The 72,089-nt window shown below is 36.0% G+C and overlaps 1 pseudogene; it reads right to left on the reverse strand.

The window, feature by feature from the left end:
- Positions 1-30,762: 30,762 nt before the first annotated feature.
- LOC123930629 lies at positions 30,763-32,773 on the reverse strand (annotated as a pseudogene).
- Between the last annotated feature and the right edge of the window lie 39,316 nt (positions 32,774-72,089).

A 72,089-nucleotide genomic window follows, 5' to 3' on the forward strand; every position in this document is an offset into this window, starting at 1 on the left:
ATATGGATTGTACTGAGTCTATAGATTGCTTTGGGTAGTTATGGACATTTTAACAATATTAATTCTTCCAGTCCATGAACACAGTATATCTTTCCATTGTGTCATATTCAATTTCTTTCATCAATGTCTTATAGTTTTCAGAGTACATGTCTTTCATTTCCTCAGTTAAATTTATTCCTAGACATTTTATTATTCCTGTTACAATTATAAATGGGATCATTTTCTTAATTTTTCTTTCTGGTAGTTTGCTGTTAGTATATCAAAACACAAGATATTTCTGTATATTAATTTTGTATCCTGTTCTTTTACTGAATTCATGTATTAGAGCTAATAGATTTTTGGTGAGAGCTTTAGGGTTTTATATAAATAGTATCATGTCTTTTTTTCAGATTATCATAGAATCACTTTTATCTTTACTAAGTCACTTGAGTGACCCATACATGACTGATTTGGGAGAAAAGATCGGTTTTATGACTCCTCACCTTCTCTAAAGGTGAGTATACTCTTAACAAAGAACAGAGAAGGAAGCTGAATCATAAAATCATATGGTGAACATTGTTACAGGAAGAATATTCCTGAAGCTTAAAGGAAATAATTTACAGAACATAAACATACATACTTCTTTATGGAAAGAAAGAATAAACACTGGAACTCTACCCTAAGAACCTACATAGATTAAAAAAAAAAAAGTATGTCAATAGTGAATTCATAAATGATTACTCTATAATGGAATATGAAAAGAAATTCAGGTATGTTTAGAACCTTTCATTTACAAGATCAATTTGATGGAAGAACTCTAACTTCCACCTAGGGAGAACACTGGGCTAGGTAAGCTGCTTGTCTGACCCAGTGTGGAGTTTCTTATGATTTTCATACTCCTCCAAGGCACATAATTGATGGTTATTGAGTTGAAACCTCACCAGTCACTCACCCTTAATGGCATCAAGCTTGGCTCTAGGAACTGGCATTTCAGAATCCCAATTTAGGGAAGCAGAGGAATATGCAGAGAAGAATAGCATTCTGGTTCTTACCTCTTTCTTTGCTACTCACTCCCTTCAAAGTCTTGCTTCAGGACTAAGAAATTGGTTCCCACTTAATCATTGAAACCCTGAGAAATTAGTTGCATTTCTGAGATATTTCTGTCTTCAGTCTGATGTTTAGGAGTAAAGGGCAGTGGGAATGGGGATGATGAGGCAGGATCTTTCTTTTCAAATTTAAGAGTAGACTGAGTAAGTACCCAACAAAGAATAAGAGGCCTTCTTCTCACTAGTGGAGCACTGAGACTGAAATTCCTAGTGACTGAAATTCCTTCTCACTAGTGGAGCACTGAGACTGAAATTCCTCAACTCAGGGGAGTTGAGCTTGTGGATGGATTGGATACAATGGACATGGGTGCCTGAAACACTTGTTTTATGGGACTGTAGAACACAAAGCGTAATGTCTCTTTCTTCCTCTCTTACTAACTCTTTCCTCCCTTAGGAAACCCAGTAGTAGAAGTCACCTTCCCTTTTTTTCTTTTTTTTAAAATTTTATTTATTTATTTATTTGAGAGAGTGATAAGGGAGAGGCTATGGGAGAGAAACAAGCAGAATCCCTGCTAAATGAGGAGACTGACCCAGGGCTCAATCCCAGGACCCTGAGATAATGACCTGAATTGAAATCAAGAGTCAGATGCAAATAGCTCTTTCTATTTACCAATTATATGTGTTGCACTTATCTCCTTGTTGAACAGCAAGTTGGCTTTCTTCCTCTTTGTTTTTCTCTTTCTGCCTATAGGACAATTTCCATCTCTCTGTTTTACAGGGTCAAGAGTTCAAAAACAGTACTATAGTGATTACACCCACTTCAGGGGGCAACCGTAATAATGAGAAATGTGGTAGATGTAAGGGCCTACTTAGCCAGAGGGAGCCATTTTGTGTTTATGCAGTGAACTTAGATTGACCCTGCCCCTCCCAGAGGAACTTACTTGCAATGCCCAGATACAAGGGCGAGTCAGGCCAGGTGGAGACATCCAATCAATGGGGCTTGCATATATCTACTAAATTGAAATTCAATTGGCCACCCGTGTGTGACCTAGCATGACTGTGCAGTTTTCTCTGTGTGTTGCAATCTCATTGGCCACCTGTGTATAGCCAGGCTCAACCACCTCTATAAAAGTTAGTCTGTGAGGCTGGGAGGGGTCGCTTCTTTGTAAGAGATGGCCCTCATTTGCGACGACATGGATGGAACTAGAGGGTATCATGCTTAGTGAAATAAGTCAATCGGAGAAAGACAACTATCATATGATCTCCCTGATATGAGGAAGTGGAGATGCAACGTGGGGGGCTATCAGAGTAGGAGAAGAATAAATGAAACAAGATGGGATTGGGAGGGAGACAAACCATAAGTGACTCTTTATCTCACAAAACAAACTGAGGGTTGCTGGGGGGAGGGGGCTTGGGAGAGGGGGGTGGGGTTATGGACATTGGAGAGGGTATGTGCTATGGTGAGTGCTGTGAAGTGTGTAAACCTGGCGATTCACAGACCTGTACCCCTGGGGATAAAAATACATTATATGTTTATAAAAAAATTAAAAATTAAAAAAAAAAAAAGAGAGAGATGACCCTGACCAGTCAGTTTGATTCTCAGGGCTTGGTGCAAAATAAAGCTTTGTTTGACCTTCACTTTGTATCAGTCTCGTTCTTTTGATTATGGACCCTAACAGTAGAGTTGATTCTTTCATCTAGTCCTTCAATAATGACAGCAATGTCCGCTGACAAGAGTCAAGTTGGTTAGCGGCCATGCAGCTCTATGCTCCAGTGTGGTTCTGAATTGCCTTCTGTGGTACTTTAAGGTCAAAGATCATGCCATTCCATGTACACCGAGGTTGGAGTCAGGTTTACTTTTGCAGGCAAGCATCTCCTCCATCCCCTTCACTCATGTCTGCTTGCCAAGGCAACCAGATTAATTTTGGTTTATATAAGATATGGAGTCAGATCACTGTGAGTGTTTTCTCCTTCCATGACGAATAAAGTTAGTTTCATAACTAAAAGCCAGTACTGAAATACCTGAATTTCAATTTTCAAAATAGTTTTTTATATTCATTAAGCAACTGGTTTACTGGGCACCTACTTTGTTCAAAATCTGATCCAGGTCCTGGTAAAATAAGAAAATGAATAAGATAAAATGTATGCTTTCATTAGGATCTTACAATCTTCTGGCTCATTTAGGAGCCTCAATATATAGTTTTGCTATAAAATTCATTATTTCCACCTTAGTGACAATGTCCTCCTGCCTATTCCATCTCAAAATTATTCCACAGCTCTTCTTTTAAACTGGTTACTGGAGGAAATGGAACCAACCTTTATAGAGTGCTAAATGTTTCTATGTTTTATCACTGTTAATCTTTATTAGTATTAAGATTTTTATCCCTATTATATAAACAAGTCTATTGATATTAAAAAAAACAGATGTCAAAGGTCACACAAAATATTTAAGTGGAAGAAATATTATTTACACCTAGGTCCTGCTGACTCCAATGCTGACATTTTCCTGCTACTAAGCATTTTATTTATATGACATCTGTCTTGGCTAAATGTAACTACATTCTCTTAAAAAGCACATGGCCCACTAGAAATTATGTAAACCAGAAAAGATACTATATTATTTAATTGATGTTCACTTTGTATCTAGTATTTATTAGATTTGATGCCTGCTTCCCATTTGGCCCTCTACTATTTCATACAGTCTCTAGTCAAATTAGTCTCTATTTCTTCTCCAGGATTTTAAAATGTTGCAGTACTAATGGATAACTATAAAATATTTCCTTATTTCACAATACCCGTGAACCATAATCACCTTCAGAGTATAAAATAAACTCACATTAAATGTAGAGCCTGGGGTAATTGAGCCCTCAAAAAACAATCAGTGATAGAGACTAATCATATAACGTTTATCTTCTTCCAGGTGAAAAATTATTTCTATGGTATTCTTTTGTCATGTAAGCAGGACCATTGCGATTGGTATGAATGTACAGAGACTTTAGGTAAGCAGTTCCTGTGATGATTTCTTTCTGGTATCTCAGATACACTTTGTGGACTTTTCGAGAAGCAAACAGGTAGATAAAATTATTTTTCCAGACTTTTTTCGAACTTCCTGAGAAATCTATGTCTAATGTCTCTCACATTAGCACCTATAACAGACTTCCTGGTTAACATACCTCCCTCACACCTGGTTTCTGTCTGGGCTGTGACAGTAATTACAGGTCTCTAGCCAAAGATAATCTAAAGTTGGACAGATGTTTAGTTCCTCCAATGCTGAAAAGAAATACTACTTTTCAACCATGATAGTTGATGATACCATCCCAAACCTCTTTTCTCTGAAATGTCAAAGCCAGGAGCAGAGTATTAGGAAATAAAATGGATGAACTGTCTGACTCTATAGTGTGTCTACAACATGACATTTTCAATAGTCTCAGAGATAGTTACACTCTTAGGAAAATAGTAATGTGTGGCCTGTTTACAACGGACTCAAAGTGACTCAAAGTGTCTCTTGTATCTTTATAAACTAGGAGGATGAATCCCCTTATGTGTTACATAGATCTAAGAAAGAGATAGTGCAAGTTCTATTTCCTATAGACAAAGAAATGCTGTTCTTAAGGAGTTACTATAGATTTTGTCAGGTGTGCTATTGGTATTATAATATTTTGGAAAAATTCATAATCTATGAGATACACAAAATGAAGCATTTCTATTTGAATAAGATGAATCTAGGATTTGCTGTAAAATAGTTGAAAACAAGAACAGCACATAATGAGGGTGATAGGCAGAGCAAAAAACGGGAGGAAACGCGTGATTGTGGAAGGATAAATGGTTGTCCATCATGTCCCTTTTTCTACTTTTGTACAGATTTTAAATATTCCAAAAGAAAAAATTAAAAAATGTTCTCTTCTCCCATAATGAGAAAAAGTTAGTTTCATAGCTAAAAGTCAGTGTGAGATATATAAACCTCAAAAGCAACTAAAGCGTTTGTTTCATAATTTTTTCCTATTTGCTTGCCTTTTTTTTTTTTTATTAACTTGGCTAATTCTTAGATCAAAGCCTAAAAACAGTCTTTACGAATTCTTTAAAGCCTAACAGCTACATGAAAAGAATGGAAGGAATGTAAAATAGTTTCTTCTGCAACATTATATTGGGGGAAAGGAACCCCTCCCACCCCCATGTTGTTTCTTTCCACAGACTTTTGTCATTGAAAGACTTCTCAAAACACTGCAAGTTCCCATTTGTCTCTCAGCCTGTCTTTAATCTTTGTTTCTTGTCATGTCAGGATCCATCTTAGCAACCAATCCCTCTTCTACAAATTTAACCTCTCAGGATCATTTACTGGAACCAGTTCCTCAAGGACAAACGCAAAAGTGGCTTGTTTCTCCTAAATAGACATTTCCTGCTGCACGAGTTCTGTCCGCTACTTTGTACTGACCTTTAATTTCCTGTATTGCTCTCCTCTCTGCCAGCAATAATCTACTGATTCCTCTCAGCTAGGTTCTGGTTTCAGCCTTCTGCTCATGCTTCAACTCCAGATAAACTATCTGGCTCAAGCCCCCTTTCCAGCTCAGATGTCCAGTTTCCTGGCATTTAGCTCTAGCAGGACGTTCTGACCTTTGTTCTTACCTAAATGTTGCCAGTTCGCTCCTGGTCCCAGCTCACATCTTCCAGGCTCACATCTGTGACTGCACGTCTCTCCTGAGATAATATATTCAGATAGAGGTGTTGGTATTTTGGGGAAATGCAATCCACCAATTTCTATGGCGAACACTGCTTCATGTGGGTTTTGTATGAAACAATCACATACACCACATTCATGCAAACACACACATAATTTCCTATTTGATGCCATTCAATAACAGTAAAATTGTAGTATACATTAATATTACAGAAACCTTCACAGTATGTGAAATGTATATCAATCTCAAATTTATATCACCACCCTGTCAGTTGAGACAAATTCTTAACATTTTCAGTTTTTCCTGAAATGAGTCAAAGGAACAACTCATTTTATATCATTTCATATCTAAAATTATAGTCAATGTGGGGAAAAAAGATAAGAAATGCAGTATTTCTTGTAAAAAATTATTCAGCAGCTGATTTCTAAGAGAAATGTTTGCAGGTCTTAATAAATTATTTAAAATACAGTATATAGTACATATGATGTTTGTTAAAAATAAAGAATATTTATATACTGTGAATAGATCCCTTTCTTGAGTTTATGTTACACATATACTTTTACTTATCTATTTATTTTACTTTTTTTAAGAGAGGGAGAGGGATGCGGCAGATGGAGAAGAAGACAGAGAATCTCAGGCAGGCTCCATACCTTGATGTGGGGCTCCATCTCACAACCCTGACTGAGATCATGACCTGAGCAGAAACCAAGAGTCGGACACTTAACTGACTGAGCCACCCAGACGTTCCTAAACTTTTAAAATTATAGACTTATAAAATTAAAAACTTTTCAGTGAAGGAAGTACAAGGAAAAAAACAGCAGAGAGCATAAAATAATGCAACAAAAGTAAAACAGATCTATTAAATTATGACCATCTTAAATTGGCTAAAGCTCATGTATTAAAATATTTCAAAATAGCTCAAAACACAAAAACAAAATATTACATCTATTTTCAAAAGTGATGTCGGCTCATAATTCATCCACATGTAGGACATGTTTTCCAGTTTGGGTCATCCAGCGTCCATTTCTCCTTTCAAATAGAGCCACAATTTCCTTCCTTACTCTTCAGTAAATCACTTACACTTGTACGGCTGGATACTATCTTCTGATTTAAATACCGAAATCATTTAAGTCTAGAAGACAAATCTACAGTTCATACAATTCAGTGGCAGCATCCAGTCTATGTTGCTACAAAGATCTTCCTGGACTTTGTGCTTCTTCCATCTCCAGAATTCCATGGTTTCAATCCATTTTCCCACTTTGTTCTCCCATCTTTCCTACAACTCTATAAACTCTCAGCGTTTCATTCTATAAACTCCCTTATGGTTTCAACAAATCTGCTTCTTGCTTAAGTTTGTCAAAATCAGTTTTGTGTGTTTGCAAAAAAAGACTCCAATTAGTATAAATAATGATATAAGAAAAAGAACTGATAATAGACACTTGGAGAATTATACGGTATGTGGGACTGTGCTGTTGTGATGGGGTAGAAGAGAAATAATGTTACACAAATGTGCACACGTATACGTATACAAATAGAGAGATAGGTATACCTTTGGCTATAGATACAGGCACACACATATATATTGTGTCCTAGGATGGAAACTTTGGAGGCCTTTCAGAAAATAGCCAATTAAAGTATTAACTTAATATCACCTAGAACAAAGTCTCACTGAGAGCAAGTCACTGGTGCCAAAAAACATTTTGGGGGGCATGGGGAATCCAAACACCTATGGTAGGGTGGCTGATCTCCATGACAATGCAAAAGAATGCCAAGCTTAAAACCCCAAATTACTACCTTAAAGAGTAAACTGATGCTCATAAAAGACTAAGAATTCAACTGATTCTGTAGTTTAGTAACATACAACTTAATTCTTTGTTTGCTTTTCATTTATGGCCCTAAGACAATGATCACAAAGATGAAAAGGAAGGAATGACTCACCCATTCTTCTCCTATGAAGCACTCTCCACTGACTGCCATTGCCTAAGGGGGTTCTTTCCATTCTTTGGAAGTTGCCCTTCCTCACTGGCTTAAAAAAAAAAAAAAAAGCTGTTATTTCCTTGCCTGGGGAAGCTCTTTTAGAAGAGGTAGTTAATAATTCCTCACATGCCTTAGCCCATCATTATTACACCAGTAACTAGAACCAGACTCCAGAATACCCCAGGGTATCATATGTAGGATTAAATTTGTGTAGAGAAGACTAACAAACCAGAAGAATGGCAAGAATTTGCTGACTATACATCAAAATCTGTTATTTTGAACTTTGAGGGTACATGACCAAGTAAGGCCAAGTTAAATTAAGATTAGTCTAAACTTGTTAAATTCGCAGTACTTACCAGAAAATATATTTATAACTTGTCATCTGAAACACCTAATATGTTCCTCAACTTTATAGTATGTTGAATAAACCTGGACTTAATGTTGACACTGTAAAAGAATTTGACATGCCAGAAATCCTTGGGCAAAATACATACAGAATTCAATCTTTAAGAAATAAGAAAAATTGGAGTTTTGCTGCTACCATTCACAAATATCTCATTTTTTCCCTAACATTGTCCTTAAAGAGGGTTAAAAACAACAACAACAACAAAAACAAAAACAAAAAACACTTCTTTGTTCAAATGTTGTGACATACATTTGTACAGGTAGTATCAGTATCTGTAAAAGTCAAGTTTGTTGACGTCTCCCCAAGGTTAGAGTCATCATGAAAGACACTATGTTAAAACAAGCTCCATAATCTCAGTAGAAGTGAAAAAAACCTACAGAGGAAGAGCCCAGGGCATGACACCAGAAGGAAAGGGTTGGAGATGACTACAACACCTAACAGTAATCAGAATAGTCTGATTTGCATAAATCTCTTCATAAATCATGAAGTCCTTGAAAATGAATTATAGATGCAAAATATTAAGGTTGTATTTAGTTTATATGACAAAAATACAATTTTAAAATTTTAATTTAAAAAATAAAAAGGAAAAATTAAATCTGGGAACAGAGGACTATTTTAAGACACAATTCAGAAAAAAAGAACTCTGAATGCCCAATAAATATATACCTAGATAACCAATCCCACTTGTAATTAGGAAAATGTAAGGTCAAACAGAACTGAGATAGTTTGGTACATATCAGAAAAGTCTGACAGTACTAAGGCTTGTATACTGTTTTTGTGTTGTACATGTATGCAACCATATTAAAGAACTACTAATACTACTAAAAAAAAAAAAAAAAGCTAAAGCTAAACTTCCCCTAAAACCTAGAAATTCTACTTCAAGGTATGCAGAGAACTATGTATACAAAGACATATACAAGAATGTTCATGATAATATTGACTGTATAGACACAAAATTGGAAATGATTAAATGTCCATCAAAAGTAGAAAGCTAAATTATGGTATATTCATACAATGGAATATTATACAACCATTAAAATGAATTTATTAAAGCTACCTCTATCCATAGAGATAAATACCAAAAGTTATGATGTTGAGCTGAAGAAACATGTTACCTAAGAATACAGAAGGTATGATACCTTTTAGATGAGGTTTAAAAACATGAAAACTAGTGTTTATTGATGATATACTGATAGAAAAGTTGTGGACTCAATCTCTTAGATACCTAAAGTTCTAAACTATCAGATCAAGAGTATCAGAAATGGTTACAGAGTTATTTATAAATCTATCAAAAGGCTTAACAGTGATAAGAACCATTCCCACTTCTACTCCAACTTTTTCCTTCCAAGTCAAAAATTGAAAATAATTAACTTGAAACAGGTAACTGACAACTTCGCTCTCAAGATATATCATCAAATATCACCACCAAAATAAATGCTTCCACAAACCCTTCCTTATCTCCTATGTTAGGTTAGTACTCCAAAATATGTTCCTATAGCAACTGGTAGCTTCCATATTGCACCATTTGTCATGCCTTATTATAACTATGGTTAATATCTATTTTTACCATGAGACTAAACTCCATTGAGTATAAGAATTTTACTTAACTCTTAATTCCTTGGACAATGTCTGGCATGTAGTAGCTGCTCAGAAATACTCTTGAAGGAATGAATAGTTATTCAAGAATTGATGTATACTAATGAAATATTCATGTAAAAATATAATGCGTATAAAGGTTATATTTCCAATGAGCAAAGGAAGGATTCTTACATAATAATAATTAACATAATAGAGTGTTACTCTTTGCCAGGCACTGTTTTAAGTCTCATTTAAGATTCACTCAAAGATCTCATATTATTTTTGTCTTCAGAAAGGTTAAGTACCTCTTCTTTTGAAGCACATTTGTTCCACAAAAATATTTTGGGGTTCCATTCAATACATTTAAAAACGTTTTAAATGCAATTAGAAAAGATGTAAGGAGTTCAGGAAACATCCTACCACAACCACCTATTGAATTTCACTTGCCAGCTTCAGTGTGCATATGTGATTTTCTTTTTTGTCATCTGCATGGTCCCTGAAATCATTTAAATTAGTCACCCATGCCATAACAAGTAAATGTAATTATTACTTCTTTCTATTCACATGGTAATAATTTTCCAGCTTTCTGCAGTTAGGTGAGTGACTACATGTAGTGTTCCCCAGTGGATTAGAAGGAGAGGAACTATCTGATTTTCTAGGTCCCTGAGGGAGTCAATTAAGTAGGGTTTTTTTGAGTATAGTTTAAATCACTAAATATGGGGGTGGGAGGGGCTCCAGAGGTCAGCCTGTATTGAATGTGATAAAATTTCAGACATTCAGAAGCATGTCAAATAGATTAGTAGGGTAAGACAGCTGAAGGCTTTGCCTGGAAACTGGCAAATCTTACAGAAATTAGATATTCCTAAAGGAAGATAGAATAAACACTCACCAAATTGGTCTAAGAAAAATAGTTTGTTATAAACTCAGTGGAATGATTTTGAATTTAGTAATTTTTCTCCAGCAAGCTCCTGGTGGCTCAGTGCAGAAAAGGAAATTATGGCAAATATTATATCACAGTCAAAGGCAAAACCTTAGGAGATTTTATTAATACTTGATAAAACTCATACCATGGGAAGTCAAACAATGATTCACTCAAATCCTTATTTGAAAGAGAAAGCTTAACAGCACCAATAATTATATAATTTCCTAAGTTCCTTCCAAATTCTTACACTTTTCCCCAAAACTAATAAATTTACCTACTCACATCATACCCAACCTCAGATGAGAGTTGTGGAAAGGCAGAGGGAAATACAACCAGGAAAATAATTTTGGTTTTCTCCTGTAAACTCATGTCACCTTTGTTTTGCACACACCGGAGTCTAAGTGTTACCAGACCTCTTGTACTTAGATTTCTGAGTATGTGTAGCATTATCAGGTAAGTCAGCCAAAACCTAGGATCATCTAGACCACAGATCAGGGGTGACTCCATTAACTAGATAAAATGTAGACTTAGGAACCACACATCACCCAACTCTGAAGCAACCAAGACTCTGAACACTAGAATATTCTCCCAATACTTTTGAAAACATTCTACCATCCATATCTGCCTGAAAAGTCTGAGGCACATTTCGGGTCATAATTCAGACCCTTTTCTCAATAAGACCTTCACAACACAGTTCATCATAATTTGACTTTCAAGACTTCAATTTTACCCCTAGTATAGATTCCTTGCCAACTTTTCTGTATACGTTGTTTGTATCTGTGTCCTCAACCACGCTGTATCTTCTGGAAGAAAAAGATTAGTTTGAATACAGTTTCTTATGAATAAAATTGAGTTCTTAGAGTCATGAGGTTCTTCAGCTTGGACAACTATAGCATCTCATACTCTTTCACTCGTTCTGGTTAAGTTCCTCATTACATTCTGGGCCTAAACCAACCTCAGTGCTAGGATCTGATAGCTGACAATGAAGAAGAAGGATAAAGATCTAAGTGCTCAATTTTCCCTTTGCCTATTTCTTGAAATGGGTTCCACTATTATCATCCCTTCCATTTAATAATAGATGTGGTTAATAAAGTACACTAAGATAAACTATTCATATGGGAGAGGGCTTCAAATCGGGGAGCACAATCTCCAAATTAGGATACAAGGGAAATTGCATCATACAAAATATCATCACACTCAAGAAGTAGATATCAGGAAGAAAGTTATTAAAGGGCATAGGTGAGTTCAGCTAACACCTACATTTATTTTTGTACCTGCTCAAGAAAAGTAAATAAACAGAAATAAGTTTCTCCTAAATTGGAAGGCTCCAATATTCTAATGACTTAGAAAAAAATGCTAACTAAAAATTCTGGAATCTTTTTCATTTCTAATTAGATACTCAGATTTCTCCTTGTTTAGAAATCTTCAAAGATGGAGTAGATTTACATAATGAATGTGTTTTCCAAAAGAACATTTTATGAGATGAATCCATCTCTTGTTTCTAAATTTAAAACTGTCTAGGGGGGAAAAGCATGAATTCTAATACTACAAAATTATAAAGTGTTATATAAAAATGTTAAAGATACATAATTAACAAAAAAGAGGTAATTCTAAAATAACAAGCTTTCTATTCTAACAAGGAACTCAAATACCTAAAGCTCTAAACTCAACTATCCTGCCAAAATTCAATTCATGATTGTATTGGAAAGAAGGGAACCTGGATAATGAACATGATAATAAGCTTATTTTTGGTGTTGAAATGTTATAATTTTAATTATGAGATTTAATTAAGAGATCTCCTTATTAATTCAAGGTAAATTTTTCCACCATACATTTATGGATAGTAATCAAGAAACTATATGGATTTAAGATATTTAAAATCCTGAAACATAAGGCAGCATATTTCACTAGAGGAAAGCCTCTTCCACTCCCCTCCACCCACCTCCCACACAAAAAGACACCTTACTTCCAGAAATGCACCTACTAACACTTGCTAGTTTAATTTCGGTTTATCATCACAACTAGAATGTTACTGAAAGTTAAACCTAAGTACCCGTCCCTTCCAAAATCATTACAGTGTCAACTCTCCTCTAAATAAATAATGTAACTATTTTATGGGTTTTAATGACCAGATGTACTTTGCTTCTTCAATCATCTGATAGCATAAGAAACATCTGTTACTTTTCCAGAGAAAAATTAATTGTTTTTCTCCTTTTCATTCTTTCTGAAGCTCATGGGAGCCAGTTTAAACTAAGCAGCCAGAACAGAATAGAACTTTTCTATGTTTATTTGAACTAATCAACTTGAGGTCAGTTATACAGCAGTAAAATTTACCAAGACCAGGAACATAGGTTGAAATTCAGCTAGTTCAAGCTATATCATCACTGCTATTGTCTTATGATCATCTTGGTGCTAAATTGTAGATTCAAATACATGTTGCTATGCAAAGCTATCTCTTCTCAAAATTCAAAGACTCCCATTAGAGTTTTATCCTGTATGCTACTTCTCATCTTCTCCAAATTTTTTTTCAATATTATTGTGGTAAGAACACTTGACATGAGATCTACTCTGAAGATATTTTTAAGTGTATAACATATTATTGATACCTCTACACACAGCAGGTACTGTACAGCAGGTCTCTGGAATTTGCTCACCTTTAACTAAAACTTTATACTTATTGTTAGCAACTCTCCCTTGCCCCCTCCCTCCATCCCCTGACATTCACAATTCAATTCTTTGCTTCCTTCAATTTGACTCCTTCAGATACTATATACGCATAGAATCATGCAGTATTTGTCCTTCTGTGACTGCCATATTTTTCTTAGTATAATGTCTTCAAGTTTCATCCATGTTGCCACAAACTGCAGGATTCCCTTCTTTTTTAAGGATAAGATCCCTTTGTATATATACCACATTTTTTTCATTCATCTGTTGATGGACATTTAGGTTGTTTCCACGTTTTGACTATAGGGAATAGTGTTGCAATGAACATGGGAGTGCTAATATCTCTTTGAGATCCTGATTTCAGTTCTTTTCAATGAACACCCAGAAGTGGGATTACTGGGTCATGGTAGTTCTATTTTTAAATTTTTAAGGAAACTCCATATTGTTTCCTGCAGCAGTTGCACCATTTTGCATTTCCAATAGTGTACAGGGTTTCAGTGTCTCCACAACCTTGCCAATAGTTGTTCTTTTTTTTTTTTTTTTTTTTTTTTTTTTAATAATGGTCATCCTATCTGGTGTGAGGTGATATCTCATTGTGGTTTTGAATTCATTTCCCCAAGGATAAGTGACATTGAGCATTTCTTGAGAGACCTGTTGGCCATTGGTATGTCTTCTTTGGTGAAATGTCTATTCAAGTCTTTAGCCCATTTTTAAATTTGATTATTAGTGTTTTTGGTATTGAGTTGTAGCAGTTCCTTGCATATTTTAGAAATTAACCTCTTTACAGATATATGAATTGCAAATATTTTTTCCCATTCTATATGTTGCCTTTTCATTCGTTTCCTTTGCTGTGTAGATGCTTTATAGTTTGGTATAGTCCCATTTGTCTATTTTTGTCATCTCTTCCATTCTGAAAACAAAATAAAGATGCACTATAGCTTCTGACTTACTAGTCAGGTAAAGAATATGGGCTAACCAGGTCATCACCTCTTTATTTCTTTCATTGTTTATTTATTGAGTACCCATAAGGTGCCAGGCACTGTTCTAGGATCCAGGGCTAATGGTATAAAGGACAGATTCTGTCCACATAGAGCTTACCTTCATGTGTAAGGTAAGCTCTTTTACCTTCTCTCTTCTCTATATCTTCACATATAGAGACAGTAAAGAAGTAAAAAAGCATATATACATATATAATATATATAAATATATACTATATATATGAATGTGAAATGATAATTATTGAAAAAATAAAACAGGATGAAGAAATAGAGACTGAATCTTATATTTTATTTTTTTGTATTCTAATCCATTTGATTAAACTTTATAGTTTTTCAAGATTAAAGAAAAAGCAAATTAATTGAAAGTGTGAGAATCCAAAGAGCTTAATCAACAGTAATCAAACACTTTAATATGATGTGTTTTTAATTAATCTACCTCCTATGTGAAATTGGGTGTTACTGAACAAGAAAATTGAAAGGTATTTATAAACAGTTCTGTTTGCAAGGCAACTTTAATAATATTAGATTCTAAAAATAGGATATAACTGACCATACACTTACTTTCATAAATATGTAAATATCTAGACTTTTCAAAAATGTTAAAAACTACTTTCAATAGTCACTGTGATATTTAATAACACCTTTTATTTTATTTTTACCTAATAATTTTCTAACAGTTAAATATGAACTCAAAAACTACAAGAATATTGCCTGTAGAATTGAGATTCAACTGAGCTAACAATAAATAACATGAGTAAATGGATCAAGAACTGTTACTATTTTTAATACTTTGCTGCATGTATTAGATGACTGCTGGTAACCAGAAAGACAATTATTCAGAATTGGTAACTCAATTTTGAGAAATGACCATGCATTCTGACCACCTGGGTCCTTGGTTCCTCTTTCAGTATTAAGCATTTTGGATTATTCACCATCACAAACTGAAAACATCGTACAAATATGACTCATTGAGAAGATGATTTTTGATCTCTTTTGGAAAATCACTGAGTCTGTATTAAAAAACTTTTAAATAGAAATAAGTTTCATTTAGTTAACTTTGGTGAATGCTAAAGTATTTTACTGTTCTTAGTGCATAAGCCCATTCCAAGAGTCATTATTCAGGGGGTAGTCTTTACCATGGCTAAAGGGAATCTTTAACAGCCATCCTTGTAAAGGGTCCTTTTGGCAGATGCCAGACAAAGGAACCACAAGGCCCACTCTTTATTTTCCTTCTTTCTCTACTAATTCCAATGTTCTACTTATTATTATTTTTTTTAAGATGAAAAGACAGAGATGGCAAGAGAGAGTAAGACCCAGGAGGAGAGGGAGAAGAAAACTCCCCACTGAGCAGAGAGAGTCCGATGTGGGATGTGGGGCTTCCAGGATGTGGAGATCATGACATGAGCCAAAGGCAGATGCTTTACTGACTTAGCCATCCAGGAGTCCCTCCAAAATTCTATTTAAAGAGATATTCTTAATGTGAGAAGAAAATCATGAATGAACTGAAAGGGATCTTCAGAATAATTTAATCTGCACATTTTGCAAAGGAAGGCACCAATGATCATTTGGAAATCTGTTGTAGAAGTAATTATTCACAGAACCTTAATCTGAAGTAAATCTCCAAATCATCTCCAAAATATGCTAACAGTTTATAGGTGCAGAAGATCTTTCAATATCATACATAAATGCTAGAAGAGAAGAACACTGCTGTGGCAGAATATTGTTTAGTTTTATTTTTTTCTTTGCTAAACACTACTCATAGATTTATTCAGGGGAAACTAAACTGTTGCAACTTATGTCTTTGTAATATTTTTATCAAGGTTAATGTTAAGTCACTCTTCAAGATCTGGACAAATATTCCACAGTTACTGTACTTATTTGGTTCTATGTACTTTTTCCTCGGCGTGGCTTGATTAAATTAAATTTCTGATAATGTAGCAATCCTGTACTAACAAAAGATAACTCATACACATTATCTCATTTAATCTATACATAAACAAAGTTACTAAGAGATATTATAAACCCAAGTTATAGACGAGGAAGTTGAGGCTTAAAGAAGTTAAATGTTGGGGTGCCTGGGTGGCTCAGTTGGTTAAAGCCTCTGCCTTCGGCTCAGGTCATGATCCCAGGGTCCTGGGATCTAGCCCTGCCTCGGGCTCTCTGCTCCGCAGACAGCCTGTTTCCTCCTCTCTCTCTCTGCCTGGCTCTCTGCCTACTTGTGATCTCTGTCTGTCAGATAAAGAAATAAAATCTTAAAAAAAAATTAAATGTTTTGTTCAAAATCACATAACCAGTAAGAGTTGGGAGGGAGTTTTAAACTCTTTGATCCCCATGTCTTGCCATAATATTGCTGTTTTATAACAGTATTATGTATATATTATTATAATATATTAAGTGACATATTATATATTAGGTATTATAATATTATGTTACATTCCCTCAAAGAAGAGCTGGTCTTTAAAAGTAAAAGATATATGTGCTTGCTTTCGCAGCACATATACCAAAAAAAGTGAAAGATATGGAATTCATTTCTTTGATCATTCAGTAGATCTGGTATTCAAAAAATATATCTAAATAAAAACTTAAAAAAAAAAGAAGCATATGGGAAGAGTCATATGCTGAATTCATTGGGAAAAAAAAACCCAAGTTAAATTTTTATAAACAGTATCTAGAAACACATAAAAAAGTAAAAATATATCCCATTAAGTATATCTTGGGTGTGGTCTACTAATAAAATATATTTCAGTATTTAAAAGAATAATGACAATAATAATAATAATTTTTAGATTGGAGAATGGTACAGCTAAGAATAATCAGTGAGGTGAGGGGAGTTTGTGAACTACTGAAAACAATAATTTATCGTAAGACAGAAGTCCAATACTTGGTTGCAACCATTTCCTCCCATTGTTCTAATTACATCACTCTTTGTATTGAACGTTATATAAGTGCTGCTGCTGTTCTTCTTCTGAAAAAAATGAAACAAGATGGGACCAGGAGGGAGACAAACCATAAGAGACTCTTAATCTCACAAAACAAACTGTGAGGGTTGCCAGGGGAGGGGCGTAGGGAGAGGGTAGTTGGATTATGGACATTGGAGAAGGTATGTGCTATGGTGAGTGCTGTGAAGTGTAAACCTGGCAATTCAGAGACCTGGGAACCAAAAGGACAGTAAGTCTCTAACACATAAGCCTGGGGAAGTTATTTTTTGGCCACCCCTTCTTACCTATTGACTTCCTTATCATTGCACTCCACTGTCAAAAACAAAACAAAACACCACAGTAATAAAATCCAAACCTATGATACAGATGCCTATTTAGAGGGTGATAATATGTATTGCATAAGTGTTTACCACCTCAAGGTGGTTACCCTAATATAGGGAAATGTATTCTTAAGGCATGGATCAACTGAGAAATGAAAATTTGAAAAGGAAACCCTAGAGTTCCATTGTAAAGTGAAGCTAGATAATTAGAGGGTGAGGGTATTCAGAATTATGTGAATTAGTAGGTAAATGTGATTCAGTTTGGTAAAATTCCTGGGGAAAGGAGGTGGATGGATATCAGCCATGGACAATTTCATTTACTTTTACAGCATGAGAAGCGGATGTACGAAGAGCAAGCCCGTGAAACTTGTTAAAAGGTAAAACAGATTTCTACCCAGGATTTGCATCAAGACATGACTAAGACATGAGGAAACCCATCTGGAAACCTGGCAATAGAAAAACTCTGCTTTACACAGGGTTCCCCAGAACAAGCATGGCTGACTAGACTTGCTCCTAGTCATGGGTTAACCTCATAGCATCCTATCTTATTCAGCTCATTTTCTGGGTTGAGCTTTGAAGCTTTCACAGTCAGTGAACATTTTATCACTTTATAGTAGATAACTTCTCATGGTCCAAGATGTATTTTCTCTATTCAGTGGTTTTATAGTTATTTCAACTGCCTCCTATTAATTCTTTTAGAATTATACTGTTGTATTCAATCTCAATTTTAAACCCTTGACCAGCATTCAGGGAATTATTGAATTATAGTATAACTTTATGTTTTTAAAATAAATTTTTCTTTTCAACAGTATTTAGAGTTAAGATATTTTACCATTAAATGTATGTTATTGGTCTCTAAGTATTACTTTATACAACTTTGTTCCAGTGCTAAGAGCATTTTAAACTGCTTTCAGTGTAGACTCCAAGCCTCTGACCTATCTTCCCCACTGAGCTACAGAACCACATATTAACTGTCTTCTGGAGACATCTAGTTAGACATCCCACAGACACTTGAAACTCAAGATATCAAAACAGAATTCCTTGATTCGGTATCAACTCTGATACTTCTATCTTCTCTCTTGCTGGAAACCCAGTATCCCAAAATAAGAAATGTGTTGATCATCTGACTTCTAATTTTCCTGCAATTTCTATAGCCAATTAGTCATCAAGTTTTGCCAAGTCTACTTCATGAATACCTCTCAAATCTATTCTTTTATCTTATTGATACATTATTATCCTATTATCTTATTGATAATCCTGTAGTTTTGTTTCTCATTCTTTGTCTTCTGGACATGAATTCAAAACATATCTTCACCATATTAGCTGGGACCTTGACTAATCTTATCTACCTGAAGCTCAATTTCCTTATCTATTAAAGATATTGGATCTTGCTTACTGCTTTGTTTTGACTATGAAATGTAATATGTAATAGAGATTAAGCACATAATGCCTAGTTTAAAATAAAGTACTCATCAAAGCTGTATTTGCAATAGATTTTATTGATTTACCAAAAAAAAATCCCAGAACCCCAATACTTCGGAGTCTATGTTTCAAGAATCTGGCAAAGCACTGGATAAAACAGTCCCTGTAGTTTACAGTGTAGAAGGGACAAGCAAGTAAATAGACAATTTCAGTAGTGTTGCAAGTACGTCAGCCGGCATGGGCACATAGGAATATATAGGCAGACACCTGACCATGTCTTCAAAAACCTTGAAGTTTGATGGCTAATGTATTAACTAAGGAATTAGTAGAAGTTAAAAGAGAGGAAGAAAGGTGCCTTGGGGGCTCAGTTAGTTAAATGTCTGCCTTCTGCTCAGGTCATGATCCCACCGTCCTGGGATCCAACCCCCCTAGGGCTTCCTATTCAGTGGGGAGTCTGCTTTACCTTCTCCCTCTGTCCCTTGCCTGTCTCCACATTCTTTCTCTCTCTCAAATAAATAAATAAAATCTTAAAAAAATAAAAGAGAAGAAAGAACTTTGAGGAAATAGAAATGGCATGTGGCAACCACTGAAGGTGAAAGAAACTTACTAGTGGATCTTCAAATTTAGAATGATCGAAGCCCAGGAGTTATAAAAAGGAGCAAAACTGTTATTGCTGATATGACCATATACTCGAAAAACCAAGAAGAATGCATAAAGAACCTTAGAGTATATGAGTATAAAATAAGATATATTCTTTAAAAATACATGAATGTATATGTGTATGCTCACACCTACACAGGGTTTTGCTGTGTTCTCCTAATAACTAGCTAACATAGTTAGTAAAAATCCCATGCATAAAAACAAAAAGTTAACATAAAATATGTAGCATTATAAAAAGAATGTAAATGACTATATAAAAAAGAATTAATAGTTCTAAATTGGGATATTTAAGAACTCTTGGAAGAGCAAATGAGATTTTACGATAATGAAAGAGAAAACTCAGCATTGTGAACACACCAACTCTGTCTAAATTCAACTTTAAATTTAATGTATAATAATCAAAACCCAATGAGAATTCTGTACATTTATTTTAATACTAAAAATATTTTTAGAATTCTTTTGAAAAAATACCTTTGATCATGGCCAGGGAATTTCTGAAAAAGAAAGTTAAAAAAGAATGGTTGAAGTTTAAAAAGTTAAAAAGTTAATAAGTTAAAAAGTTGCCCAGCTATATATGAAAACTACTTCAAAGACAGAGCAATAAATAGAGAAGAAATATTCAAAACCCAAATATATAGCATTTCTATATTATATTACATATACATAGTTTGTGTGTAAATTTAGACTATAAAATCAGTAAGAAATAGATTAATCAGTAAATAATGTGGATACTTCTATTTATTTTGCAAAAATTAAAATGAAAGAAAAATAAATCTATATTTTACTTCACATCTTAAACAACAGTAAATCCAGGAGGAAGAAAGCATAGACATTTTTAAAAATACTATTTGTGTGGGATAGGTACTTCTACACATAGCACCAAAGACACAAAGCATAAAAAATGATTGATAAGTTTGATTACATAAAACCTCTTTTAAAAAATGAAAGGCAAACAACAAACTGAGGCTGTTCTATGTGCTACCAGTTCTGAACTGCATGATGATGCTATTTTTTTTGCACTGTACAGAGTGCTTGGTAAAGATATCTAGCACACATTAACATTAAAGAAAATCATGTCTTTCAGGTCTAGAAAATTTTATTGAATTATGCCTTTGATTATATTCCCCTCTTCCATCTTATTCTATCCTACCTTTTCAAATTCCTATGATTTTAATGTTGGATTTTTTGTACTAGTCACCTAATATACTTTTCTTTCCTATTTTCTATCTAGCTACCATTTTTCTCTGCTTTCTTGGGAGGTGCCTGAATTTTATCTTCCATTTCTTCTAACAAATTTTTAAATTCTGCTGTCATATTTATAATTTCCATGAAACTTTCTTTGTTTTATATTTTTGTTGGTTTTCTTTTTTTTAAACATCTTTACATTATTTAGCAGATAGAGTATATATACTTTTTACCTTCATTATGTGTTTCCTCCAAGTGCTGTTTGCTTTGGCCTCTGCTTCTTTAAATATCTAATGTTCTTTTGTTATTTATTCCTATTTATGTATGAAACCTGGAAAAGCTGTATGCATGACAGTGAGTCATCAACTATTGACTGTAAGGCAACTTACTGTGTAATTTTAATTAAAAAAAAAAAAACTCCAAAAAACCCAAAAACCTTAACATCCTTATCCTTAGACATTTTCTAATGTGCTATTCAGAATTCCAGAAGCTGCACCATACATCTGCCTCCCAGAAAGAACACCCCTGCTGCTTAGCATTCTGTGAAAGGAATAATGAAGAAGCCTGAGGAATCTCTATATTTATAACATAAACTTTCACTTAAACCACGTTTTCACTACAGTTCCCCCTCCCAGCTGGAATTAGTTCTCCTCATAAAAAGAATAAAGCTTCAGTTGTCTCTGGGGAGACAGTAGAATTGTACAGATTAGAAGATGAAATCAGAGGGTCCATTCATTCTTTTTTTTAATTTACTTTTTATTTTTTATAAACATATAATGTATTATTAGCCCCAGGGGTAGGTCTGTGAATCGCCAGGTTTACACACTTCACAGCACTCACCATAGCACATACGCTCCCCAATGTCCATAACCCAACCACCCTCTCCCTACCCAACCCCCACCCCTCCCCGAAACCTTCAGTTTGTTTTGTAAGATTAAGAGTCTCTTATGGTTTGTCTCCCTCCAGATCCCATCTTGTTTTATTTATTCTTTTCCTACACCCCAAACCCCCATGTTGCTTCTCGACTTCCTCCTATCAGGGAGATCATATGAGAGTTGTCTTTCTCTGATTGACTTATTTTGCTAAGGATAATAAGAGGGTCCATTCATTCTTAATCTGATTTTCAAAAAACTCATCATATTTACCTCTATACTTAAAAGGTAATTGGTATTGCCAGTTTCTGAGACTTTGGGGTTCTCTAGAATGAGTTGGCATGCTTTGGACTTTCTCTATAGTAGTCTCAAGTTCTAACTTTCTCAAGCCTAAGTTGGTTACCACCGATCAGTCTGCTTTCAAACTTCCAAATATGTTTTCCTGATCGTCCTAATTTTTGCCATTTTTTATCATTTAATATCATTTTAGGCTTCAGAAAGAAACAGAACCAGATGAAAATCCAACGATCAGTTCAACATACCACATTCAACAAAGCAGACCTAATGCTGAACACTTGAAAGTCTGAATTCCATATGTGATCAGTGATCTGGTTCAGGCAAAAATGAACCAACCAATAGAGATAAATTTCTCAACTGCCAAGGGCAAAAAAATCTTAGGGTCAAGAATACAGATAGATATTCCTTCATTATGTAACAATGAAAGGATTATATTATTGTTAAACAGATGCCTAACAACGTAGAGAAATCATGTCACTAGAGAAAAAAAAATCTAATGCCATTAACTGACTCTTCTTAAGCTGTGTTTATAACCTTGATAAATTATATTTATTTTGAAAGATGAGAAGAATGGCAAAAAATTTTTATATTGCTAAAACTATTCAAATAATATAATGATCATCAGCAAATGCTTTACATCAGTGCTATAAAATTATTCAAATAATATGGTAAGAGTTTATTAGCAAATGCTCTAAATCACTGCTTCTCAAATTCTAATATGCATATGAATCACATGAGGACCTTGTTAAAATGGCCATTCTGATTAAGTAGATCTGAGGAAGAACTTGAGAACTGTTTCTTAACAAGTTCTCAGATAATTCTGATGCTGCTAGGGTATAGGCCATACTTTAAGTAGCTACCTGGACATTGGGATTTTTCAAAGCTCCTTAGATGATTCCATGTCCAAAAAAAGTTGGAAAATTGTTAATCTAATTTATTTCCTTCAAATCAACAGTACTATTAGAGCAGGGTTTAATTTCATCAAACTAATTTTGTTATAGGTAAGTTGAGTCATTTAAAAAAGCCAAGTTTCTCTACAATTATTCCTTCTCCTCTTTGATTTCCACTCTTAAAGGAAAAAAAAAATCACTCAGACAGAAAACATTTATTGAGTTCACAACTAAATGTTATTGCTATAAGAGAAACAAAATAATAATAATAATTAATAACACTTATCAACCGAAAAGAAGCAAACAAAAAAGTTGCCATACAAGCACTATAATAAAGATTTTGACAAAGTGCTATGAGATTGCAGAAGCATCAGTGATTAGATGAGGCAAGAAAGGTTAGTCCTAATAAATAATACTCTAAGGAATTACATAGAAATGTGCACTGACCCCTATTGCTCATTCTCTCTACCCAGGGTAATCCCCCTAACATGCTATATCTCCTTATAGGGTTGAGCTGAGTAATACAACCTTCTGCTATGTACCACGCATCATTCTCTTAATAAGAGCAACTTGTAATGGTCCCTAAAAAATGGTACCGATCCGAAAAAGTAACTGCTGTCAAACAATACATCTGAATTATGTTCTGAGCCAAGCAGAGGTGTAACTAGTCACACTACCTACATGTCTTTACTACCTTTACTAGCTACATGTTTTACTCTCTAAATCTATTTAAAGAAATTTTTCGGGAAGAAATGTATAGGTACCTAGCAAGGATGCAGTGCATTCTGGGATACCTGATCACTTGGTATTACCTTGATACCTATATCAAGGGTGAAGGCAGAAAAATTGTAGGACCAGGGAATGCTAGGAATGTATACTTCTTTATATATTACATCATTTAGAGAATAGCGTTGATTTCCTTCTGATTTTAGAGGAGTCAAAATAGAGGAAAATCCAGAATCAGTTCTGAAGACTACATTACATAAAAGCTTACTAAAAAAATAGCTGTGGGATATGCACATCAATCCTCCTTGTCCAGATCAAAGGGTATGAGTAGGCTGAAAGACTCAGACTTGTGCGCCCACTCCATTTAAGAGAGAAAAAAAAATCATGTAACTACCAAGAATCATGTTGAAATCCAACAGGAAAACAAACAATTCTGTGAAAATATTTTCGTATAAGAAATTCAAGAATATTTTAGAGAATGTCTTGAAATTAAAAAAAAAATCACTTAAAAAAGAGTATATGTCTTTCATGTGATAAACACCATAGCGTACAGAGTAGGATAGAATTTTAAACTGTTTCTTAACTACATTATCCAGATATACCATATCCTTTCTCCATCACACTTCTGCCATATTGTTATGCTTTCTGTCTTTATTTTTTTTTATTTGTTTATTTTCAGTGTAACAGTGTTCATTGTTTTTGCACCACACCCAGTGCTCCATGCAGTACGTGCCCTCCCTATTACCCACCACCTGGTTCCTCAACCTCCCACCCCACCACCCCTTCAAAACCCTCTGGTTGTTTTTCAGAGTCCATAGTCTCTCATGGTTCATCTCCCCTTCAAGTTTCCCTCAACTCCCTCTCCTCTCCATCTCCCCATGTCCTCCGTGTTCTTTGTTATGCTCCACAAATAAGTGAGACCATATGATACTTGACTCTCTCTGCTTGACTTATTTCACTCAGCATAATCTCTTCCAGTCCCGTCCATGTTGCTACAAAAGTTGGGTATTCATCCTTTCCGATGGAGGCATAATACTCCTTGTGTGTATGTACCACATCTTCCTTATCCCATTCATCCATTGAAGGGCATCTTGGTTCTTTCCACAGTTTGGCGACCGTGGCCATTGCTGCTATAAACATTGGGGTACAGATGGCCCTTCTTTTCACTACATCTGTATCTTTGGGGTAAATACCCAGCAGTGCAATTGCAGGGTCATAGGGAAGCTCTATTCTTAATTTCTTGAGGAATCTCCACACTGTTCTCCAAAGTGGCTGCACTAACTTGCATTCCCACCAACAGTGTAAGAGGGTTCCCCTTTCTCCACATCCTCTCCAACACACGTTGTTTCCTGTCTTGCTAATTTTGGCCATTCTAACTGGTGTCAGGTAGTATCTCAATGTGGTTTTAATTTGAATCTCCCTGATGGCTAGTGATGATGAACATTTTTTCATGTGTCTGATAGCCATTTGTATGTCTTCGTTGGAGAAGTGTCTGTTCATATCTTCTGCCCATTTTTTGATATGATTATCTGTTTTGTGTTTGTTGAGTTTGAGGAGTTCTTTATAGATCCTGGATATCAACCTTTTGTCTGTACTGTCATTTGCAAATATCCTCTCCCATTCCGTGGGTTGCCTTTTTGTTTTGTTGACTGTTTCCTTTACTGTGCAGAAGTTTTTGATCTTGATGAAGTCCCAAAAGTTCATTTTCGCTTTTGTTTCCTTTGCTTTCTGTCTTTAAATCCTGCTGTTTTGTTTTCTATTTTATGCAATATGGGAACTACCATTTTTATTTTTTTACTTATAACATCAGCAGCCTTTTTGAATCAATGTATTATTGTTTTTCCTCTGAATTTTTTTTTAACATTTTTTATTGTGGTAAAATACACATAATGAAATTTGTCACTTTAACCATTTTTAAGTGAACAATTCTGTGGCATTAAGTACATTTACATTTTTGTGCAATCTTCCCCACCATTCATCTCTGGCACTTTCTCATCATCCCCCAATGAAATTCTGTACCCATTAAATACCACCTCCCCACATCCCTTTCCTTCTAGCTCCTGGCAACCATCATTGCACTTTCTGTCTCCTATGAATTTGACTACTCTTGGAACCCCATATAAATGGAATCATACGGTATTTGTCTTTTTGTGACTGGTTTATTTTACTTAGCATAATGTCCTCAAGGTTCATAAATATTGCATCTTGTGTGAGACCTTTCTTCCTTTTTAAGGATGAATAATTCCATCATATGTATATATCCCACACTTTATCCACTGACAGACATTTGGGCTGCCTCTTCCTATTGGCTGTTGTGAATAATGCTGCTATGAACATGTGTCTGTAAATATATGTTTGGGTCTCTGTTTTCATTTCTTTTGAGTATACATACCTAGAAGTGGAATTTTGGGATCATATAGTAATTCTACATTTAAGTTTTTGAGGAACTGTCATATGGTCTTGCACAGTGGCTGTACCATTTTACAGTCTTGTCAGCAATCCACAAGTGTTCTAATGTCTCCACATCGTCATCCATCCCTTACTTCCTGTTTTTTTATAATAGCCATTCTAATGGGTATGAAGTAGTATTTCACCGTGATTTTGGCTTTAATTAAAAATTAGCTATTATTGTAACGTCAAAACATACCACGATGCTAAAAAAGAAGAAACCTGACATGAGCCAATCTCTGATGGACATAAGTGCTAAATTCTAAATAACATTTTACCAAATTGAATCCAGCAGTCTCTCATCAAGCAATGTAACACAGAGCCAATTTTATTTCAGAAATACAAGATGTACTGTAACCCTCATTCTCCGTGGTTGCTCTTGCCTTTTCTCTCAGAAGATAGCACCATGCAGTGTAAATGCTCTGAACTTTTCTCTTTTAATAGTGTCTTTGTACTGCTAACCCTCCAGCTGGACTTTAATTCTGTTAGCACTTTTCCCATCATTTTATTCCCACTCATGATGATATTTCCCATATCATCAATAAGTCCTCTACATTGACTCATTCCTTTCCATCTGCAACATTAAGCTATGAGCAATTATTTTCATAGAATTAGTTTTCTACTCTACTTCCCTTACTACATAACCCTTAGTCATCTGCAGCTCATATTCTGTCCCAACTTTGCCCCATTTCCCTCAACATCTCCAACTTCTTTCTAGTCCAATAAGTAGATTTTTCTCAGACTCTGCCCTCATCCACTGAGCTATAAAATCAATGCTATTGACCACCCTTCTTTGCCTGTAGTGACTCTACTCTTTCTTGATTCTTCTTTTACGCAGAATGATTTTCTCATGCTTCTTTGCAGGTTCTTCTTCTCTAGTCATCTTTGTAATGTGTTTGTCTTTGGTCCCCTTCTCACCTATTTCTCTCCTCCTAATGAGCCAACTCACTCTTTTGACTTTATAAAATACCACCATGTGAATCTATATTGCTATATATTAAATAAGTTATGGAAAGTACCAAGGAAAGAGTGTGAAGATTAATTTTATACATCCATCTGCTCTATTCCTCCTACCTTTATACAATTCTTCCCTCTCCTTTTACTTTCATTTCTCAAGTCCTCTTCTATTTTGACTTCTAGATCCAAATCTCAGTTCTCTTCTGGACATAATGATAGCATGCCGGCCTCACACATGCAAGATATGCAACACAAATGTATCTCACTGTTTTATTTTCTCAGTCCTCCTAATACTCCAATACATCCTTCACACCACAACCAAAGTTATTTTCCTAAATCATAAATAAGATCAGGACATCTCTCTCCTCAAAAACTTTTAATAGTCACATTTCTGGCATGTTGTTCCACTTATACCTTACTCAATCTTCTATTGTAGTTAATTTGAATGTGTTTCTTTTCCTCAGCTAATCTTTAAATTCCTTGAAAAAAGTTCTATGTTTTGCTCACATATATCTCCATGAAATTTTTGGACATTTATGTAGTAGGGACTCAATAAACATTAGTGGATGGATCGATGGATGAATGAAAGTAGGACAAACAGGTAACATTTTCTCTTATAGATGACTTGGCAAATGACCTCAATAAACCTCCCTCTAATCTTATTAAAAACATGCATTTTACCATTACTGAGTCTATTTGTTACATCAGAAAACAGCAGAAAAATCTAAAAGTGACAAAAGTAATATCTTTTTTCTTTTTTTAAAAGATTTATTTATTGTAGCGAGAGGGAAGATAGAGCACATGAGTGTGTCATGGGGGGGGGGGGACAGAAGGAGAGAGAGATATTCAAGCAGACTCCCTGCTGAGAGCAGAGCCCATTTCAGGGCTTGATCTCACAATACTGAGATCATGACCTGAGCTGAAATAAGAGTCCCTCACTTAACTGATTGAGCCCCTCAGGTGCCCCAGTAATGTCTGATTTTAGGGAGAAAATGAGGATCTGTTTAATCCAAATTAGGGTCCAACATCTGACCTAGTCTGATAAAAGTAACTTTACCAGAAGTTGAGTAAATATAAAAAAATATTTAACTAATAAGAGATTTTTCTTAGTTGTTTGGGTGAATTATCAGAGGAGAAACTGATTAGTCATTCAAGATTCTTGCTACAACTACATTGGTAGCTGCTAAGGGCTCTACATTTACTCATTACTTTCCCCTTTAATTTTCCAAATCAAATCTCATCTGATCCACTGAAATTTACTTCTATAATATTATATAGACTGCCTCCTTCCTGTGAAAATTAATGATGGAAAAGAGAAAACAACTACCAAATATTCTCCTACATTAGAACAATGGTGAATTAAACAATCTGAAAACTAATGAGGTAAATTATATAATTTTGACTGAATCCACAGATCATATTCTAGAATTTGGATAAAATATAACTACCAAATAAACATATGAAATTATATACAATATCCTGAATAAGATTATATGTATTTTTTATTTTTAAAATACTTCACTTATTATGTGTGAGAGAAAGAGAGAGTGCACAAGAAGGGGAGAGGGAAAACAGAGTCCTCACTGAGCAGGAGCCCAACATGGGGTTCGATTCCAGACTCTGGGATCATGACCTGAACTGAAGGCAGACACTTAACTGATTGAGCCACCCAGATGACCATGATTATGTATTCATTTTCCTAGAATCCCAGGGATTGGTAAAGAGATTTTAGTATGATAATTTTTGTTTCTTGCAAAAAAAACCAAAAAACCAAAGAAACAAAAAACAAACCCTGATGCTCTTTGTTTATGAGAAGTTATATACTTATTGGTCAACATGTATTTATTTAACACTTTGAAAATCTTAAAATCCTGTGGGAAAAGAACAGCTTTCCTTGTCTTTAAGTTTATGATTGCTACAATATTGGACAAAGTTAAACACGATTCTATAAGAAATTAAGTTTAAGTTATCAGACTCTTTAAGTGAAGTAAGTATATGGGATATGTTGCCTTGAGTCCATTTACCTAGAGGTCAAAATCCACACCCTGCCCCTGTCCCACTGAGGTTCTGATTATCCAGTATATGCATCTAGATTGCAAGTTGACATCCCCCAAACTTGGAAAACGTTAGACCCCACAGATGTGTAGTACATTTTACCCACTAATCTGGCAGACCTAGAAAAGTTGTTTCCCATAACACATTTTGTATACTGTGGAGATTACAGTGCCAGAATTGGTGTTGGCTCATTAAAACCTGTGGAAAATCTAAAAAATATATATTAGCCCAGCAGGCCTTTCTCTGGAATGAATATCTCAGGATAAGCACATAAATCTGGTGTGCGGTTGCTCAAATTCCTATCCTCATACCAAATACAGTCTCCATAGAACCAGATAAAATAACCCCTGTGGAATTTAAATGCTTCCAATAAGTAGAGGTGCCAGTACTAAGCACAACATGAAACTTCCCCACATTCACAAATGTTATTAATAACATAATTAACAAAGGAACTAAAAGCAACACCTACTTACTAGTTTTGACACTTGGCATCCCTGATTATCATTCCCACTGTCCACCATTATTTGGAAGTTGCTCAATGTTTGCCAATTGAAACTTTAAAATCATATATCCATTTTATTAAGTTAAGATACACTAGAAATAGAGGAGGGTGCAGAAACAGCCATTTTCCTAGACCCTCAAATCTGATTGATCTTGAAGGCCTGACAAAAGTACCCTCCACGACGGATCCTCATTTCACTTTGCTACCTTCTGAAAAAGAACCTTGCTGCTTTCTCTGCAGATATTGCAATATTGCAACAATCCTGTTTAGTCTTCTTGTTCTTTCTCTCAGAGGTTTCTAAGTCAGTTAATCCTGTCACTATAGTCATTTTTCTCTATGTTTTTGGGGGAACAATAACTTCCTTGCAAAACACCTTTAGTGGCTCTCTCCTGCCCAAGAATAAAGTTTAAATTTTTTAACCTTAAACTTCAGTCTTAAAAGTCAAATAAATCTCTAACGTTCTATTATTTCCAGTGACTCATTTATTCACTTAAAAAATTAGGCTTTTAGAGGTTACTTGTTTATTTTTCCCTTTTTTCTTTTGCGCTTTCCTTTTCTTTAACTTAAAACGTTTTTCCCGTTCCTCTCTACCTAGCTAAGGCCTATATTTTTAAGGGTCAGCTTAAATCCATTTACCTAAATAAACTTCTCTAAATTATAATGATGTTCCTTTCAACTGAAATCCAGAAATTATAAGCAGTGTAAATTTCTAAAGATTTTTCATGGTGTCTAAATATTTTATTATTCTCAAAAGTGTTATTGTAATTTTGTATTAACGTTTCACTTCCGAGATTTTTTGTTTGTGTATTATATTTCTCCCAGCTAGATTGTAAGGATTTTGGGATCAAGGTTTTATGCTTTTTGTTTCTCCTATAGGAATGAATGTATATAATTTCTGTGCCCCACCAAACTGCTTAGTCTAAAATAAAATTTACCATCCCTATGGTTCAAAGTTTTTAGTTAAAAGCTAAAGACGGACACACACACACACACACACACACACACACACACACACCCCTCTAAACATATAAATCTAAAAGCATATGTATTATTACTTTTTTTTTTGGTGCCAATTTTAAATACAGTTTTATTTAAGACATTGCATTTTCTACTTAACAATACAGTGCTTATAAAGTGCAATGTTTATTTCCTTTCCCTGTGCACATATTCCATATTCAAGTATCAAGAATGCCCAGTTTTTTTTGCTATAGCAGCTCAACATTACAACTGCCATGGAATTTGCTACAAATTTGGGTCCTTTGAATATTGTGTGTGGAACAATGCTCAACCTATTTATTCTCAGGTTGGTTTAGTCAACCTCTTCAATGGTGGGCCCAGAGGAGGCACCACCAGAGGGAGGAGCTCCACCACCAGGGAAGCCTCCAGGCATTCCTCCTGGCATGCCTCCTGCACTCTGGTACAGCTTGGTGATGATGGGGTTGCAGACTTTCTCCAACTCTTTCTGCTGGTGTTCAGATTCTTCCTTCTCTGCAGTCTGGTTCTTATCAAGCCAGTTGATTTCATTGCACTTGTCAAGAATCTTCTGTTTGTCTTCATCATTTATCTTGCCCTGAAGTTTTTCATCTTCAACAGTTGCTTTCATGTTGAATGCGTAAAACTCAAGTGAATTCTTGGAAGACACCTTGTCCCGCTGTTTCTCATCTTCAGCTTTGTACTTCTCAGCTTTCTGGACCATGCGCTCAATATCTTCCTTGCTCAAACCGCCCTTGTCGTTAGTGATGGTAATCTTGTTCTCTTTTCCTGTGCTCTTATCCATGGCAGAGACATTGAGGATACCATTAGCATCAATATCAAAAGTGACCTTAATCTGAGGGACACCACGAGGGGCAGGAGGTATGCCTGTGAGTTCGAACTTTACAAGTAGGTTGTTGTCCTTGGTCATGGCACGCTCACCTTCATACACCTGAATAAGCACACCAGGCTGGTTGTCGGAGTATGTAGTGAAGGTCTGTGTCTGTTTGGTAGGAATGGTAGTATTACGCTTGATGAGAACAGTCATGACTCCTCCAGCAGTTTCAATGCCAAGAGAAAGTGGAGTGACATCCAACAGCAGCAAACTTGAACATTTTCAGATTTGTCTCCAGAAAGGATGGCTGCCTGGACAGCTGCACCATGAGCAACAGCCTCATCAGGACTGATGCTCTTATTCAGTTCTTTTCCATTGAAGAAATCTTGGAGAAGTTTCTGAATCTTGGGGACACACGTAGGACCACCCACCAGGACAATATTGTGGATCTGAGACTTGTCTAACTTTGCATCCCGAAGGGCTTTCTCTACAGGGTCCAGGGTGCCACGGAACAGGTCAGCATTTAATTCTTCAAACCAGGCATGAGTGATAGAGATATAGAAGTCGATTCCTTCATACAGAGAATCAATCTCAATACTGGCCTGGGTGCTGGAAGAAAGTGTACGCTTAGCATGTTCACAAGCAGTATGGAGACGACGAACTGCCCTCTTGTTTTCACTGATATCTTTCTTATGTTTGCGCTTGAACTCTGCAATAAAATGGTTGACCATTTTGTTGTCAAAGTCTTCTCCACCTAAGTGGGTGTCTCCAGCTGTGGACTTAACCTCAAAGATACCATCTTCAATAGTAAGGATTGACACATCAAAAGTGCCACCTCCTAAGTCAAAGATCAGCACATTCCTTTCAGCTCCAAGTTTTTTGTCTAAGCCATAAGCAATAGCAGCAGTAGTTGGCTCATTGATGATTCGAAGTACATTGAGACCAGCAATAGTTCCAGCATCTTTGGTGGCCTGACGCTGAGAATCATTGAAGTATGCAGGTACTGTGACAACTGCATTGGTAACCGTCTTCCGAAGATAAGCCTCTGGGATTTCCTTCATTTTCATCAAAACCATGGAAGACACCTCCTCTGGATAAAAGCTTTTGTCTCTCCCTTGTATTCTACTTGGAACTTGGGCCTGCCAGCATCATTCACCACCATGAAAGGCCAGTGCTTCATATCAGACTGGACAACAGCATCATCAAATCTCCGTCCAATCAGGCGTTTGGCATCAAAAACTGTGTTGGTGGGGTTCATCACAACTTGGTTCTTTGCAGCATCACCGATCAATTGTTCGGTGTCTGTGAAGGTGACATAACTTGGGGTGGTCCAGTTTCCCTGATCATTGGCAATTATTTCCACTTTCCCGTGCTGGAAGACACCCACGCAGGAGTAGGTGGTGCCAAGATCAATGCCAACTGCAGGTCCCTTAGACATGGTTGTGCAGCGTTCTGGAACTTTCATTCAATGTATTATTACTTTTTTATGGACAATTACAAGCATATACAAATATATAGGATGGACTGATGAATCCTCATTGACTCATCATCCAGCTTTAGTAATAGCACCACATAGCCTTGTTCCACCATTAACCCACACATCTCTTTCCATATTGCATTGTTTAAAACCAAATTCCAGATATCATATCAACATCAGAAATATTTATAAAACACATGACCAATAATACATGAAATCAAATGCCACATGAAGGTAAAGGAAATATCAATTTGACAGGCCAACATTGTGGTACAAACAGCTGCATAAAATGCTTCTTATTTCTCAAAGAAGGTAGACACTCTAGCTGTCTTCTCTATAGGATAAACATCTATATGGTCACTTCTATGGATTAATGGAGGATTGATTTCCTCTTGTAATACAGCTCATTTACTTAAATGTGTCTTTGTATAGGAAGTTAAAAGATCATTATTTTGAAAAATCATTATATTTAAAACCATTCATCTTTCTTCATTCTCATTTCTTTGTTCTGCAAAATTCATTATGGAGTCTCTCTAAATAGCAATGATTTATACTAGTCATGCTCATAGGAAGGAAACAAGGCTCAGGAGCTGGTCAAATGCAATTAGCTTGAGAACTTCAGGCCTCAGATATGCTGAAGTAGTATATCTACAACAAAGAAAGCTGCACAGAGATTCACAGTGATGCAGTCCACAGATTTCCTTCACAACTACAGGAATAATCTGAAATAACTTATTGCCATGATTGCATTTCTTGTGCTATTTTGGTATGTCTGTGCTAAGAAATGTACTTTATTAAGTACAAAGGAAGACATTTATGACAGAAATCAGAGTATAAGGACTACAGATTTGAAAACAGATTTTAAAAAAGAATTTTAGGGCAAGACAGTGAACTTTGAGATCTTGTAGAAAAGATGGATGAATTGAGGAGAATAGAAATGTTAAATTATAAGTCAAATCAAAGCAGGTGGCCATGTATTTTTGAGGTTAGAATACTTTATTTTTTCTGTCAAGTCTCAGAATATTTTTCAATGAATAGTTTTCATAAATTCCCTTATTTGCCATTAATTTTTTACTTGCAGTTAGTTAAATTTTATAACCTTTTACATGCATCTCTGTGTACAGTCTTTTTTTTTAAGATTTTATTTATTTATTTGACAGACAGAGATCACAAGTAGGCAGAGAGGGAGGGAGGAGGAAGCAGGCTTCCTGCTGAGCAAAGAGCCTGACGTGGGGCTCGATCCCAGGACCCCGGGATCAAGTCCTGAGCCGAAGGCAGAGGCTTTAACCTACTGAGCCACCCAGGTGCCCTTCTGTGTACAGTCTTTTATATCAAAATAATACCATTATAATACCAAAATAATACCATTGCAAGGAAGTTATTCTAACTTCCAGTCTGTCTTCCCAACAGACTGACATAGTGATAGGCTTTTTTAAACGTGTTTAAATATGTTGGTGGTAAGAAATATGCACAGGGGTTCAGGCAACCCCATTCAAATCTCAGCTCTGCTACAGATAGTATGACCTCGGGCATCCCATTTAAACTTTTTTTTTCTTTTTTTTTCCATTTTATTTATTTTTTCAGCGTAACAGTATTCATTCTTTTTGCACAACACCCAGTGCTCCATGCAAAACGTGCCCTCCCCATTACCCACCACCTGTTCCCCCAACCTCCCACCCTTGACCCTTCAAAACCCTCAGGTTGCCCCAACCTCCCACCCCTGACCCTTCAAAACCCTCAGGTTGTTTTTCAGAGTCCATAGTCTCTTATGGTTCGCCTCCCCTCCCCAATGTCCATAGCCCGCTCCCCCTCTCCCAATCCCACCTCCCCCCAGGAACCCCCAGTTTGTTTTGTGAGATTAAGAGTCATTTATGGTTTGTCTCCCTCCCAATCCCATCTTGTTTCATTGATTCTTCTCCTATCCCCCTACCCCCCCATGTTGCTTCTCCATGTCCTCATATCAGGGAGATCATATGATAGTTGTCTTTCTCCGATTGACTTATTTCACTAAGCATTATCACCACTGCTATTCAACATAGTATTAGAAGTCCTAGCCTCAGCAATCAGACAACAAAAAGAAATTAAAGGCATCCAAATTGGTAAAGAAGAAGTCAAACTATCACTCTTCGCAGATGATATGATACTATATGTGGAAAACCCAAAAGACTCCACTCCAAAACTGCTAGAACTTGTACAGGAATTCAGTAAAGTGTCAGGATATAAAATCAATGCACAGAAATCAGTTGCATTTCTGTACACCAACAACAAGACTGAAGAAAGAGAAATTAAGGAGTCAATCCCATTTACAATTGTACCCAAAACTATAAGATACCTAGGAATAAACCTAACCAAAGAGACTAAGAATCTATACACAGAAAATTATAAAGTACTCATGAAAGAAATTGAGGAAGACACAAAAAAATGGAAAAATGTTCCATGCTCCTGGATTGGAAGAATAAATATTGTGAAAATGTCTATGCTACCTAAACTTTTTGCATCTCATTTTTCATTTCTATTAAAAGGTCCTCAAAATTGTTTGCAGGGCAGGTCTCTTGGTAGTTGTAGGATTCTTGCATAATAACAAGAAAAAATACAGTATGTATACATAATATACTATTTATTATACTTATTTCCATTTATAAACTTAGAACATTTTTATTTCTAGGGAAAAAAAGACTTAGCTATACAAATGCAAGTCTTGACATCATAAAAACATAGAAAATATTTTTTAAAGAAATTACATTTCTAAAATTTCCTCTGCTCATTTAGAATTTGGACATTTTGTTACAGCTCAAAGACCAGAGCATTAAGTGACTTTTGACTACAACTTAGTGATTTCCCCTCTATCACAAAGCTAGTAAGTACCAGAGTCAAGATTCAAACCCAGGTTGTGGGGTTCTAGAGAGGATGCTCTTGACCATTACCTTGTTCTTTCAGAGTATCTAAGTCAGGTGTTCCCTTTTAACATTAAATTTCAAGACCACATTATTAGCTATTTTGACAAATATTTACTGATAACATGACAGGCATTATACTGGGAAGGGTAGGAATACCAAGACGAATCCGGTGTCTTATCCACCCCTGTGGGAGGTGAGAGAATTGGAAGGGGAAAGCAGTGTATAGAGTGAGAGGATTAAGGAATAAAGAATGTTCCACATGGAAGAAATGCACTCTTATGAGGCACTGAGGAAGGCAAGATTATTGAGGCAGCGCTTACTAGAAAAGATAAATCTTGAAAGACTGCAAGCATTTCCCAGCCACTAAGGTAAGATTAGAGAATAAGGAGTAGGTGGGGCGGAGTGGAGGGATAATGATGAGTTCAGTTTGGAAAATGTTGCTGGAGGCAATCCAACTGAAAATGGGGGACTGAGGATCAGAAGTTCAAGCTCTACTGAAATATAGATTAAGTGGTCGATATACTTTAGATTGTAGTTGTAATCAAGACAGATCATTCATTCAGCTTCTGTGAACATGTACCAAAAAGAGGCGTAAGGCATAACCCAGGGAATGTCAGCATTTAAGGAAGAGGAATAGGAAAATAAAACTACAATGAGACCAAGATGGAACGAAGACAGAAAGAGGGTGTGGGAGAGAGCTACAAGTGCGAAGCGAGAAGACTGTCCCAAGAAGGTGGTAGCAAAGGTCAGAGGCCAATAAGAAGTCACATAAGTTGACAGATAAAAATGATTTATTTGGTTTTGGAATTAGAAGATCTGGGGTTTTGCTAGATAGTTCATCACCCAGCTTTAACAATTATCAACAGATAGCTAACCTCATTTCTCCCTTATTTACATCCATCTCTCTCCTCTTCCTAGATTATATATTTAGAAGCAAATATGAGATATCATTCTAACATGAGAAATGTTTTTAATATACATTACCGATGAGATATTTACTTTGCAAGAGTTTGTTCAGAGGAGGCATCCTGTGTGAGGCATCCTGACTGTAGGAGTTAGAGTGCAAGTGGGACCAAGGAACTGGATTCTGTGGGACTAGACTCTTATGAGGAAAGGCAAGAGGCCAGAGAGAAAAGTCAGAAGCAAGGGGAGGACATGGAGTCAGGAAGCTGGTATTTGTTTTGCCTCTTGAAAGTATTGTTACCCAAGAAAGATAAGAGCTTATCGATATACCACTGGAAATGGGTGTGGGCAGGTTAAGGGAGAGAAACTGAAAATGTCAGAGAAGGGCTGATGCTGATGCTAACTGAGATGAAAGGGGTCCAGCTCAAAGCATTTGTGGGACCGGCTAAGAGTAGAAAAAGGAAACTCCGTTCTTCTGAGACTGGAGAAAAGGAAGTGACTGCAGAGGCTAATGCCACTTCCTCTGTACTGTGCAAGAGCAAAATGAAGATGTTCACCATTGAGAGCCCAGATTTTCAGCAGGAGGAAAACAAGTCCACAGTTTAAGAGACATGAAAATAAGGGAAGCTAAAGAACTTGAACAAGCTGCTGCGGGGAAATGGAATAAGATCTTGCAAAGAACATTTGAAGGTGTTGCTCAGTGTGATGGAAAACCCAGTTGAGGATGGCCACGTTCCATGGCAGGCACCTAAGCACACTTAACGTGCTCCCTTGCTTCTCTATATAACACGCCATTCTGTGTGACTAATCTGGCATGGCAGCCTGGCTGGCTGTCCAACACAGGAAACATTTTTCTAACTAGACAAATTGCTGTTCTCAAAGTATTTCTTTCCTGCTCTTATACCAAGACCAGTTTGAGGAGGTTAAGATTCTTCTCAATCTCAGAAGGATTGACATGAGCTAAGCACTGGTGACCAAGAGGGGTCCACTGGCCAGATGTGCCCTGCAAATGTTTTGTTTGAGTGTTTTAAAACTTGGAAAATAAACATAAAAATCTGGAGTTGTCTCTTTTGTTATTAAAGTCCAGAGATCGCTTGGTTTGTGTAAATGATGGGCTGAAGGAGAATTGGGACTGGCTCACATTCTCTTGTTCACCACAAGCCCCACTACACCTCTCCTTGTCGTCTTAGTTCATTTATTTTACATTCCCTTCTGCTAGAGAAGAGTGATATTTATTAAGAGGATGGTTCATCTAAGTTTACACTTTCACCTATATCACAAAAACACATAGGACCATAGACACAAACTTTGTAAGAAGAATTTTAGGCAACTGATGAGCCGATGAAAGCAACTCCGGAGCTGAAAGTCCTTGTAGAGTGGCTCTTCCACTTACCAACAAAACCATCCACCCTTATTCAACAGGCAAGTGCAAGAACATCATCAAGTTGTGAATTGTGCTTGAAGTGTGAAATCTCACCTGGACTTCTACCATAATATCTCAATGGAGCTCCTTATTCAAGATCTTCTTTTCTTACAATCTTTCATCCAAACACACAGCAATATGGGTCACATATCCTTTAACAAATGTGGAGAGCACAACCCAGAGAGGTCAAATCACTTACCTACTTATATAGTTCTTGGGTCTGACACCAGAATGTAAATTTTCCTATTTCTCCCAGTAGATTTCATGTTCCATCTTGTTTTTTAAAATGCTGCTCATTTCCTGAAAACATAAAACATAATTTCTTGCTAAACTTGTTTACAAAAATTAAATGCTCCTTGACTTTTACTATATAGGGATTTTACCTTTGCTGCAAGTATCCCTCATAGCCAAACATAAACACACACCATCTCATCAAGTGGTGACCACCAATCACAATTTCTCCAAATGTGACATATTGCACATGAATAGGGGGATTGGTTTTTAAAGATATTTCTATCTCATGCCCAGGAGAGCTAAATTTAGCACAAATTAAAAATTGTTGAAACGTAATAATCTTTCACCAACATTTCTTATATCTTTTGAATGCTGTTGTACTCAGGTTACTTAGCAAATCTGTATCTTATTTGGAAAACAATATTTTAGACTACTGCGTAAATCTGGCCAAATCCAGCTCTAAAGACCTCTCCTCTTCTAGACTCTAATACATTTCACAATAGCTATTACAGATGGGTGTGCATTCTAACTCTGAAGTATAATAAAACTTGCAAAATGAAAGTTTCATATTAGATAACTATTTAATAATAGCTATACTCTACCTTTGACTACTAGGGAAATAACTGCATGATACCACACTGTAAATAAATTCTGAGTGGCATTTATGAAAGCATAAGAATGTGATATTAAAAATAAATGAGTAATAAGATTTCATTTAGATTTTTTGTGATAAAAACATGGTGGAATTCCCTGAAAGCTTTGCTGATAACTGTAACAGTCAAATCTAAAGTATTATAATATAGGAACCCATACATATAGTCAACTCCTGATTGACTGTGACAATAGAGGAGGGGGGTGCATTAGTAATTTAAAGCACTCGGTTCACTTACTATGCACAGGGCAAGATTTTTAAAAAAAATTTTTAAGACTTTTTTTTTAATTTGAGAGAGACAGAGGTAGCAACAGAGATAGTGAGAGAGAGAGCGCGCGCGAACACAGTCAGGGAGGATGAGCAGAGGATTAGCATGGAGGAGGTGAGGAGCTGCCTCCCCGCTGAGCGCAGAGCACCATGCAAGACTCTATCCCAGGACCCTGGGATCATGACCTGAGGCAAAGACAGATGCTTAACCAACTGAACCACCCAGGTGCCCTGCACCAGGCAATGTTTTAAAAGCTTTACAAGTAGTCAATAACTGAATCCTCACAACAAACCTATGAAGAGTATGCACTATTATTTTATCTTCATTTTATAGATGAGGAAGCAGAGCTCTAGAGAGATGAAATAACTTGTCCAAATCATACATCTGACAAGTATCTTTTTAGCTCAGCAAATAATATTGTATTTGACTATTTGAACACACTTAGGTGACATAGGGAAAAAAGAAGTTTTGGTTGAGAAAATAAGGCAAGGAGAAGAGAAGCAGAGTTGTAAGAAAGAAAGACCCAAATGATTACAGGAGCAAAATGCACTGCTGTGAAAAAGAGGAAGAGATGCTGAATAAAGACCTGAAGTTGGAAGTGAACTTGGAGGTCTATTTTAACCTCTTGGTTTTCAGATAAAATATTGTGGCCAAGCAAGATCAAGGATTGTGTTCAAACTTCCACAGCTGATTAATATCAGGGATTGGAGCGGGCCTCTGATGTACATCCTCATCGGGTACTATCTCTGAGTCTCTGAGCCAGGCGCCCACTGAGTACTTGGGATAAGGTCGAAATTAAACAGGAACCTGACCCATCAGGAGATCACCCCTGAAGGGAAAAAAACAATCAATACTTGAATAACACCCACACTGTAGTATAAGGTAAGAGCTAATGGGCCTCTGGACAAAGAGAAAGGATTGATTAACAGTGTTTGGGAAAGATAGAGAATATTCTACACATAACTCATTTTTAAGTATCAATGTAAAGAACAAGAAAATTTGGGGGCACCTGGGTAATTCAGTTGGTTAAATGTTTGCCTTCAGCTTAGGTCATGATCCCAGGGACCTGGGATTGAGTCCTGCATTGGGCTCTCTGCTCAGTGAGGACTCTGCTTCTCCCTCTGCCCCCCCCCCTACTCATGATCCCTCCCTTTTTCTCACTCTCTCTTTCAAATAAATTTTAAAAACTTAAATTTTTTTTTTCTTTTTTTGGCCAGGCAGAGGGAGGATAGGCCATAATGGGTAAAAGACTTGGTCCACAAGATAGATTCGAGTTCTGAGGTAACACGACATGCCCGGTGAACGCTGAGCACACTGAGTCCATTAATTAATTTTTTTTTATTCAACTAACATTTGTCAAGCGCCTACTATGTACCAGGCAATGAAATTTCAAAGATGAATGATAAAAATATTGACATCCTCAAGTCTGAAGGAGTTCACAGTTTAATTAGGGAAGCCAATTAGACTTAAGTGTAAGCAAATTAAACTGAGTGTAAAGAGAAAAGTCTTAATCTATTCTGGGACTCAAAGTCCAAAGAAGTCCTTTGTACCTTGAAAAAACATGTTGGTAAGGAAAGGCTTGAGATTACACTTGGTTTGAATCTTGAAAAACAGATAGGTGTTTAGAAGGCATATATGGGAATGAAAATCCAATATAAATAATATCTTGCTGCTTTATGTCAAAGGCTGCCTAACTTGATAAAAAGGCAGTGTTCATAACTGGCTCCTTATGGCATCTGGTTGCATATCAATTAGATAGACCTTGAAGAGACATAAATAACTCTACATCTATAAACCTCAAGCTTAGCCCCTCATCTCAAATGGCTGTACATGACACCAGACCATATGAGGTGGCAAATTCCTTCTAAAGCACTTTTTAGATGAATGAATTACAAAATAAAATGACAATGGGTCTGGAAAATAAATAGAAATTCTTGTCTATTTTATTCTTTTACTTTACACTATTGGAAAGCTCAAACAAGCAGTATAGTTTCCTAAACCACATAGGCCTCACCACAGACCCAGGCAGCTTTGTGTTGGTGTCCAAACACTTGGAGCTGGGGTTTTGCCTTCATCTCTTTGGGTGGCAACTGAGAAATGGTCCATGGAAAATAAGAGGAACAGATGTGGAAGGGAACCAAACTGTGACACTTAATTTTGCAGGTTGAAGAATCCAGATCATTCCCACACTCTTGCGATGCACGGGGAAGAGGTTAGTGATGGGATCAAGCTGGGACAGCATTGTGGATTGCGTAGATTAATACGTTGGCTCAAAAGCAAGCAGGTTGATGACTGGATCTGTAGTCAGGGATCAGTCATTGTTTGATGGCAATTAATTGAGTGCAGCAAAAGACACTTCTCAGCAATGTGCTTACCACCTGTTAATAGGGTCTAACCAATCCTAGACATCTCCAAGTTTGCCTTAAAAACCCAAATGATTTGTCAAACTCCACGCACGTCTGAGAACATAATGAGTCAGGCTGTACCAATTCATGCCCTGGGATCTCAAACATTTTTGAACAGAACATCACAGGGAAAGAAAGAGAATACCAAGAATACATAAGCCTTAAAAAATGAAAATGAACAGAAGGAACAAACATTTTGAAGCTCACTTCATCAAGCTAATCAACCAATGTCTAAAACAGCAATTCCTCTGAAGCCTATTTAAGAAGGCCACAAATCATCCCTGTTGACACGGCACAGCTGGCATGCCTTTGCTGGATGGGATCCTGAAGACTGGACATCAGTTGTTCAAAGGAACTTTTTGAAAGGGGCAAGTCCAGTGGACAACAAATTAGACTCATCATCTTTTAGAGCAGATTTGCATTTTAAGGGGAAAAAATGAGACTGACATGGTCTCATATAAATAAAACTCCAGCCTTTTTATTGATCCCACAGGCTTTTCATAAGTGGTCCATATTGTCAATAGAGTGGAACATCACCAAAGCGACTGTTTGTTTTATTGGCTTGTATTAGATATAGTTACATACAGTGATGGACAGATCATATCTGTTAATGCACATGAAGTCAGAAATAAACAACTTCATCATTTTACCCTGAAGCTGGCTGCAATATTCTATGGACCTTAAATAATTAAATTTGCTTAAACTAAAAAGATTATTTTAAGTTCTTGAAGATCTTTGCTTCAGATAGTGTTTTTAGGACAGTGGATTTAAAGTAATTAAAGATTTTTCCCAAAACACTGTAGCAGAAATCTACTTGAAATACAATAGCAGAGAGAAGGGTAAAGAGAGAGAAGAAGAAAAAGGGAGAGAGAAATGATTTTGAGGAGAAGCAAAGTACTACTTTTAATTAACTGGGAATGGTTTTCATCTACATATACCTCGTTAGCTGTTATTGTATAACAGATGATTGGCTTTCACTTGCTCAATGATAAAAGATTTCCAGTCCACAGAGTCAAAACCCACATGAGATATTTTATCTTCTCATGTGAATAATTACTCAGTGGTCAATAAAGGACAAAAGTTTTGTCTACAAGTGGCTACCAGCTAAAATCAGAATTTAAAGCTCCAATAGACTCTGGTATGACTTTCAATAGAATGTATGTGTATCCTTCATTCTTTTCTTCATTTTTCAACAAATTTTAACTGGGCAGTGAATAAAACAGACAAAAATCCTTTAGACTCTGGGAAGTGGAGACAATTAACAAAATATATGTTACATGATATATATATATATTGCATGTTAAATAAATGCTATGGAGAATAATAAAGCAAGGACTAAGAAGAGGGAGTGTAGGAGAAGCCTGCAGTTTTAGATCAGGAGATCTGGGAAAAATTTTTTGAGAGAGTGCCTTTTGAGTCAAGATCTGAAAGAGGTAAGGGGTTGTGCTAGGTGGATAGCTGGGAAGATAGAATACCAGGAAAGGGAATAAGAAGGACCCAAACACCCTTCACCAAGAAGGGTGAAATATGTGGTACGTTTAGTAATACCAAGGAAAGCACTGTGACTGGACTTCAGTGAGAAGAGTTATGGGCATGGAGAAGGAAGCCAGAGAGCTCTCTGGGAGGCAAGTTATAGAGTGCCTGTACCTTAGCAGGACATTCTTTTCACTCTGAATGTGCTAGGAATCCACTGAAGGATTTTAAGCAAAAGAGTAACATTATATGATTTATAGTTTTTAACAGGATCTTTCAAGAAGACTGTTAGCCAGTCTATGGATAGTTACAACACTTCATTCCAAAAATATTTGAATTTTAAATATCTTCATCTAAACTGAATTCCAAATTCTTTCTTTTACAGTGATGAAATTAAAGTCCAGTCATGGTGAGTGGCTTTCCCGAGGTTATGCCAGCAGTTGGTGGTTGAGTCAAAAATTTTCAATCTGGAGTAGACTGGAAACAGAGGTGATGAGTTCTGTTATTCAAAATAAAGAAATACACTGATTTATTTTGGAAGAGCCCATATGCAGAGGACTAACTGACCAGATCTAATCACAATTTTGTTTCTATTGGATTTGGAAATTTTAGGGAGTCATGGCTTAAATCTTTATTCATTATTAGTTATCCCAGTGAGAATGATGTCATTTGGCTTTTGCCATGTTCTAGATACTCATCACTTTTAGTGAAACTGGGAACTGAGGTGTAGGTTTACTGTGGAGTAGAAAGGACTAATTTGATCATACACTAGATAAGTAGACATGACTCTAGGACTGATAAAAATCCTATTGGCTAAATAGGGAAGTCTTCAGCAGGACTAAGAGCTCATTTTAAGCAGCTGTTTCAGTGAGTAATATTTGAGCATATAGGCCACCTGCAAGTTATTCATATGGCCATGCACCTGAATATAACCTTATGTTTTTTTACATTACACCATCTAAAGCAGATAGAGTTTCCTTGTGGAACATGTTCCTTTTTATCTAGCCCAAAGTATGGAGTGCCTTTGAGGCATGGTGTGGTTGACTCCTAGTACAAGAAACTACTTATTCTTCAGTGATGCCATCCTTCTCATAGATGGGGTTGTTGTCCTTCTGCAGTCTGAATTTTGGGCACATAGGTCCAAACTCAGTTTGGACAAATTCCTATCCATGGAGAATCTGAGTACCTGTCATACCAAAGCAATGTACAGTTTTAAAACCTAAGGCACTCAAGGAGCAAGTATCACTAAAAATAAGCCCAAGAAAAATATAAAAGCCCAAACAAATTCTGAGTTAAACAAGCACTGCCAAAACCCCAAGGATACATCACTCTTTTGAACATTGCCACCATAACCACATCAAGGCGTGCAGAAAAGTCTTGAAATGAATCAGAATATGAAATAGATAATTAAGCATCCACACAGTCTTTTGTCTTCCAGTTTAAAAAGAAGAGAGAGAAAACTGGTTAGTATTCCCAAATAGCTCTTATCAATAAAACTAAATTGCCAGGGTGCCTGGGTGGCTCAGTAGGTTAAGCCTCTGCCTTCCGCTCAGGTCATGATCTCAGGATCCTGGGATCGAGCCCTGCATCGGGCTCTCTGCTCAGCGAGGAACCTGCTTCCTCCTCTCTCTCTGCCTGACTTTCTGACTACTTGTAATCTCTGTCTATCAAATAAATAAATAAAATCTTTAAAAAAACTAAATTGTCAAAATTTAGAGGTAGGACTCTGCAACTCAGTGGAAAACATGGAGGAAAATATGGTGGGAAAATGGAAAATATGATTAAGGATTACAGGATGGATTATGGGAGGAAAAGACTAGAGAAAGGAAGACCCCCCCGGAAGCTACTGTCATCTAGACTTGATGCCAAGGAGGTTGTGAGGGGTTGATTCCAAAGTCAACATACTTCAACAAAAAGACTGGCCTCTGTAGGGATTTCAAATGAAAAACTGATAAAACACAGTAGTTATTTAGCTCAATATAGTACCTTAAATCTAGAATGATGACAGATGTAGGCAGTTTAAAAAGGGAATTTGGATTGAGGAAAAAAGAATAAAATTAAAAACTCCCATTTATTGACTACTTCCCAGTTCTAAACCCTGTGCATTCATTATCTCATTTAATTCTCTCAACAACTCCATTTATTTTTTGCTTGATTCATATACTTATTCAATCACAAACATTTATGAAGTGTTTATTGTAAAGTATGCATTGTCCTATATAAACATCACTGTTTCTATTTTTATACATAAGGCAACTGAAATTCAGTTAAAGTAACATTATCAAGATACCAAAGCCAGTAAATGGCAGAGCTGGAATGCAAACCCAGGTCTGAAGGATTCAAATTTCACGATAATTACACTATTAAACTGCTGTGAGTTTTAGTTTTGGATTTGTTGAATTCAAAAAATGGCAACTAACCAAAAAAAAAAAAAAAATACTGGAGAGCAAAAGAGCTAGTTGGCAGTAGCTGAATGAGGAAGGGACCAAGAGTAGAAGTCACATGCATGGATCTGTGTCGGGGAAGGTGGGTGGGTGCATGTTATAGAATAAAGAAACAGCCTTATAACCTGAGTACCTTGGTTAAAAGGACACTTACCTTGGTTAAAAGCATGGAAGACCTAAGGTTGATTAAGTCAGGTGCAACTGCCACTGCATTTTCTGGTCTCTAAGACAAAAGAAGATGCTGCAGATATGAAATCCAAAACAGAAACTCACAGGTCTCATAATATTAAAGACATCAATGAATGATATATTAAGTCATTCGGTTTGCACAGACTAGATAAGCCTGTGTTATTTATATTCTTAGTAAGTACCATTCTTGGTTGAATTGTATCCCCCCAAAAAGATTTTTTGATATCCTAATCCCCAGCACTTCTGAATGTGATCTTATTTAAAAATAGGATCATTACAGATGTAATCAGTTAAAACCAGGTCATACTGGAGAAGGGTGCGCCCTTGTTTCTTAACAGAAAGAAAAGAAGAAATGCAGAACCCCACCAAGAGATGCCATGTGATTATAGAAGCAGAGATTGGAGTGATACATACTTAAGCCAGGAAACACTAAGGATTGCCAGCAACACCAAAAGTTAAGTTGAAAAGTATGAAACAGTTCCTCCCCCAGGGTGCTCAGAAGAACCAACCCTACTGATGCTTTGGCTGAGACATCTAACCTCCACAACTGTGACAGTATAAATTTCAGTTGTTTTAAGACACTCAGTTTTATATTTTGTTATAGGAGTCCAAGGTAACTAATACAGGTATTTATATAACCAAACAATAAATCATTCTCATGATGTCCCAAGAACTGTTCTAAGTGTTACACATAATTAACTCATTTAATCACCATAAAAATCCACTTATGCTAAGTACTATTACCTCCATTTTACTGATGAGGAAACTGAGGCATAGTGAGGTTTAGGCAACTTGCCAAAGGGACACGTGGGATTGGAACCTGCCTGGTCTGACGCCGGAATCTATGTACCCATCCACCATGCTCTGCTATGTGCCATGCTCCCAAGACTTTCTACCGTCCCTGCTTTTCAGGGTGCCATCATGGGTCCTGATCTTGTTCCCAAAGCACAGGTAATCTTGTTACATAATTTCCAAATGATGACAAGGAGGCTCACTTAAACACCAGTATAGCATTTTAACAAAAGTTTTTCATAGACAGTATCACATTTAGCCCTTGAAACACTCTGTGATTGGCCTAATTACTGTCTTTATTTTATTACTAAGAAAACTCGGCTCCAAGAGGTTAAGAACTTGGTCCTAGTCCCACAACTGGGCCTCGACATCACACTCAGGTCCTGTGACCACATAATATCCACTCTTCCTTCAACACAACTGTCCCCCTAAAAACCCTTGTATGACTCCATCCTCATCCCCACTTACACGCTTCAAATCCACTGAAGTGACTACTCCTTTATATATATTCTCATCATACTTTGCAAAGCCACAAATTTATATAATCTTCCCTGCCACCTGAGAAAACAAACAAGGAGAGCAATTTTATTAATCTTTGTGTGCTTAATGCCTAGCACAGAGCAAAAAGTAAACATAAAATAGGTATTTGTTGAATAAGGGAGTGAATAGTCGATGGTACTGAAACATAAAATGTCCCTTGATTTGTCAATAACAATATCATGTTCTTGAGAGCAATTACCTGAAAAAAAACTTCCTTCAGGACTTTCATAACAGACAGTGAAGAAATCTTTGAAATAAATGTGTTCACCATACCTAGTATGGAAAAATGCATTACTGTGATATATAAAAAAAAAACAGGCATCATAAGTCTGTATATTATTTTATATCTATTTAACCGCTCCTTCTAGCTAATACAGTTTCATTCTCTAGAGGTCCAGATCCCTGGGAAAACTATGTACTGCTGATCGTAGAATCTTTTGTGAAGCTTCTTGATAAGATAGTACACAGTGATTTGAAAGATAATTATATGGTGTTGATAAATGTATGTATATGGTACACATCAGTTCTGTAGGATTAATATAACTTACACTAACCTTTTAACTTTGGTTAACTGCTCACAGTATTGCTATAAAACAAAACAGAGTAAAGCAAAACACGTGATTAACCGTATGGAAGACTGATGAGAGATTTCACAAATCTGCCCAGGAGGAGGTGTATGTATTGGAGGAGAACTGGACAGCATTCCCTTTGGTGGCTGCCAATTCTCTTTTGGAGTCATCTTTTTGCCTCATTATTAAGAAAGACAGGATACTCCCTTCCTCAAGGGGCCAAAACAGATTCACTCCACAAGAGGCCAGGACCAATGTGCCTTAACAAGGAAGCTGAACTAGGTTTGCTTCAGGGCAGCACACTCCCGCTAGTCCCATAAACTTTCCAGGAATCCACCAGATTAGCCAAAAGAAACAATGCTATGAAACTGAAGGAAAGGAAAGAAAAAAAAAGAAAGAAAGAAAAAGAAAAGAATCCACATGCAACTAAACTATCTGTCCATGTAATTCCCAGCTGCCTCAAATTGGCAGTTCTGTGACAGCAAGAGTTAAGAGCAAAAGAGCTATCAGAAACTTCTTTTCCTGATGTGGGAACCTTACATGTAAAGATCCAAACCAAGTCACAGAACAATATAGAAAACACATGTAGGTGTTGTTGATTGACTATGAGGACAATGTCAACCTCTGGTCAGCTTTGTCAATTGCCTATAGGACAGCTATATGACTTTCAATTCATACCTGCTTTCTCATCTCCTTTGTCAACTTATTCCATAAGCAGACTACAGACAAGGAAGGAAATTTGAAGTCTTCATTGCAGGGTAGCATTCGTTGTAATAAAAGAAACCACATTTCCTAAGAGCTATTAGAGAAAAACATTTAAAAATGCACATGCACACACATACACATACTAACACTATATTATAGTGACCTGAAATAAAATGGGCTTGAGTTGGTAACAGTCACTCTGTTAAATAATGATTTATTGATATTAAAACGGAGATCATTTGCAAATATCTTCTCCCATTCCGTGGGTTGCCTTTTTGTTTTGTTGACTATTTCCTTTGCTGTGCAGAAACTTTTGATCTTGATGAAGTCCCAAAAGTTCATTTTCGCTTTTGTTTCCTTGGCCTTTGGAGACATATCTTGAAAGAAGTTGCTGTGGCTGATATCGAAGAGGTTACTGCCTATGTTCTCCTCTAGGATTCTGATAGATTCCTGTCTCACGTTGAGGTCTTTTATCCATTTCAAGTTTATCTTTGTGTACGGTGTAAGAGAATGGTCGAGTTTCATTCTTCTACATATCGCTGTCCAGTTTTCAACCCATGGAATGGGAGAAGATATTTGCAAATGACAGTACAGACAAAAGGTTGATATCCAGGATCTATAAAGAACTTCTCAAACTCAACACACACAAAACAGATAATCATATCAAAAAATGGGCAGAAGATATGAACAGACACTTCTCCAATGAAGACATACAAATGGCTATCAGACACATGAAAAAATGTTCATCATCACTAGCCATCAGGGAGATTCAAATTAAAACAACATTGAGATATCACCTGACACCAGTTAGAATGGCCAAAATTAGCAAGACAGGAAACAACGTGTGTTGGAGAGGATGTGGAGAAAGGGGAACCCTCTTACACCATTGGTGGGAACGCAAGTTAGTGCAGCCACTTTGGAGAACAGTGTGGAGATTCCTGAAGAAATTAAGAATAGAGCTTCCCTATGACCCTGAAATTGCACTGCTGGGTATTTACCCCAAAGATACAGATGTAGTGAAAGGAAGGGCCATCTGTACCCCAATGTTTATTGCAGCAATGGCTACTGTCGCCAAACTGTGGAAAGAACCAGGATGCCCTTCAACGGATGAATGGATAAGGAAGATATGGTACATATACACAATGGAGTATTATGCCTCCATCAGAAAGGATGAATACCCAAATTTTGTAGCAACATGGACGGGACTGGAAGAGATTATGCTGAGCGAAATAAGTCAAGCAGAGAGAGTCAAGTATCATATGGTCTCACTTATTTGTGGAGCATAACAAAGAACACGGAGGACATGGGGAGATGGAGAGGAGAGGGAGTTGAGGGAAAATGGAAGGGGTGATGAACCATGAGAGACTATGGACTCTGAAAAACAACCAGAGGGTTTTGAAGGGGCGGGGGGGGGGGGGGAGTGGGAGGTTGAGGAACCATGTGGTGGGTAATAGGGAGGGCACGTACTGCATGGATCACTGGGTGTGATGTCAAAACAATGAACACTGTTATGCTGTATATAAACCAAACAAACAAACAAACAAAAAAACGGAGATCAAGGAGTTCAGCTGAGGAACAAAGTGGAACAAAGAATTCACAGGAAGAATAGTGTGGCTTCACCATTTTTTGTTTTATTTTGTTTTATTATTTTGAGTTTTAGGTAGTTAACATAAAGTGTAGACAGTATTGGTTTCAGGAGTGGAATTCAGTGATTCATCCCTTGCATACAATATACATTACTCATTCTCATAATCAGGGAAATACAAATCAAAACCATGATGAGGTACCATCTTATACCTGCCGGAATAGCTAAAATTAACAACACAAGAAACAACAGATATTGGCGAGGATGCAGAGAAAGGGAATCCCTCTTGCACTGTTGGTGGGAATGCGAACTGATGTAGCCACTCTGGAGTACAGCACGGAGGTTTCTCAAAATATTAAAAATAGAACTACCCTAAGATCCAGAAATTGCACTACTAGTTATTTACCCTAAGGTTACAAAAATACAGATTTGAAGGGATACATACACCCCAATGTTTTTAGCAGCATTATCAACAGTAGCCAAACTATAGAGAGAGCCCAAGTATCCATTGACTGAAGAATAGATAAGGAAGATCTGGTGTATATATATACAATGGAATATTATTCACTGTTTTCTTTGAAAAACGTGGCTTCTTAAACAACAAATACAAATACTAAACTTACATTTTAAAATGTTCTCTGCCTTTCAATGTTTTTATAAATATACAAGTGGGTAGACAATTGTAAGTTTATCAATATGTAGCGTATACACATCTTTCCATTTGCGTTAATTAATCAGACATGTTTGGTGAGAAAGAAAAAAAAATTGAAATAGCAGAGGTTACTCTACCCTCCACCCTATTCAATAATTCAGTGAGCTCATACCCTGCACTAAAACATGAACCTCTATGCTTTCTGCTGTGCAGAGATATTGTCACAACAGACAGAACAGGGCCCAGAACACTAGCTAACCACTGTATCTGGTGCTCAAATAGAGAAAAATAATCATCTGCTCCAGAACTGCTGGAAGATTTGCTTGTGTTGGACTTAATGAAAAACTATATACCACAACAAATTTGTATAGATAAAATCATGTATGTGGAATAAACTAAAAATTCCAAGACTTATTCATGTAACTTTCACAACAGGTAATTTTTAATATCAACACTTTTTATCTAATCCAGTATAAAATATAACCTCATTTTATCACTTTGTCAGTATCTATCTATTATTTTGGATTATCCATACTATTCCTCTCCTGTATGCATCAAAATTTAGGACTAGTCTCAATTAATGGTTAATAATAGATATTTCTAGAAGTCAATAATATTCTATTACTTCCTCCTCCCAGAACATGTAAACTACTAAATAACATACTTTTTAGATGTATCCATATCAAGTATTTGACAGAGAAGATTATAATGTCTATGTGTTAAAGTATCTTACTTTCAAATATATCAATGAATGTCATTTTTCCAGAGATTATGTCACAGAAAATACACAGACACTAAAATGGAATGGAAAATCAATGGAAGAGTTGCTAATATGCCTGGGAAACTGCTTTGAATTTAAAGGATGACAACGCAAAAAAATGTGCTATTTTTTAAAATGATGAAACAAAGGACAGTAGCTCTTACATAATTGTGATAATCTATTTAATTTTAGTGTATATGTATTTGTATATACACACACATAATTTAAACTTTCCACCCATAGTTCCATCATAGACATGACAAAGATTGTCATAAATACAAAGAAGTTAATGAACTGATGATCATCAGGACAACATGATACTGGTACAAAAACAGACACATAGATCAATGAAACAGAATGGAGAGTCCAGAAATGGACCCTCAGCCCTATGGTCAACTAATCTTCAACAAAGCAGGAAAGACTATCCAGTGGAAAAAAGACAGTCTCTTCAATAAATGGTGCTGGGAAAACTGTACAGTCATCTGTAGAAGAATGAAACTGGACCATTCTCTTATATCATACACAAAGATAAACTCAAAATGGATGAAAGACCTAAATGTGAGACAGAAATCCCTCAAAATGGTAGAGTAGAACATAGGCAGTAACCTCTTCAACTTCAGCCACAACAAGTTCTTGCAAGACACATCTCTGAAGGCAAGAGAAACAAAAGCAAAAATGAATAATTGGGACTTAAATAAAAGCTTCTGCATGCCAAAGGAATCACAGTCAACAAAACTAAAAGGCAACCTATGGGATGGGAGAAGATGTTTGCAAACGACATAACAGATAAAGGGCTGGTATCCAAGATCTATAAAGACCTTACCAACTCAACATTCTCCCAAACAAAAAAATCTAGTCAAGAAATGGGCAGACATAAACAGACATTTTTCCAAAGAAGACATACAAATGGCCGGCACACACATGAAAAAAATGGTCCACATCACTTGCCAGTAAGGAAATACAAATCAAAACCACAATGAGATACCATCTTACACCAGATAGAACAGCTAAAACTAACGAGACAGAGAATAACAAATGTTGGTGAGAGTGTGGAGAAAGGGGAGCCCTCTTACACTGTTGGTGGGAATTCAAGCTGTGAAGCCACTCTGGAAAACAGTATTGAGGTTCCTCAAGAACTTAAAAATAGAGCTATACTATGACCCAGCAATTGCACTACTACTGGGTATTTACCCCAAAGATACAGATGTAATGAAAAGAAGGGGCCCCTTCACCCCAATGTTCATAGCATCAATGTTCACAAATGTTCACAATGTTCACAAATGTTCCTTCCAAAGTGGAAGGAACTGAGATGTCCTTCAACAGATGAATGGATAAAGAAGATGTAGTTCGCATATACAATGGAATCTTACTCAGCCTTCAGAACAAGTAAATACCTTCCATTTACATTAACATGGATGGAACTGGAGTGTATTATGTTAAGTGAAATAAGTCAATCAGAGAAAGTCAATTATCATGTGATTTCACTCATATGTGGATTGTAAGAAACAGCACAGAGAATGATGAGGGAAGGGAGGGAAAACTGAATGGGAAGAAATCAGAGAAGGAGAAAAACCATGAGAAACTCTTGACTCTGGGAAAAAACTGAGGGTTGAGGAAAGAAGGGTGGATGGGAGAATAGGGAAACTGGGTGATGGACATTAAGGAGGGCATGTGACATGATGAGCACTGGGTGTTATACGCAACTAATGAATCATTGAACACTACATCAAAAACTAATGATGTACTTACTATACTTTGGCTAATTTAATTTAAATTTTAAAAACTAAAATTAGGGGCGCCTGGGTGGCTCAGTGGTTTAAGCCACTGCCTTCGGCTCAGGTCATGATCTCAGGGTCCTGGGATCGAGTCCCGCATCGGGCTCTCTGCTCAGCAGGGAACCTGCTTCCCTCTCACTCTCTCTGCCTGCCTCTCTGCCTACTTGTGATCTATCTCTGTCAAATAAATAAATAAAATCTTAAAAAAAAACTAAAATTAAAAAAAAGAGTAAATGATAGCAGAAGATAAGCCTTTAACTTGCTGCAGTATAAGGACCGTGTGTACTTAGGGACCAATACTTCTCTGTTCTCTCCCTCCCTATCTTTAGTCCAGCTCAGTTCAGCCAAACCTGGGGATAAAGAAACAGACTACAGAAGCAAAGGAGGTTCTCTCCTTATGCAGATCTGTAGCTGTAACTCAACATAGAAGAGTAGCAGCCACCATCTTTGATGACAGGTTTAACATGGGGAGGATGGTAAGGCAGTGTACAAAACATGTTGTCTTTCCTCAGCTACAATAAGAATCCAATTTAATAGATTCCAATTATGTATATTAAATGCTTGACAACTGCAGTACTATCCTATCTCTTTAAAAGTAGGGGGAAAAACTTCATATGTTAACACAGAAGGAAAGAATCATAAGCAAACAAGGCATGACTGACTGAATTTCACTCCACCGTTAAGGATAATAATGCATTGAAGACAAGTATGAGAAGTGGGCAGAGATAGTTATGGGGGGGGTTGTCAAATTGCCTATTATTAAGGGTGCCTGCTATATTTCAGGACTTGTTACCTGGAATGGAAAGCAACTAAGTTATGTCAAAGAATCTTCCTCATTTACCAGCCTCTTTGAGTCCCGCAGTGAGGTTACACACACAAATGCTGCTGCGGCTGAGAGAAAAACAATTAGAGGACTGTGTAGATGGTTCTCCATATGGAGTTTTAATTTTTCGACCCTAATTTGTCACCCTTAGGTCAGTGTGCACAAAAGAGAAGAATAGGGAAGAGTGGCATCCATGCAGCCCATAATTCTAGAACCATACCAGTCTATGTAAAATAGAGGAAAATGTCTTCCAACACTGTTTAATCCTCTACATAAAGGAGAAGAAAGATTGTGTTATTCATAGTCGGTGAGATTATGTGACTCATAAAAAGAACTAGAAGCAGCATCTTACCAAAATTACTATAGGCACAAATAAAATTGGAGCCCCAAACCTTAAATTAAAATAAAGATTCAGGGATACCTGGGTGGCTCAGTCAGTTTAGCATCTGCCTTTGGTCCTGGGATCAAGTCTTACATCATGCTCCTTGCTCATCCAGGAGCCTGCTTCTCCCTCTGCCTGCAGCTCTCCCTGCTTGCGTTCTTTCTCCCTCTCTCTCTCTGACAAATAAATAAATAAAATCTTTTTAAAAAGTAAAGATTAAAACCAACAGCTCAGACATATTGTTTTTAAACATTCTGATGCTGAAATCGACATTGTGACCTATGACACTGGCATCAATAAGAACAATATTATTTTTGTTATTATTATTAATAATTTTAACATATTTGAAAAATTTTAAACTAGTTGAAGACAATGTACTAAATATTTAATATAAAATCTGCATTATTCTTTTCCTATCTTCTCATGTGTCTTATCATCATTCTTGTGAATTTCTCCAAGATAGTTTTGCTTTTCAGTGTGTCTTGATATTTCAACTATACTGACAAAAATGTTACAAGAATCAGATGACACTATCAGTTTGTGTTATAAGATTGAGGGTTATAGTAAAACATTTTAGTGTTTTGTTTTTTTCCTCTCTAGAGTTTTCCTTTCAGGAACAGGCACTTCTCATCTGGTACAGATGTCAATCACATGCCCCTACATCCCCTGGGCCAGTCAAAACATCCCATATTATTAGACACAATAATTAGGCCATAAGTGAGCACAAGACCCAAAAAAGTTAATCAAAATCCTTTTGACGTTTTTATATGAACATCAGTTTTTTAAAATTCCCTTTGTTGTTTTCAGAGAGCTTTAGCATGAAGGACCATGTCAGTTAAAGATTTTATAGGCTCTGTTTGTTGCAACACTTTGGCAGACAGGACAGCATTCCTTTTGAAAGCTCCAGGGTGCAATTCATTCTCTCGCCTTTTCTAACTTCTAGAGGCTGCCATAATTTCTTGGGTTTGTGCCCTTTCTTTCAGATGGAAGCCAGCAGCAAAGTCTCTTAAAAATCTCTCTCCTTTTTTACAGCTGAATAATATTCCTGCATGTGTGTGTATACCACACCATCCTTACCCATTCACCTATCAGTGGATTTTTAGGCTCTGTCCATATCTTGACTATTGTAAATAGTGTTGCTTTAAACATTAAGATGCATATGCCCTTTCAAATTAGTGTTTTCATTTTGGGGGGGGGTAAATTCAATATTACACAGCCTTGATAGGGATGAGATTGTGCCATTTGCCACAACATAGAAGGATATTATTCTAAGTGAAATAAGTCAGATGAGAAAGACAAATATCATAAGATTTTCATTCGTATGTGAAGTCTAAAATAAATAAACAAAAAAACAAGAAGCAGAATCAGACCTGTAACTACAGAGAACAAACAGGGAGGGAGAATAGGGTGATGGGCAAAATGGATGAAGGGTAGTGGGAGATACAGGCTTCCAGTTAGGAATAAACAAGTCAAGGGTGGCCCCTTGGTGGCTCAGCTGGTTAAGCATCTGCCTTTGGCTCAGGTCATGATCCCAAGGTCTTGGGATCAAGCACCACATCAGGGAGCCTGCTTATTCTTCTCCCCCTGCTTCCCCTTTGTTCTCTCTCTCTCTCTCTCTCTGTCAAACACATAAATAAAATTCTTTTAAAAATATTTTTAAGTAAATAAATAAGTCATGGGAATAAAAGGCACAGCATAAGGAATAGTCAATGATATTGTAATTGCATTATATGGTGACAGCACAAATGGATAGAGCTACACTTGTGATGAGCATAGCATAAGGTTTAAAGTTGTTGAGTTACTGTGTTGTACACCTGACACTAACATGACATTGTGTTTCAACTACATCCAAATGGAAAAATTAAAAAAAAATCCTCCCTCTCTCTCCACTGCTTCTGTCATCACCTCTCATTCTCTGACACTTAATCTCTTGCCTCTCTCTTACAAGGAGCTCTACAATTATGTTGAGTCCACCTGAATAATCAAGGATAATCACCTTATCTCAACATCCTTAGTTTAATCGCATTTGCAAGGTTACTTTTGACATATAAGGGAACTATTCACTAGTTCCAGGACTAAGACATGGATGTGGCCTGGGGTGGGGTGGGGACATTGTTCAGCCTACCATGGTGCTGTAGATCAAATAATATAAAGGGTGGCAAGTGACCATTGGATTAACAATGTGGAGATATTCACAGACAAGAGCAATTTTAAGCGAGAGATGGGCTGAAAAACGGATTAGAGTGTGTGAAAAGAGAAAGCATTGCACTTAAAGTCCAAAGGCATTCAGGGTGGAGATCAGGAAGAACTGATGTTGCAGCTGAAGTTTTAAAGCAGCTTGCTGGTAGAACTTTCTCTTGCTCAGGCAAGGTTCCCTTTTGTTCTAATCTGGCTTCTAGTTGATTGAAGGAGGCCCACCCACATTATGGAGGACAATCTAGTTTACTCAAAGTCTGTATACTTAAATGTAAATCTCATTTCAAAAATAATTTCAAAGAAAATTTCAGAATAATGTTTAGCCAAATATCTGCTTAAACTACTGCCCATGCAAGTTGACTTATAAAATTAACCATCACAAGTGGGAAGGAGAAAAATCATGTATTACCTTTCATAAGAACTGAGAACAAGAAAAAGAAGTCTTTGAGATGGCAGAAATCAAAGAATAATTATATACTCAAAGAATAGAGCAAGTATAAAGAAAAAAATAGTGTAGGAGAAAGAAAAATGAATAATCAATGTCCTTGAATATGTAGAAGGGATGGAATTGGATGTACAGAGAGAGGGAGCTGACCTTAACAAGGAGCAGAGAGAATTCTTTTCAGCTGTATATATATATCCCTTATATTCTGTTATATAGATACCTATAGATCTATCTATATATATATAGATTATATTATCTATATAGATATAGATTAGATGTAGATATGTATGCTATATACTATACATACTACATACATTGGTGTAGTTCCAATAGCTTAATTTTACTTTCATTTTCCTTGCTAAGAAGACATATTTAGAAAAATATTTCTACAACCAATGTCAAAGAAATTACTGCCTATGTTTTCTTCTAGAAGTTACATGGTTTCATATCTCACATTTAGTTATTTAATCCACTTCAAGTTTATTTTTGTGTATGGTGTGAAAAAGTGGTTCAATTTCATTCTTTTGCATGTACCTGTCCAGTTTTCCCAGCACCATTTATTAAAAACTATTTTTCCCATTGTATATTCTTGCATCCTTTGTTATATATGAATTGACCATAAAAGGGTGGGTTTATATCTGCGCTCCCCATTCTGTTCTACTGATCTATGGGTCTATTTTTTTTGTCAGTACTACACTGTTTTGTTTATAACACCTTTGTAGTATATCTTTTTTTTTTTTTTTTAAGCAATCTCTACACCCAGTGTGGGGCTCCAACTCATGACCGTGAGATCAAGAATAACATGCTCTACCGACTGAGTCATTCAGGTACCCCTGTAGTATATCTTGAAATCTGGTATTGTGATACCTCCAGTTTTGTTCTTTTTCAAAATTTGCTTTGGCTATCCAGGATTTTTTTGGTTCCATGAATTTTAGGATGATTTATTCTACTTCTGTAAAAAAATTCTATTGGAATTTTGGTAGGGATTGCAATAAACTTATAGATTTCTTTGAGGGTATGTAAATTTTAACAATATTGGTTCTCCCAGTCCATGAGCATGGACTATATCTCCATTTGTTTGTGTCATTTTCAATTTCTTTCATCATTGTTTTATAGTTTTTGGAGGACAGGTCTTTCCCCTCCTTGGTTATATTCCTAGATATGCTATTATTTTTGGTTCAATTATAAACGGGAATATTTTCTTAATTTCTCTTTCTGCTGCTTCATTAATAGTGTATAGAAATACAACAGACTTATGTATATTAATTTTGTATCTTCTGACTTTACTGAGTTCATTTATCAGTTCCAGTATTCTATTGAGTTTTTATCATGAATGCATGTATTTTGTCAAATGTTTTCTCTGCATCTATTGAAATGATCATATGGTTTTAATTATTCCTCTCTCACACATTGATTTATTTACAAATATTGAATCATCCTTGCATTCCTGGAATAAATCTCACTTAATTATAATGATTTATTTACAAATATTGAATCACCCTTGCATTCCTGGGGTAAATCCCACTTAATTATAATGAATGATTTTTTAAATGTACATTAGAAATTACTTTGTTAATATTATCTTGAGAATTTTTACATCTATGTTCATCAGAGATATTGGCCTATAGTTCTCTTATTTGGTATTGCCTTCTTTATCTGGTTTTGGTATTGGGGTAATGCTGGCTTCATAGAATGAATTTGGAAGCTTTCCTTCCTCTTGTATTTTTTGGAGTAGTTTGAGAAAAATAATTCTTTAAACGTTTGGTAGAATTCACCTATGAAGCCAACTAGTCCCGAACTTCTGTTTCTTGAGAATTTTTTGATTCCTGATTCAGTTTCATTGCTAGTGATTAGTCTGTTCGAATTTTCTTTCTTCCTGATTCAGTTTTGAGAGGTAATATGTTTCTAGAAATCTGTCCACTTCTTCTGGGTTGTCCAATTTGTTGGCATGTAACTTTTCTTAGTACTCTTTTATAATTCTTTGTTTTCTGTGGTGTTGGTTGTTATTTCCCCTCTTTCATTTCCAATTTTATTTGGATCCTCTCTTATTCTCTTTATCTCTTCTTTACTATTACTACTACTACTACTACTACTACTACTACTGAAGTCTGGTTAACATTTTATCAATTATTAATCTTTTTGATCCGTTCTGTTGTGTTCTTAGTCTCTATTTCGTCAATTTCTGCTCTAATCTTTATTATTTATTTTCTTCTACTGGCCTTAGGCTTCACTTGTTCTTTTACCTGGCTCCTGTAGGGTAAAGTTAAGTTGTTTATTTGAAATTTTCCCTGGTTCTTGAGGTAGGACTATATTGCTAGAATCTTCCCTCTTAGAACAGATTTTGCTGCATCACAAAGATTTTGGACCAAATAGGTTTTCATTTTCATTTGTCTCCATGTATTTTTTAATTTCCTCTTTGATTTTTGTGGTTGACCCATTCATTGTTTAGTAACATGATATTTAACTTCATGTATTTATGGTCTTTCCAGATTTTTTCTTGTGGTTGATTTCTAGTTTCATACTGTTGTGGTTGGAAAAGTTGCATTTTATGATTTCAATCTTTTTGAATTTGTTGAGATTTATTTTGTGGCCTAACACGTGATCTATTCTGGAGAATGTTCCATGTGCACTTGAAAAGAATGTGTATTCCACTGTCTTGGGATGGAAAGTTCTGAATATATTTGTTAAACCCATCAGGTCCAATGTGCCGTTCAAAATCACTGCTTCCTTGTTGATTTCTGTTTGGATGATCTATTGATGTAATTGGGGTGTTAAAGTCCCCTACTGTATTATTATTGATTTCTTCCTATATGTCTGTTAATAGTTGCTATATGTATTTTGGTGCTCCAGTGTTGGGTGCATACATATTTACAATTCTTATATCTTCTTGTTGGATTGTTCTCTTTATCATTAGGTAATGTTCTTCTTTGTCTCTTGTTATAGTCTTTGTTTTAAAGACTATTTTGTCTGATACATGCATTGATAATCTAGCTTTCTTTCCTACTTGTAGATATATGTTCTCTAGCCCTTCACTTTCAATCTGCATGTTTCTTTAGGTCTGAAATGTTACTCTTGTAGACTGCAGATAGATGGGTTTTGCTTTTATATCCATTCAGTCATCCCATGTCTTTTGACTAACTGGAGCATTGAGTCTACTTACATTCAAAGTAATTATTGACAGGAATGCACTTATTGCCATTTTATTACTTATTTATGGTTGTTTTTGTGATTCATCTTTGTTATCTTTTTCTCTTGCCTTCTTCCTTAATGGTTTGATGGCTTTCTTTAGTGATATGCTTAGGTTTCTTTCTCTCTATTTTTTCATAAAATAGAGAAAACCTAAAAACCTGTTTTTACTGAAAAACAGAAACATAGAGAAAACATAAAAACCTGTAATAAATACAGGTTTTTGATTTGTGGTTACCATTAGATTTATATATAACATCCTATGCGTATAGCAGTCTGTATAAGAATGATGGTCATTTAAGTTAAAATCCATTGTAAAAGCATGAAATTTTCACTCTCGCCCTCCCCCAAGTTTTATGTATATGATGTCATACTTTATATCCTTTTATTTTGTGACTTCTTTGGTTTTATACACAGAATTTATTTTGCTGCTTTTGACCTCAGTACTGACTTTATAAATGGTTAATCTACTGCTTTAATTATACTTGTATGAACCTGTGAAATTTTTTCCTTTCTAATTTTCTTGTGCCTTATTATGGACTTTTCTTTCCACTCAAGGGACTCCAACATTTTTTGTAAGGCTGGTTTAGTGGTGATGAATTCTTTCAACTTTTCTTTGTCTGGGAAACTCTATTTCTCCTTCTATTCTGAATAATAGCCTTACTGGATAGAATATTTTTGTTTGTAGGTTTTTTCCCTTTCAGCACTTTGGATGTATGCCACTCTCTTCTGACATGCAAAGTTTCTGTTGAAAAATCAGCTGATAGCCTTATAAGGTTTCTCTTGTATGCAAGTGTTTCCTTTCTCTTGGTCCTTTTAAAATTCTCTTTTTTGTCATTTTACTTATTATATGTCATGGTACGGACTTCCTTGAATTGATTTTGTTGGGGGCTCTCTGTGTCTCCTGGATCTAGATGTCTGTTTTCTTCACCAAATAAGAAAGTTTTCAGCTATTACTTCCTCACATACATTTTCTGCTCCCTTTTCCTCTCTTTTCTCCTTCTGGGGTCTCTATTATGTGACTATTATGTTTGATGATAACACTGAGTTCCCTTAGTTTAGTCTCATTTTTTATTATGTTTTCTTTTGTTGTTCAGTTTGGTTTCTTTCCTTTATTCTATCTTTCAGCTTGCTGATCTGTTCTGCTTCTAGTCTCCTATTTATTCCCTCTAGTATATTTTTTATTTCAGTTATTGAGTTCTTCATCTCTAGTTGGTTCCTTTTATTATATTTTCTATTTCTTTATTGAAGTTCTCACTGTGATCCTCCACTCTGCTCAAGTCCAGTATCTTTATGACTGTTACTTTGAATTCTTTACCAGATATTTTGCTTGTCTCTGTTTCCTTAAGCTTCTTACTGTGATTCTGTGCTATTCTTTCTGTTGAAGCATATTCCTCAGTCTCTTCATTTTGCCTAACTCTCTGTGATTATTTCTATATATTATGAAAGTCAGCTATGTTTCTTGATCTCGAAAGTAGTGGCCTTATGAAGAAGAGGTCCTATAATACCCTGTAGTGCAATATCTCCTGTTCACGTGAACCTGGCATTTCAGGGGTTACTTATAATATATATTGTGTGTGCCTTACTATTGTGGTTGAGCCATGTTTGCCTTTAGTCCAGTTAGGTGCAATGGCCCTCTTTGCCTGTTGTGGGCAGGGTTTGGTCTCTGTGTTAAGGGGCCATCTATGGCCACCTAAAGCATATAGTTGGGCCAGACCAGATGCTTGCCTTTGTCCCATTTGCTAGAACTGTGGTCACATCAAACTGCAAGGCACTTTCCCTGAGTTGTCCCGAGGAATGGTGTTTTGCCACTGCCAGGGCTTTTTGCAGAATGAGCCCTAGCTAGAGACACTTTGGAGGGAGACTCATGGTAAATGGGGCAGAGTGGATGAGGCAAGTCCACAGGAAAACTTGGTGGTGGGACACACAGTGTTAGCAAGCTAGGTGGTAAGTCTTTGTGCTGGTTCCCACAGGTGTCCAGTTATCCAGGCTGGGGGTCAGGGAAAAGAACTCTCCTAAAGCTCCCTGCCTGTTCAGCACACATTCTGAGATTATTAAATAAATCTCCCTCCATATTCCCCAGGATCTCTTCAAACTGAGGTTTTTATTCTGTATCTTGGGGTGTTGTTTGTTATACTCTGTAAGGGCAGGGGCTATTTCCTATTGCCCTTAGGCTCTCCCAAAGCTGAGTTTCCCACTGATTTTTAAAGTTCCTTCTGATTGTAAACCAAAAGATAAACCTCAATGATTGTAAATAATCAGGAAGTTAAGCTCCTCTGGTTTTCAAAGCTATATGTAATAGGACCTGACCAATTCAGGTCCCCCATGAGGTGGCTTCTCTAGGGTCTATTCCCCTCCCTTCTCTGCACTTGTGGTGTCCCTCCCATTTATAGTTAGTCTCCCAGGTTAGTTTGGTTCCTGACCAGGATTCCATCCTTCCTCTCATTTTTGATGTGACCTCCTCTCTATAATTAACTGTGAAGAGTCTTTTCTGATAGTCTTTAGATTATTTTCTGTGATAGTTACACCAGTGTAGCTATTATTTAGGTGCATCCATGAAACAAGGTAAGCTGAGAATGCTTCTATTCTACCATCTTCCCAGGCTCCTAATCTCTCAGTTGAATTTCTTTTGATAATTTATAAAAGCCAAGGAAATTAGTCAGTTAATTCAGAGTATTAAATTTTATAAATTCTATTCACTTGATGTTATATGTGTATGTGTCTGTGTGTGTGTGTGTATATATATATATATATTTGCTTCAATTATGCATTTGTTTAACTTAGTTGCTTAGTCTTAAAATAGGTATTATTTCTACACAAAAAACAAGTTGAATTTGTGTATGGTTTAAGAAAGTGGTCCAATTTCATCCTTTTGCATGTGGTTGTCCAGTTTTCTCAACACCATTTGTTGAAAAGACAGTTTTTTTCCTCCTTTGTCGAAGATTAGTTGACCACATAATTGTGGGTTTTTCTGGGTTTCTGTTCTAGTCCACTGATCTATGGGTCTATTTTTATGCCAGTACAATAATGTTTTAATTATTACCACTTTGTAATATAACTTGAAATCTGGAATTGTGATATCTAGTTTTATTTTTATTTTTCAAGATTGTTTTGGCTTTTCAAGGTCTTTTGTGGCTCCATACAAATTTAAAGACCTTTTGTTCTAGTTCTGTGAAAAATGCTGCTGCATTTTTGGTAGAGATTGCATTAAATGTGTAGATTGCTTTGGATAGTCTAGACATTTTAACAACATGTGTGCTTCCAACCCATGAGCATGGAATGTCTTTCCATTGTCTTGAATTTCTTTCATAAATATTTTATAGTTTTCAGAGTACTGGCCTTTTACCTCTTGGTTAGACTTATTTCTAGATATTTTATTGCTTTTGTTGCAACTGTAAAAAGGATTGGGTTTTTTTTTTTTTTTGAAAGATTTTATTTATTCATCTGACAGAGAGAGATCACAAGTAGGCAGAGAGGCAGGCAGAGAGAGCAGGAGGGAAGCAGGCTCCCTGCTGAGCAGAGAGCCCGATACGGGACTCGATCCCAGGACCCTGAGATCATGACCTGAGCCGAAGGCAGCGGCTTAAACCACTGAGCCACCCAGGCACCCCCAGGATTGCTTTCTTAACTTGACTTTCTGCTGCTTCATTATTGGGTATAGGAATATAACAGATTTCTGCACATTAATTTTATATCCTGTGACTTTACTGAATTCATTTATCAGTTCTAGTTTTTTGGTGGAGACTTTAGGGTTTTTCTCTATATAAGATCATGTCATCTGCATATAGTGACAGTTTTACTTCTTCCTTACCAATTTGGATGCCTTTTATTCCTTTATGTCATCTAATTGCTGTGGCTAGGACTTCTAGCACTATATTGAATAAAAGTGGTGAGAGTGGACATCCTTGTATTACTCCTGGCCTTGGGGGAAAGTTCTGTTTTTCACCATTGAGTATGATATTGACTGTGCATTTTTCATATAAGGCCTTTATTATGTTGAGATATATTCTCTCTAGAGTTGTTTTATAGAGTTTTTCTTTTTTAATCATGAATGGATGTTGTACTTTGTCAAATGCTTTTTCTGCATCTATTGAAATGCTCATATGGCTTTTATCATCTCTCTTATTGATATGACATATCACTTTGATTGTTTTGCAAATATTGAACCACCCTTGCATCCCAGGAATAAATCTCATTTGATTGTGGTGTACGATTTTTTAAAATATATTGTTGGATTCTAATTACCGGTATTTCATTGAGGATTTTTGCATATATATTCATGGAGGGTATTGGCCTGTCATTCTTCTTTATTGTGGTGTCTTTATCTGGTTTTATATCTGGGTGATTTTATTATTGAATGAATGAATTTTGAATTCATTATTGAATGAATTTGGAAGTTTTCCTTCCTCTTATATTTTTTTGTAATGTTTTAAGAAGAATGGGTATTATCTCTTCTTTAAATATTTTGTAGAATTCACCTATGAAGTCTCCTGGTCCTGGGCTTTTGTTTGTTGGGATTTTTTTTATTTTTGATTCAATTTCATTGCTGGTAATCAGTCTGCTCAAATTTTCTATTTCTTTCTGCTTTATTTTTGGTAAATTGTATGTTTCTAGGAATTTATCCATTTCTTCCAAGACGTTCAGTTTGTTGGCATATAGGTTTTCATAATATTCAGTTAGAATTGTTTGTATTTCAGTGGTATTGCTTGTTATTTCTCCTCTTTCATTAGTAATTTTATTCATTTGGGTCCTCTCTCCTTTTTTAATTAATCTTGCCAGAGGTTGATTATTTTGTTGATATTTTCAAAGAAACAGTTCCTGGTTTCATTGATTTGTTCTATTTTGTTCATTCATTAATTTATTTGTTTTTTAGGTTCTATAGCATTTATTTCTGCTCTAATCTTTATTATTTCCTTCCTTTTGCTGTTTGGTTTTTGTTTGTTCTTTTTTCTCTAGCTTCTTTAGGTATAATTTTAGGTTGTTTATTTGAGATTTTTCTTCCTTCTTGAGGTAGGCCTGACTGGCTATAAATTTTTCCCTTTGATATTTGCTGTCACAAAGATTTTGGGCCATTGTGTTTTCATTTTCATTTGTTTTCATGTAAATCTTGAATTCTTCTGTGTTTTCTTGGTTAACTCATTCATTGTTTAGTAATATGTTATTTAAACTCCATGTATTTGTACTTTTTCCAGAATTTTTCTGGAATGAATAAACTCAAAATGGATAATTAAAAAAAGACATAAATGTGACTTGAAACTATAAAAATACTTGAATAGAGCATATCCAGTAATATCTCTGACATCAACCATGGCAACTTCTTTCTAGATATGTCTCCTGAGGCAAGGGAAATAAAAACAAAAATAAACTATTGGGACTACATTAAAATAAAATGCTCTGTCCAGCAAAGGAACTAGTCAACAAAACTAAAGGCAATTTACTGAAAGGGAGAAGATATTTGTAAATGAGATATCTGATAAAAGGTTAGTATCAAAAATATTAAAGAACTGATACAATCCAATACCTAAAAAACAATTAATCCAATTAAAATATGGGCAGAAGACATGAACAGGCATTACCCCAAAGAAGACATCCAGACAGACAACAGACACATGAAAAGATGCTCAACATCACTCAACATCAGGGAAATGCAAATCAAAGTCACAATGAGATATTACCTCACACCTATCAGAATGATTAAAATAAAAAAAAAACACACACAAGAAATGACAAGTGTTGGCTTGGATGTGAAGAAAAAAGAATCCTCTTGCACTATTGGTGGGAATATAAGCTGATGCAGCCACTGTGAAAAACAGTAAGGAGGTTCCTCAAAAAGCTAAAAATAGAACTATCCTGTAGATCCAGGGATTTCACTACTTACCCCCCCAAAATAAAAACAAAAACACTAGTTCAAAGGGATACATGCTTTCCTATTTTTATAGCAGGATTATTTACAAATAGCTTACTATGGAAGAAGGCCAAGTATCCATCAATAGATAGATGGATAAAGAAGTTTTAGCTATTTAAAAAATAATGAAACTTGCAATTTGCAACAACATGGATAGAGCTAGAGAGTATAATGGTAAGCAAATATATCAGTCAGAGAAAGATAAATACCATATGATCTCACTCATATGTGGAATATAAGAAATAAACAAATGAGCAAAGGAAAAGAGAGAGAGAGAGACAAACTAAAAAAACAGGCTCTTAACTATAGAAAACAAATTTGTGGTTATGAGAGGGGAGGTCTGTGAAGGAATTGGGGAAATAGGGGACAGGGATTAAAGAGTACACTTAACATGATGAAAAAAATCAATATAATATAATATAATAAAAACTTTGTTTTTTGACCATCATTGACAAAGCACCAGCCAGACAACTCAGTTTATTTCATTTATTTAGCCATGAGTTTAATGTACTACTAGGAAGTAGAATATCGTTGTGTTTTAGCATGAGGGCTCTTAAATTGTACAGAATTGAATCCCAGTTTTGCTACTGATACTTGGGTGAACTTGTAGAACCACTTTTAGCTTCAATCTGTGCATCTGTAAAATTTATAATGGTACCCAGCTCATAGGTTGTGTAAAGATCAAGTGAGACAATATATCCAAAATATTCAGCATAGTGACTTCTCATTATATAGATGATATGTCTTACAGTATTGCTTGCTGTGGTTATTTCAGCTACTGTTGTTGATTTAATCATTTTTATTTTATCTGAGCCACCATGGAATAGTGAGAAAAGTCACTGATCTGTGCTCAAACACTAGCTGGAAAAGCTATTCAATATCTCTGAGACTGAATTTCCTTACCTATAAATATATACAATAGTACTAACTTCAAAAGGACAATGGGAAGATTAAATATGGTAGTGAATATGCAAAAGGCTAACATATACTAGACATATTATAAATGTTCATTTCCTTCCTTCTCTCTTTTCTTTTTTTAATATTTATTTATTTATTTCTCTCTCTCTCTCTCTCTCTCTCTCTCTCACACACACACACACACACACACAGAGGGAACACAAGCAGGGGGAGTAGGAGAGGGAGAAGCAGGCTTCCCACAGAGCAGGGAGCCCAATGCAGGGCTTGATCCTAGGACCCTGGGATCATGAACTAGGCCTAAGCAGATGCTTAATGACTGAGCCACCCAGGCGCCCCATTCCTTCTCTCTTTTCACCATCAATTGTGAAGCAGGGATAGCTTTCCAAAGATGGAAATCTCCTTTACTGGTTGCTTATTTTTCAGAGCATAGTACCAATTACAGACAAGTATCTGATATAACTTGTAGTCATCTAAGAGACAAGTGTCTTTGAGCAGAGAAGAAACCCTATAAGCACCAAACTTTCCTTGTTGTTACAAATATCTCTTCGTACATGGGAGCATAGTAACCTGACCCAAGGTAAGCACTGGTGTGCCCTGTTAGAAGCAAAAGAGAGTTTTTTTTTTCAAGAGAGAAAAGGAAGAATTTTCAAAAAACATCATTAGATGACTTCTGCCAGAAACTATGTAACTCCCCACCCCTTCATTTTCTTCCTTTAACCAGTTGAACTACTTTCTTCCAATTTGCAACAAATCCTTTGACATTGCCATTCCAGAATGCACTCTCAGATTCAAGTATCATGATTCCTTGGGCCAATTAAATGAAATCAAAAGAGATGGATGGGTCTTAGTGTTTAGATTATCAATCATGATGTTCAAAAGAATAATTATGTCTATAAATATTTCCTGCATGACTAATGTGGCAGGTATTGTGTTAGCTACTGGACACAAAACTAACATCCAATGAATATTTAGACAAGGGTGTAGTGATGGTAAAGGAAATAAAGTGAAGAAACAATTAGAAGTGAATATGTATCAAGGTTTAAGATGACTTGTACTTGGGGATATGAAGAAGAAGAGCTTCTAGGGTAATTTCTGGATTCCTGGCTAGGGTGAGAGGTTATATAAGGAGATTATTCACTAACATAAGGAGAACAGAATGAATGGATGCTTGGGTTTTGTTCTTTTGTTTTGTTTTGTTTTGTTTTCTGTTGGGGAAGGTAGAAATGAAGAGATAATATATTTATTTTGGTATAGTTAGGTATACAATTCTGAAACTCAAGGGAAATAATTAGCACTGTTAATTGCAGATCGATACCACATATATGGGAGATAGAGCAATGGGAATAGTAATAGATAAAGTAGCTGGGAGACCTTGCCTCATGCTTCTTTCTTGACTTCCACTGCAATGTATAATAGGAATGCTGAAACAGTAATCTTCAAACATTTCTCCCTGTGCATAGTATTTCATTCTCATTAATGCACCCTAAATGACTCTGTGCACTATTTCTTTCTTATATTCTTGAGTTAATAAATGGGAGTATCATTTCAATATTACATACCATGTTCTTGACAAGAAAATACTTTGTGGCTTAAGTTCTTTGACTCCTGATAAAAGAAGATATTCCCTTAACATTTCCCAAGATTCTTCTTTATCATTCCCCAAGTTTCCAGCAGTGGTGGATCAATAGACTAATTCAGCAGAAAGTGAAACTGAGAAGGAACTAGGTCAAAAGTTTAGTACTATTCCTTTTGGGTAGAGGGATTATGAGTTATTTTTCCCCAGTTTTTTTCCTACTTTTCTATATTTTAAAAATAGTCATAATAAATATTCATTGCTTTAATAATCATAGAAAAAAATTTTAATGAAGTCAGTCTGGCAAAATCTTCCAGATGGGACGAAGGCTCTGGCATAGTCAATTGAAAGGGGGTTTCATGAAAATCACAGTGGGATAGGCTTAGCTCAGAATTACTGGATGGATGAAGATCACTAAAGCAGGGAACATCATCAACTAGCAAGAGCTCTCAAGATCCTGTTTTTGGCTTATGAAAAATGGTCTAGACCTCCCAGAAGAGCTTGTAACAAACATAACCTTCAAAACAGGAATTATTCATCTAATGATTTCTGCAGGCAGCAAAAACAAGTCTATCCTCTGCAGAAGTAATTTTCAGAAGGCAAATTAAATTTATGACATTATGTCAGTTTCATAAGCCACGAATTTTGAGTCTATCTAGAGGAGACAAACTAAGGACTACTTCACAAACAGAAGAAACTGAAGGACAGTTTCAATGCCCATGTTGTGTGGAAAGAGTTCTTTATTTTGTTTTCAAGCACATACAGTCATGTTACATTATGGAAATGGAATGGCTTGATAATAATTGTTTGGACTCAGCTGCCATGCATTATCAATAATGCAAAGCAAAAGCAAAAAAAATGTTGCAATTTCTATAGGTTTTCTCAGAATTATTAGAATAAAAGTCATTGCTAATTTATTCAAGCCTTTTTTTTTCTTTTGAGACACAGCACACCATCAGTTTCCAAATTAAAATGAACTGTGACACTTCAATAAAAAGAAAGCTATGGAAACCAAATATTGAACTTATAGTACACAACAGAGTAAGCAGTCTACAGATGGAAGAAAAATAATAAATTCTTTTTCCTATATTTGCCAAAAAAAAAGAAAGAAAATCAAAACCATCAGGTACTTTACACACCATGTCTAGTATTTAACACAGTATTTACACATAGCAATGGAAAAAACAAAGACATAATTTGGTATACCACTGAGGATTATGTAAAACAATGCATCTCTATCCCCTTGTCAGATGGCCTAATGCACCAACATTTGCCATCAATAAACGAGAATGTGGCTTTGTTTTGACGACCAACAAGCCCCTACAAGGTGTCTTCAGTTCCTAGGAAGCTTTTAATCAAATATCAGACATGGTTACTGAAAACTAGCTATTATAAAGAAAAGTGGATTCAGTGTTTCTCTATGAAGAGATCCATCATAAATGCTAACAGACATCTTAATTTTTTGTTCATTTATGAGGAATGAATTATGATTAAGGAAGCATTCCTTTCCTCAGACACATTTCTTCATGCTTCCTTAGCTGCATTAAGAGAGTAGTGTGGTGCTGTCCACAGAAATCCCTGTGGACATACTGGGTCCAGTCTCACATTTTCAGGTTTCCTTGTTTGTTTAGCCACAAATTTATCCAGAGGCCTATATGTTACTCTGTTCTCTTTCCAAGATATACTTACAAGCTTATTTGGAATCATTTCAAGCCCTGATAATGGCAGTTAAATTTAAGTGAAAAAGTTTGGAGAAAGATTTGAAGACTAAATCATGAAAGAAAATTAGGAGCTATTTTTAGAAAGAGATTACTTGAAAAAAAATTGAACAGAGATACCTTGTCAGTGGTGAAAGTTTCACCACATTGTGAATTGTGTGCTTTAATGGTTAAAATGGCAAATTGTATGTTATGTGGATTTTACCACACACACACAAAAAGTTCCATGTTAAAAAAAAGTGGGGGGGCCTTTGCCACAGACTCATAGCATCTCGGAATTATAAAAAACCTTAAAAGTTGTCTAGGCAAATATTTTTTAAGCTGTTTGCCATAACTATTTTGTGGGTCATGCATCAATTTACATGAGACCAAAATTTTTTATTTTTTTTAATTTTTTTAAAAATTTTATTTATTTGACAGACAGAGATGACAAGTAGGCACAGAGGCAGGCAGAGAGAGAGAGGGGGGAAGCAGGCTCCCTGCCGAGCATGGAGCCTGATGTGGGGCTCGATCCCAGGACCCTGGGATCATGACCTGAGCTGAAGGCAGAGGCTTTAACCCACTGAGCCACCCAGGCACCCCGAGACCAAAACTTTTTAATAAAATAATCATTTAGAACAGAGAACATATGAGTGTGTCACCTATAGTAAGGGCTAGTTTAATAAAACCATGCTTCAGTTGTGTGTGTATGTATGTGTTTATATACTGAGTTTTGACGTAAAATATAGTTCTTACCATATGTTATAGTTTAAAAGTTAAAGATATCTAGGCCCTACTTTTCATCTTATGCAAGTACCCCTTCCACAATATTCCTGACCCATAATTACAGGGGTAAAGGTAGAGGATTCTAAATTTAATAGTAATAAGTACACAAATGACAGTAGATTTAAGAAATAAAATCTGATATAGACAAATACCAAGATTATAGGTTTGTCCAATATTGAAGCAACTCAAGCATAAAATTGTAGAAGTAATGTCTACTAGTAAATAGCTTCTGTGATATTTTCAAAATGTCATTTAACAAAGTGACTCAGGATATGATGCTGAAAACTGCAAGATGATTTATTTCCATGCCATGGAACACAATAGGATAGAAATTAAGGCCTGGCCTTTTGAACATTTAAGCAAGCAAAACCTCATAGGGAAAAAGCAATTGGGATTCTGCAGGAACCATTTCTAACTAATCTGTAAGTATGTGACAAATATTCTGGAGTTTTTGAAGTGAAAAAGTAGTAAGACAATATAAAGTCACTACAAGTGATTTTTCTAGGTTTATATGAGTTTATGCCAACAATTATAAGAAGATTTTCTGTCTCTGTAGAAGTAGAGAACAAAAAAATTTGTTCTAGTGAAATATAGTTAAAATGAAAACAAGAATAGAATTGAATAGGCACTTCTTTGCATAGATAATTTAGAGAATTTCTTCTAATAATCAGGTAAAATTTTTTAAAAATAAATAAGATAGAAAAAGAAAGAAAAGTTACTGGTAATTTCCGTATTTACAGAGGATGCTCAGCTCTTTTAAACAGTAAAACAGCTATTAAGGAGCTCTGTGCAACAAGTAGTACAGATAACACTGAAAATGGGCAAGATAAGGTAACACAACTGGGAAAAAATAGTTAAGTTCTACTTAAAATGATGATAGGAGCTACCTTCTTAGCTATGTTCCCAGTGAAAAACACAGTAAATCATTTTATTTGTTTCCCTGAAAAAATCTGCAGCTAAGATCTTATCAAGAAAAGAATTCACAAATGGTTGGAAGTAATCAGCTCAAATACTGTAAACCAAACAAAAAATATTCTACCCACATGCAAAATTATAGTGAATATAAATTCAGACTATTATAGTCCTAGCCACAGGGATCTAAGACACAT

This window comes from Meles meles, chromosome 2 (assembly GCF_922984935.1).
Source record: "Meles meles chromosome 2, mMelMel3.1 paternal haplotype, whole genome shotgun sequence".
Taxonomy (NCBI): domain Eukaryota; kingdom Metazoa; phylum Chordata; class Mammalia; order Carnivora; family Mustelidae; genus Meles; species Meles meles.